A 72,089-nucleotide genomic window follows, 5' to 3' on the forward strand; every position below is an offset into this window, starting at 1 on the left:
AGTGGGCACTACCAGGAGCATGGGGCTTGGACTCACCCCTGCCATTATGTGTGACCACCAGGAGAGCGAGACCAGTTCTATCACCATCCGAAAACAAGAGCAACTGGACACAGAGAAGGAAAGGAGTTTTCCATACAAAATGGCCGCCACCCTGAACCTGTTCATCTGTAGGCTGTGGAGGAGTGAGAAACATTGTAGGCAACAGTATGTCAATGGAAAGTATTTTCTAGCAGCGGTGGACTATGTCGAAAACAGGACACACATTAGGCACTCGCTTTTTTTGTAGCCATTGAAGAACTGGAATGTGTAGATCTGGGGGATGTGTAGAAAGCCTGAGGCCCGATGTTTCACATCTAGTCTGACGTCCTCCCTGCAGCTAGAGCAGCTAAAATCCTCTAATTCCAAAATAAAAACAGCTTGGGACTGAGGTAAATCCCTCCCCACATTTTTGCAAATGTGAATGAAGTCATATCAATCATTTGCACATAATCATAACAAGGCCATATCAAAAGAAGACCATAAGTGCTCTCCAAAAACCTGTGAATCCAGATAAGCAAAAAAAAATGTAATGGGTCTGCAGTCTAAAAGATGTTGCATAAAGCTTACTTCATTATATATAAATAATGTTTTTACTGCATCAGGATAGCATACACATACTTTTCAGCTGAACAGTCTTCTTCAGTGTTTAGTTTGGTTCATAACATGGCCATAACCATGGTACAGTTAAAAAAACAAATATTGATAATTATTTTATTATAATATCAATTACAGAGAGATAAGCTGAGCAAATTGATTCCCCTGTCTTCACCAAAGCAATATTACAGTTCAATACAATATTTCTGCACCTCATGGGACTATTTTTTTCATGAAGCTCCTTTTCGCAACAGGACAGTGCTGGGAAAAGATTGTGTGATTGTGACAAACAACTGAGAAGATTATGACAGAAGATTTGATAAAGACCTGTAATGAATCATGAGAGTGACTGATAAAATATTTTAAATGTTTGTTTACATCTGAAGTGTCATAAACTAAGTTGTACTCATCCTTGAAAATGTCGTACTGGAGAGAAGAGGACCAAGGCGCAGCGAGACTGAATACTCATACTTTAATAGACTCCAGTAAGGCATCCACAGGAAAACAATAACACGACAATAACAGTCTGACTAGGCACACGGCTAAGCACAGAACAATTCCCCACAACCCCAAAGACAAACACACACACCTATATAGGACTTCCAATCAAAGGCAACTATACACACCTGCCTTCAATTGGAAGTCCCAATCATCCACCCAACATTTAACCAACACAAACATGCCACGTCCTGACCCCAAAACTAAAACACTAGCTCCATCTGCTGGTCAGGACGTGACAGTACCCCCCCCCCCCCTCAAGGTGCAGACCCCGGAATGCACCTACCAACAAAAAAAAACAACACAAAACCCATAAACAATAACCCTAAAACAATAAGGGAGGGAAGGGAGGGTGGCTGCCGTCACCGACGGCACTGTGCTACACCCTCCCTCCCCAACCCACCTATCCTGGAGGTGGCTCAGGTGCAGGGCGTGGACCTTGCTCCACCGTCGGCGTAGCCCACTTCGGTGGCGCTGCTAGCTGCGCCGGGCAGATGGGCCACTTGGGCTGACCCTGGCAGACGGACCACTCGGGCTGGGCCGGGGGACAGGAGGGCCCCTCGGGCTGGGCCGGGGGACAGGAGGGCCCCTCGGGCTGGGCCGGGGGACAGGAGGGCCCCTCGGGCTGGGCCGGGGGACAGGAGGGCCACTCCGGCAGGTCAGGGCAGTCTGGCCACTCCGGCAGGTCAGGGCAGTCTGGCCACTCCGGCAGGTCAGGGCAGTCTGGCCACTCCGGCAGGTCAGGGCAGTCTGGCCACTCCGGCAGGTCAGGGCAGTCTGGCCACTCCGGCAGGTCAGGGCAGTCTGGCCACTCCGGCAGGTCAGGGCAGTCTGGCCACTCCGGCAGTTCAGCGCAGTCTGGCCACTCCGGCAGTTCAGCGCAGTCTGGCCACTCCGGCAGTTCAGCGCAGTCTGGCCACTCCGGCAGTTCAGCGCAGTCTGACCTCTCTGGTGACTGTTGACTGGCGGGCAGCTCTGGTGACGACTGTTGACTGGCGGGCAGCTCTGGTGACGACTGTTGACTGGCGGGCAGCTCTGGTGACGACTGTTGACTGGCGGGCAGCTCTGGTGACGACTGTTGACTGGCGGGCAGCTCTGGTGACGACTGTTGACTGGCGGGCAGCTCTGGTGACGACTGTTGACTGGCGGGCAGCTCTGGTGACGACTGTTGACTGGCGGGCAGCTCTGGTGACGACTGTTGACTGGCGGGCAGCTCTGGTGACGACTGTTGACTGGCGGGCAGCTCTGGTGACGACTGTTGACTGGCGGGCAGATCTGGTGACGACTGTTGACTGGCGGGCAGCTCTGGTGACGACTGTTGACTGGCGGGCAGCTCTGGTGACGACTGTTGACTGGCGGGCAGCTCTGGCGACGACTGTTGACTGGCGGGCAGCTCTTGCCCCGTCAAACAGCCCTTGTGCCCCCCCCTAAAAAATTATTGGGGGTGCCTCTCGGTCTCCCTTACCTCGCCAGCCTTTTTCCGCTGCTTGGTCCTTTGTTGGTGGGGAATTCTGTCATAAACTAAGTTGTACTCATCCTTGAAAATGTCATACTGGAGAGAAGAGGACCAAGGCGCAGCGAGACTGTGAATACTCATACTTTAATAGACTCCAGTAAGGCATCCACAGGAAAACAATAACACGACAATAACAGTCTGACTAGGCACACGGCTAAGCACAGAACAATCCCCCACAACCCCAAAGACAAACACACACACCTATATAGGACTTCCAATCAAAGGCAACTATACACACCTGCCTTCAATTGGAAGTCCCAATCATCCACCCAACATTTAACCAACACAAACATGCCACGTCCTGACCCCAAAACTAAAACACTAGCTCCATCTGCTGGTCAGGACGTGACATGAAGTCCTGGAACAAGGTGGAATCCGATAGATAGCACATGAACATGATATTGTTCACATCCCTCCTTTTCCCACATCCTCCTTTCAATATGATTAGATCATATCATAATTTGATCATAACCAAACATATTACATTATCAGAACAGTCGTTTTGATTATACAATATAACTCAATAGAAAACATCCTTTAAATTCTCAGCCAAAAAGTGACTTGTGTTACAGTATAAAATGATCAGTATATTACAGTATCTAAAAGAATGTGTCCACATGTCCATAACACTAGTGCTGAGGTGTCCTGGGTGGCGTCAGATCTCCTTGAATGGCCCTGAACAGCTGCAGCAGGGCGTCTCCCCACAGCTCCTTCTGGTGTTGGGATGTGGTATGAGCCAGAGTCTGGGCAGTGTACACCATAGTGAGCACTGTGCGCTCAAAGTCCTCCCTGCTTAGGGCACCTCTGTGCTGGGACAGGTGGGAGGTCAGACGTCTGATCTTGGATAGTCTCTTGGGCAGGATGTCCTCACAGATAACCTCCAGCTTTTGGACCCTCCTCAGAGACGCCAGCTCCTTGTCTGGGATCATGAAGGGCTTGTCCTCACCCTCGATCTGCAGGCCTGCCAGCAGGATCTAGAAGACAGCCACAGTTGTATCAGATTCTTTACAGGTTCTATCAGATCCACTTTTCAATTGTCCATCTGTCATCTCAATACCTTCATGTTCTGAGATTGTTTGATTGATTTAATCAATTGACTTTTGAATGATTCAATCAACAGAGCGATTTCCCACACATAGTCAGGGTGAATCTCATCTCATGCACCACCAATGGTATAACTGGAACACAAGTTAAGCTCTTACCACCAGGGGTCATACAATACATTACAAAAAATGTTTGCTGCCTTATTCCTCTGTTGAATTGGACTAAACACTCAATACTTAAGACCTTAAAAATACGTTTCCGTTCCTTCCATGAATAGAGGGACGGTTTACCTTGAGTAACCTGACTCCCGTTGGCATGTATTCATGGATGCCAAGGGAAGTCAGGCTTCCCCAAAAAATTGTCCAAGAAAAAAAGTTAAAAAAATGTATCTTTCGTGTCTCTGTCTTTCAGAATTGTACTTAAATTCGCAAGAGGCGGAATGCATCTCACCAGAGAAAGCATTAAAGCGAGTGAAATAGTGCCCCTTTGTCTCTGTATGTGGAGGCCATCTATCTGATGATGTCTGGTCAAAAATAGTTTGGCATTTGGCCTCCCTCGATTAAAAAAAGGATAAAATAATAGCCAATCAGTGTTGAGCTAAATTGTTAATGGTCCTGGCTCACCAAAAAAGTGTCAAGGGAAGCCAGTTTGGATTTGGCTTCACTCCTATCACATCACATCGAGACCCAAACTTTATTGTCAAAAACAACTTGAATTGTTGCATTTTGTTGTGTTGTTGTCCTTCGGTGGCTAGCTAGCTAGCTAAAATTGGCCCATTCCTAAATTAGCCATCGATGGAGATAGGGATTTGGACTTGCGGTTTTACTTAATTCACCATACTGGCAAATTATTATAACCGTTATTCTGATCCAAGGATAAATTCATACATTGGCCTGAGAGGATGGAAGTTCAATATGTAGCTAGATGTAGAAGGCTAATGTTAACTAGCTAATGTTGCCCATGAAAGGAAGTTAGGCTAGCGAGCAAGCATTTTAGCCAGGTAGCCTAGGACAACAAAAAATGAAAGCATGTACTGTATAACAGAGTCATAGACCGTTTCGTCAACATGAAAGAGAGGAGAATGGCATTGGCATTTCTCTACAAGTAGGGTGAGTCAACGTGTTTTTTCTACTTGCACACACACACACACACACACACACACACACACACACACACACACACACACACACACACACACACACACACACACACAGAGAGAGAGAGAAATCAGAACCATGGACATCCACATCATATTTAGCTTATGTTGATTGGACTAAATTGTTTTTGGTGTCTTTAGTTGTCACTGTATTAGACTAAGCAAAGGTGATTTGATGATGTTGAAATATTGAAGTTGAAATGGTGCTGGAATAGTGGAGTCCGCTCCACTATGTTTCTTTGTGACTTGCGGTACCTCTCTGTGGTTCCAAATCTATAGTTGTTTAGAAGTCCGGAAATGTCAGAAACATTAATTTGCTTGACCATGCTGTAGTTCATGTAACTGTTTGTTACATGTAATATGCTTTGTGGACTACACTGGACAGAGGTTGCTCTCTGGTTTTGTAATGATGAAACAAATGTGTGGTTGAATTTATTCTGCCACTGTGTTTTCTTATTGTCTCGGCCTTAGGCCTAAATATCATGGTGTCAAGGCATATCAACTAACAGGTTATAGAGCAAACAATGCAATTATCACAACACATAGGTTGTAATATGTCTGTTTTTTCCTGGCTTGGTTTCCCCAGTGATTTTACCCACACACTGCTACTGATGACGACTGCTGACTGAGGCTTCAGCTTCCCTTTCCCAGTGGATCAAAACTACGTTCCTGCTCCAACCATGACTCTCGTAGCTCAAGTTCAACTGTATGAAATGTAGAAAGTTTGAACCTATTATGACTGTTCACTTTGCCTACAGCTTCTCTGCATCTGCCCTTCCCACCTCCAACCTCCATTTCCCTGCAGCACGACGAGCGGTAGTACCCACAAGATTCACATCAAACAGGGAAATGATTCAGCTCTTCAATTAGTAGGAGAAGAGGAGTCAAACATTCAATACGTCTTTAACTTTCACTTCTCTCTCTGAATGGAACTCTGAGGAGATCCACACACCTACACACATAGATCCACTGCTGAAGACAAGAGCTCTTCAACTTTGCTTACTGCACACGTACTTCTTGGTTCCATTGTTTGCTCAGCTATGTTCAAAGTTCTGTCATATCAAACTGTAGAAATGTATCATCTTCCCATACTGTATGGCCCAATTCCAAATCAGCCCTTAGACCCTATTGCTCTCTCAGATCTCCATAAATGCAGGGTCTAGGGGTCAATTTGATATTTGGCACTGACAAGGACTGATAGAAGAGTTTGCTACAGCATGGAGAAAGGGGTCCCTACTGGACCTACAACTCACTTAAGTAACTAACAGAGTCTTTGAAAGTCAATAATTCTTCCCAAAAGCACAAGAGATGAGCTTTCAGGTATTTTTGACTTGTTATGCCTAAGATATTTTATTTAGAAGCAATGGTGAATATAAACGCTTGAGTGGCATTGATTCTGATGCAACATGTTTTGCTGCTACCCCACAAGATTCACAAACCTTGAATAACCTATAACCTCTGTGTCCATGTTTTCCACTCAAACATCAGAGCGGTGGATGGTTGAGCGGTATATGTCCAGACATATTGTTTGCTCCTTGGGCTCCAACATACCAGCTGTAATACGTGTGGATGAATCTGGGTTGTGCCCACAGTGGATAGGGTCTGGCTCAACAACAAGAAGAAGCAGAGGCCTCTGGGATATGGAGTTCAATGTCAGAATATTATTAAGTAATAAAGTCAAAGCTATCTGAGAGGAGGGTCTCTAGATGATCCATTATGGGTCGGAGAGAAGAGCCAGACTGTTACAGCCTGAGAGCATACAATACAACTTTACTTTTGTGTAAGATTGAACTTTATTTGACAACAATCGTCTTGTTTCCATGTAACAAGCCCATTAATGTAATGTAAGCCCATTAATGTAATTTCAGCAGAGCTGGCTATTTTCGACTCACCTCAAACAGCAGGTTAACATCTTCCACAGAGTTCTGGAAGGTGGGGTTGACCAATGAGTGTGTGCCACGCTTCACTCTAAAAGCTGATGGGTAAAGGGCTGAAGAGAAAGGGGAGAGAAAGTGAGAAGAGGAGAGATAGCATTTTGAATAATTGAATGACTCATTAAACCAATGGCAACCAATAGAAGTCCTGAAATACAACAGATCCAGAATTCCCGTTGAGCGGGTGAATATGGTTGCCGTTGTTGTGACCAGGAGGTCAGTCAAACTCAGCACACGTTGCAGTATTTACGCAGTGGCATAGGTCTACAGTATACAATATAGTCAAATACATTGACACAGTGGCTATAGGTCATGTGAAATCCTACACTTACTGCATACTGTAAACATGTCTACGTAGGTTAAACTATCTAGCCCCAGGTTTGTGGGAGACAACTAGGTGGTAAACTGCAGCAGATGTCCCCATGTGAAACCGGGTGAAAACCCTTAAATCTCTGACACCGGTAATTGCTGGTATGTCCCACATTATAGATGCCCCCTCTTTTCAAACAGCCAGGTGTGTCTATAGGGCATAGGCTATAGGGTAGGGCGGTCAGATTTCAAAGAGCCAGGGCATATGTGCCGCAGCAGGCCTGAGAGTTCAGGAGCTGTGGTCTGCTCCTCATAAAAGCCCTCTCTCTCAGCCTTCAGAACTGCAGACTATGGCAGCTCTGTCATTTATAAGGGGAGCTAACCAGGAGCAGGAGCAGAGAAACACCTGGACACAAGCTTACCAACTGGGTTCCAACCTTGGTCTCTTGCATACCACAAGACTGCTGAGCTAAAGGCAGCTCCTGAGCTAAATTCAGCTGTGGCAAGTATTCTGATCTCAGATGAGACCATTCACTGAACCACCTCCTTCACACCTATTATTTTTCCTGTAGGGGAGATGTAGTAGTTATTATATCTACAAATGACTCGCATGTTTTCTCAAAAATGACCTAGGCGTGATTAACATTAAGTGAGATAATGGGACTTTATTTATGGGAGTTTAGCTTCTTTCAACAGGGTTTTCTCTGTATTACTCTGAGCGGCTTCTTAACAGTGAGGGGATGATTTGAGGCAGGAGTCCCAGTAGTGACATGTTAATACCCTTCACCAGTTTGAGAGACGGCTACAGTACATAGGGACATTCTTGTGGTCAAATATTTTGACCTCAACAGAAAAATATGACACGTTGAGAAATGTTGTTAACATGACCTAGAGATGACCCAGCTCAACCCAAAGAAAGTTTGGTGCATGCAGCATCCCTCCCTCAATAAGTTATTTGCTTTCTTTTCCATTACAGCCCTGAATACCTGGCAGGGACTGTGTTGAAAGTACAAGGCCATGTGCTTTTGGGTTGAAGGGTCAGGTACAGACAGACAAGGTCCAAATAAGAAGCTTGATTGGAAGTCGGAGCATGTATGAAGTGGACACAAACAGACCATCGATCATGCAGTGCTTCAGTCCGTCTGAGGAATGCCTGGGACCTTGACAGAACAGAAAGGTCATGGTAGGAACACAGCGTGACTAGGGGTAAATTACGGTTTCCTCTCAACAGTTCAGAGTTCAACGCGGTTGTGACTGAGCTTTATGAAACATAACACGCAGGGCTACTATAGCTTACTCATTCTCTCATAGAATGTCACTCTCTGGCAGGTGTTGTATCTATCTGAGCTTGGTTAGATTCCCTACTACTGTAGAATGTGCTGTTGTTACTAATCTAAGGCAGATATCCAATCACTGTACAGTAATCTGCTGTTTGAGCCAAGAGAAATAAATCCTCAGTGAGGTTAATGAGGGTCATAGTTTAAACATTGGCCTTCTCTATGGAAACTGATCAGGAATCAGCTCCTGGTCAACTGACACCCAGCACAATTCCACTCACTGTTCTCTGACTGTACTCCTTATGGAATCTGATCCAAGACCAGCTCTTGCTACTCCCAGTCCCCCTCCACTGTACTCCTAACCGTCCGGCCATCAAGGCCTCACACTCTCGACAGGACAACAAGTGCCACATTCTCCCAATTCAGAAACAGGGTCAAATAAGCAGCGTTGGAATGTATAAGCATACAGAACACACCCATAGGGACAACAACTTTTATTGGCACAGAGCCAGTGTGAACAGTGAGGTTATGAGGTCTATGAGGTTCATTTCCATGCTTCGTTTTCCATGAATCGTTTGACGTTAAGGCGATGCTGTACCTCTGTGGAGATATTAGCTCCAAAATGGGGAGCTAATATGGGTTTCACCACTAGTTTCACCACTAGTTGCACAGGCGCCATACATACAGCAGCTGCGAGGAATGCCAGACATTGCCGTCATCGTTTTCACCCAGATTTGGGCTGATATGTGCTACTGTGCATCCAAGTGTGATACTGATTCAGTATGTATTGGAAAGCCTAAGCCCCGATGTTGACTTTTATCCAGCAGCACATCCTTTCCTGATGCCTTCCAGTGTATAGCTTATAAGTGGAGGTAGGTGGAGCTGGAATTCCACACACAGATGATAAGTTGAGTCCACTGTGTTGAGCTCGAGTCAGAGGTGAAGAACAGGAGGGAACCTTCTTTTCACCTCAGCAGAACAACAGCAACACAAAGAAACATCTAAGTGCAATGTTCATGTGATGTGCAACCTTGCCTGAGACCTGAAGACTCGTGTAATGCCTAGGCTTTAGCTCAGCTGGCTAACACAGTCGTCTGATACACAGTAGACTCGGTTTCCAAATCTAGCCGGTCACATATGGAGTAAGTGGTTGCTGGTTTAAAGTGGATGATCCACCTCTGAAAGCAGATCTCAGTTTTCAAAGCTCTGAGCTAGAAGAAACCAATCATTGCTCGTGCTTCTCGGTCCACTGTGGCGCTAGACTAAATAATCAGTGTTTGCTAGACTAAATAATCAGTGTTTGCTAGGACACTGTCCCCTGTGTCCTCACAAACAAGCAGGGAACTTGTAATCTCCCTCTAAGCACATGCAATGAGCCAGGGGAAAACACAAAGCCATTCATTACAAGCAGTGCTAAATGGTCCTGGCTGGAATTGTGTCGTGATTCGAGAAAAGCAGCAAAAACACAGGTCACTGTCCTCCAGGTTTACAGTAATGGTTATTTGGATTAAAGTCAGAGCCAAAACCAAAGTCAGGAACATTTCCCATACTACAACTGATGAATGATGTTTGCTTAACCAGTTTCCACATTTGCATTGTGATGTCCAAACTGATATTATCCACAGAATACACACACTCTGGAGCAAGCTAAGTATATGTCCTAATTAGAACTTTCCCAGGGGACCGAAGACCTGAGAGCTCCAAATATGGGACAAGATATGTCTCAATATTGAAGGGATAACAATACATCAAGTCAGATATGCAGATGTTTTTCCAAGCTGCTGCAGTCAAAACAGCTGGGGAAGAATTGGGCAGCAGTCAGAGGGACACAGTGTGCTACACTTTTAGTTTGTCCCCTATTCCAAATCACTCTCTGTCTGTCCCCTCTATCAAATCCTAAATATTCAGATGTGGTCTTTAGGGGTGACCTGACGTTCAATAGCCATACAGTAGATAAGCTTAGTACTAGTATGACATGGATGTAGTAACGTATTCATATTTTCAGAATGGATACTGAGACACATGACTGATTGACAGACCAGTTTCCCCTCTGGGATTAATAAAGTTTGTATTATTTTATCTGATCATGTCAGGCTCGTATCCACACAGACACATCATGCATATGACTGGATCTCATCTGCCAGTAAAGACCTGAGCTAAGTCGCGTTTCCTGAAGCAGGTTCAACATCATGTGACTGATTCAGTGATTTCCATTGAAATCCACCCTCCTACATTCCTTAATTTGGAGGGATCTATTTTCGGCCGTCGACATTTCTAAGGAACCAAACATTGACGTGTGTGGGAGGGAGGGAGGGAGGGAGGGAGGGAGGGAGGGAGGGAGGGAGGGAGGGAGGGAGGGAGGGAGGGAGGGAGGGAGGGAAAATGTATGAATGTGGATCCAAATGTTTGGACCCAATTACAAGAAGGCACGTGAAGTTGTTTTTCGCTGGGAACTTTGTTGAAAGATATTCAAAAAATATTATTTCTCTCCTTCTCGTCAACACAATCATATAGATACAGGAGACTAACACCCACAGCCTTGCCAAAGCAAACAAAACATTTGTCTTTTCTTCAAAAAACATAAAATCTCATAAAAGTCTGCAAACACATCAGAAAAAAAGTCTGCATACATTTTTTTGCCTACTTAACTCCACCTAAATAATCTATTTGGCAGCAAAACGTTCAGTTATAATAACACACAATGATACTTAATACATAACCATATTGTATATTTTTTCATTTGATTCCAAAATGCAGTTCATTACATCTTATTGCTACTAGCTCTGAGAACGTCTACACAACAACCATTAACTTTCTATGAACGTGTCTATGTTGACCCCTCAAACTGACCTGAAGTCAGCCTAAACTCTGTGAGGTGCTCAGGTGTCCTACCTTTCCTCCAGTGTTGAGCAGCAGCCAGGTACAGCTGGCAGTAGAACACAGTGATGAGTAGACGCCACCGATGCATCATGCTGACTCTCGGCCCAGCACACATACACTGACACTGCCTGTCGTCTGTCTGTCTCCCTGGGATCTGAATGTGAGTCAGTCACCAGCCAATCAAAGCAGCCAGCCAGGCCCCAGCTGGAGAGAGCTGTGTACAAACAACCATCAGGAGAATGAGGTAAGAACGCTGACTGGAGCACTGCTAAAGCACTTCACATGCAACTACTTCATCCTTTCCTCTCCACCACTCTGTCTGTCTGTTTCTCTGTTTCTCTCCCTCTCCTCCCCTTCCCTATCTCTGCCTCCCCCCTCTCTCTCTGTCTGTGACTGAGTGCTGAGTTCTCTCCGGCCAGGCTGTCTGGGCTGTCATCTGGAAGTCATCAAGACCCAGGGAATGGCTGCTCTGTTAGTGGCTGGCCTGCCGCTCACTGTGCTACTGGCTGAGGTAGAGCTGACACCAGACTGGCTGCAGCTGGTCTACAACCTGTAAAACCTGTCCAGTATCATCATCATCATTATCGTGGTCACCGTCGTTTCCAATATGGTTTCCATCAGCATTAGCATAATGGTCATCATGGTCATATCGTAACTTCGTCCCCAGGCTTATTGCTACCTCACGCAGAGACAACGGTGGTGGCTGAGACTATCACTACTGTGAGGAATACCACGTCTCCATCATCATCATCTTCCTCTTCATTATCATCATACTCAGGGTTCTCTTCGTCTCTCCATTGTCCTCTCAACAGTTTCTGTTCTCTTTGTAGTCACATGATGTCAGTTACAATAACATTCTGAACTCTCGCTAGCAGGGCCAAGGAGCATAGTGGTTCGCTCAGGAATCCAGGGGCTTTGCTTTGGTTGGCCTGTCCTCTGAGACGAAGGCAGGGAATAAAGGAAAATAACTGGGAAAAACAGGCGATTTCAGAAACGAGTCTGCTATTATTAAATAGAATTACACCATTCTACCTCTACTGACTGTGGATGACACATGTTTTTGCAGTATGTATTTCAGAGCTCAACCAATATCGGCTATATCAGTACTCTACTGCTGAGAACGAATGGCGGATGCATAAATTATAATTTGGGTTAAATGTTTTGTTTAACAATTACTGCTTCTATATTATCAGCTCATGATCATAAAAAATATGACTGATGACTGATATAAACCAGTAGTTTTAATTACCCACTTCACATCATTATTGCCACCACCTTGATTAGGTAGCTTCAAACATTTCACTGATATATCAGGCAATGCTGGAGGGCATGATTAATTGAGCGCCCGCTGACTTTCAAGTTATTTGCTTTATGAACACAATATGTTGAATTGAAACGTTGTCCTCTAAAACCAGATGGGCACCTGAGGTATTCTGCCCTTCTGTGTCTCACTGAAGGAACAGTATATTCAAATAAAGGATGATGAGAGAAGGTGATGATATTCCCAGTGAACAAGTTTTAACACCTGTCTCTCAGTACATTACACAATCAACTCATAAGGTTATAACAGATGGTGTTCTGAGTCTGAGAGAACAATGTCCAGCAGGTAAAGAAAACCGCACCACCGCCTGTCTCTCATCTGCTTACGGGAAGGGTCATGGTAGAGAGGAACTCCAGTCTTTTTGTTGACCTACCCAGAAACTTTACTCTTAGAAGAAAGACAGTAGTAAATCAGCCTGTTGAAATGGATAAGGAGGTGACACTGTGACACAGGACCATGTCCACAGCCAGGATTTACTCCTAGTAAGGTCAAATGGTCGAATAAAACATATCCCAGAGGTCACATGGTCAAGTAAAGCATATCCCTAACTGTAGGCTAAAAAATCTAATGAAGTCCACAGGAGCTCCTGGATACATGAGCTGGAAAAAGTCCCATCCCTAATAATTTACCAGCAGGGGGAAGGCTAAGAACACTCATTCTGAATGTTTCTTTTTTTCCTATCACTCCAGCACCCATCAGACTGACGCCGTTTTCAAACTATTTTGGTGATGCTGCGTGAATTTGAGAATGAATTATATTAAGATAAATGCTCACGATATGAATGCACTTGAGAGAGATGTAAGGGTTGTTTGGGTTCAGGTCCAGGTGGGGACCCTTGAGAAATCGCTCAAGTGCTTAATTGCCCAAGTCGTGCTGTAAAGCTCGGTAATGCATAAAATATGCAAATGAATAGGAGGCCATTATAAGTCTGTAAAAGCCTCAATAGTCAAATTACCTTTAGAGAAGAGAAGTGCAGCTGCAGTCCCTACAGGAGAACTACAAAAGAAAAGCATATTAATGTATACACTTCAGACTCTAAATGTCACATGACTGTAATTACCAGCAATCAGGATGGGGCAGAATATACAGAATAGTTAATTGAGCTGTAGCAAAAGGTTTAATGGAAAATATCAATTGTTGGCAGGGTCAGCACCAGTGCCTATGTGATACGTCTTCCACCACACAATTCCGAGTCATCCGATATCAAGATTGAATTGAATTTCCCTAAAAACATCCAACATTAGAGACCCATTATGAATAGACATAACATTACTGTAGAAACATATCCTAAACCCTGTCAGGAGGATATTAGTTCAGAGCTAATTTGGCTGGACACAGACAGCAGCTCAGCTGCGTGATCCATCTCCACTGTGTCTTAACAGCAAATGGAGCTGATGTCTCCTGGCCCTCTCCCATGACATCTCCTCTTATTATGGTTGGCCAGAGGGCACACACACCATCCAGGCTCTCTTAGAGAAATCCCACTGCTACTGCTGCTGTTGATTATGCCTCTCCCCAAGACCAGCGGAGCCTGCAGAACTAACCAGCCAAATCACAACACACAACACCAGCCTCATTACTTAGACATAGAGACAATTACAATGCAATAACGACTCATTATGGACATCATGCTTCGTAATTGCTCTGAAATTAATGACCACCGATGGCGAAGTTCCCTGAAATGATCTTTGGGTTTTTCTGTTGCACCGCCATTTTTTGACCAGTCCAGCACTTCAGTAATGAGAAGGAAAAACTTAATTGGTGTCTAAAACTTCACCAGAAGGTAATATTTGCTCCTTCACTTTGCGACAGCATTGTTTCAGTCACTAGTGTTAGTCATTGCAGTTCCAGTTGCAGGTATACTGAAGCTTGTCAGTGTCTCTGTGCTGAGGCATTATTGCATGTCTTGGCTGAATTCCTCAGAGCTGCAGGTTGTTGTTGGTGTGTCGTGGGCAGTGACACATTCGCCCTGGACAACAGATTTTCCTGTGACTTTCCTGTGGTGAGTGAGAGGTGTTGATGATGGTGACACAGTGATTAGGGAGGTACACAGGCGTCTCAGGTCATGCTGTAGCAATTAACAATTATAGCACAGCATTAGTAATGTATACAATGACGGCATGTTTGCTGACCAGAGAGCCATCAACACCTCTATCTCCTGCCCTCCTCTCCCTCCCCCTGCCCCCTCCTCTCCCTCCCCCCGTCCCCCTCCTCTCCCGACCCCCGTGGCGGAGATCTTTGTGGGCTATACTCGGCCTTGTCTCAGGATGGTAAGTTGGTGGTTGAAGATATCCCTCTAGTGGTGTGGGGGCTGTGCTTTGGCAAAGTGGGTGGGGTTATATCCTGCCTGTTTGGCCCTGTCCGGGGCTATTATCGGATGGGGCCACAGTGTCTCCTGACCCCTCCTGTCTCAGCCTCCAGTATTTATGCTACAGTAGTTTATGTGTCGGGGGGCTAGGCTCAGTCTGTTATATCTGGAGTATTTCTCCTGTCTTAACCCTCATAGCCTTGTTCCTCTCTAGGTTTCTTCCTAGGTTTTGGCCTTTCTAGGGAGTTTTTCCTAGCCACTGTGCTTCTACACCTGCATTGCTTGCTGTTTGCAGTTTTAGGCTGGGTTTCTGTACAGCACTTTGATATATCAGCTGATGTAAGAAGGGCTATATAAATACATTTGATTTGATTTGGTCCCCCTCATCTTAGCTTCCAGGGACAACGCGGTCACCTGCAGAATGGTGGTGTGGAGTGTCACCGGACCAGTCTGTGAGTGACGGGTGCATGGTGATGGCGACATTGCCTGGTGATATGACTTTGGTTGACGGAAGGTTTGGGAAGGGGAATTCTGGTTGCTACGCCCACGGGCTGCACACACAGGCAGGCTAATGTCTCTCCAACCCCTCTAATAATAATAATAATAATAATAAATGTATTTTATCAGTAGAGGCTGCTGAGGGGAGGACGGCTCATAATAATGGCTGAAATGGAGCAAATGAAATGGCAACAAACACATAAAAACCATGTGTTTGATGTATTTGATACCATTCCACTGATTCTGCTCCAGCCATTACCACAAGCCCGTCCTCCCCAATTAAGGAGCCGCCAACCTCTTGTGTATTTAATATAACACTTTTCATACAGAATCTCAAATTCAGGAAGCTGGCAGTTGATGGGAGATGGTCTTCCACAGCTAGATCATGATGCAGTTCAGTAAAGGAGTAGCTTGAGTGGAGGTGGCGTCGATGGTACAGCCAGGGAGGGAGAAACAACAGTCGGGAGCTCTTTATCAGGCACCTCTGTCTCTGAAGTTCACAGCTACTCCTCCTCTGTGGGTCCGCTGGAACATCCACCACCGAATGTGTAGCACCCACCTGGGTGATGCTTCGGCAGCTATAAGTGCCTGAGAGACCGAGGGGAGCCTCTGTAATCCCCTCACACCATAGTCCACATCCTTCCAGAAACCGAGGCAGATGGAATACAAATCTGGTGCTGTGTTGATCAGGTGTTGATGCATCATTCAAATTAGATTCGCTAGCTAGCTAATGCTAGCCAAGCCAAGTAAACAGACTTCCAAGCTAGCTAGCTAATCCTAGCCAAGCTAAGTAAACATACTTTCCAGCTAGCGAGCTAACGCTGGCCTAGCCAAGTAAGCAGATTTCCCAATTAGCTAGTTAATGCTAGCAAAGCCAAGTAAACAGACTTCCCAGCTAGCATTAGCTAATGCTAGCCAAGCAAAGTAAACAAACTTGCCATCATCAGTCCTGCAACTCTATGGGCCACCACCAGATATTTTTGCTGAACAGGTTATCAAAAAACACACAAAAAAATCTAAATGCAACAAAAAACACTTAATAATACAAATATATATACAATATTGACAGAGCTCTGCCTAGGCTTCCTCCCGATGCCATGGTAACAAAAACATCCCAACATGGTATGCTGTTTGTACTCTACAGAAGAGTCTGCCTTGAGCTTAGGAGAGGATGAAAGGATGAAAGCAGGGGGGGAGAGAGAGAGAGATAGAGAGAAAGAAAGAACAAAAGATAGAAAGAAGAGAGAGAGAAGGAAAGAGAGAGACAGACAGAGAGACAGTGAGAGAGAGGTCTGAAGTGAACCCGCCTGAAAAGGCTCTCTTGGGGGGCATTCTAGGACAGGTGGAGGGGTTGTTCAATGAGGTCCAATAGTCAGGGTGGGGGAAAACGGAAGGACCTCAGAGTAGCGTAAGTGTTGTTTTCCAGAAGTGGACACCAAACACATCAAAGAGTGGACCAGGGGTGGCTAATGGTAGGATGAGTCCAGACCTCCTGCTAGATGCACAACACAGGAAACATGCACTGCCAGCAGAAACAGAGAGAGAGAGAACAGAGAGAGAGAACAGAGAGAGAGGAAAAGTAACTGCACAAAGAAGGGGAAAGGATGGGAAGAGTCTGAACAAAGTGGGGTTAGGATCGACCAAGAGGGAATATGTCAAAATGCATCCAAGTCAACATTATTGGTTGAAGAGGATATACAGTGCATTCGGAAAGTATTCAGTCCCCTACCCTTTTTCCACATTTTGATACATTACAGCCTTATTCTAAAATTGATTAAATATTTATTTTCCCTCATCAATCTACACACAATACCCCATAATGTACAAGCAAAAACAGATATAATACCATATTTATATAAGTATTCAGACCCTTTGCTATGAGACTCAAAATTGAGCTCAGGTGGATCATCCTTGAGATGTTTCTACAACTTGATTGGAGTCCACCTGTGGTAAATTCAATTGATTGGACATGATTTGGAAAGGCACAAGCTGTCTATATAAGGTCCCACAGTTGACAGTGCATGTCAGAGCAAAAACCAAGCCATGAGGTCGAAGAATTGTCCGTAGAGCTCCTAGACAGGATTGTGTTGAGGCACAGATCTGGTGAAGGGTACCAAAAATGTTCTGCAGCATTGAAGGTCCCCAAGAACACAGAGGCTTCCATCATTCTTAAATGGAAGAAGTTTGGAACCACCAAGACTCTTCCTAGAGCTGGCCGCCCAGCCAAACTGAGCAATCAGCGAAGAAGGGCTTTGGTCAGGGAGGTGACCAAGAACCCGAGGGTCACTCTGACAGAGCTCCAGAGTTCCTCTGTGGAAATGGGAGAACCACCACCCAGAAGGACAACCATCTCTGCAGAGTGGCCAGACAGAAGCAACTCCTCAGTAAAAGGCACATGACAGCTCACTTGGAGTTTGCCAAAAGACACCTAAAGGACTCTCAGACCATGAGAAACAAGATTCTCTGGTCTGATGAAACCAAGATTGAACTCTTTGGCCTGAATGCCAAGCGTCCCGTCTGGAGGAAACCTGGCACCATCCCTACGGTGAAGCATGGTGGTAGCATCATCATGCTGTGGGGACATTTTTCAGTGGCAGGGACTGGGAAACTAGTCAGGATCGAGGGAAAGACGAACAGAGCAAAGTACAGAGAGATCCTTGAAGAAAGCCTGCTCCAGAGCGCTCAGGACCTCAGACTGGGGCGACGGTTCACCTTCCAACAGAACAACGACCCTAAGCACACAGCCAGGTCAACACAGGAGTGGCTTCGGGACAAGTATCTGAATGTCCTTGAGTGGCCCAGCCAGAGCCCAGACTTATACCCGATCCAACATCTCTGGAGAGACCTGAAAATAGCTGTGCAGTGACGCGGCCCATCCAACCTGACAGAGCTTGAGAGGATCTTCAGAGAAGAATGAGAGAAACTAACAAAATACAGGTGTGCCAAGCTTGTAGCGTCATACCCAAGAAGACTCGAGGCTGTAATCGCTGCCAAAGGTGCTTCAACAAAGTACTAAGCAAAGGGTCTGAACACTTATGTAAATGTGATATTTCTGTTTAAAACCTGTTTTGCTTTGTCATTATGGGATATTGTTTGTAGATTGATGAGGGGAAAAAAACAATAGAATTAATATAATGTGGAAAAAGTCTAGGGGTCTAAATACTTTCCTAATGCACTGTAAGTGTTGTATCAGAGTAGCCAACACGCTTATGTTGGTTTACAGAGGTCCATAAACCCACAGGAGAAGAAGAGGATATTGTAACTGTTGGCTGCAGTATATACAGTATGTTGTGTTCACCCCTAATGCATTATACCGTATATACTGTAAACGTACTACAAACGCAACATGCAACAATTTCAACGATTTTACTGAGTTACAGTTTATGTAAGGAAATCAGTCAATTAAAATAAATTCATTAGGCATTCATTTATGGATGTCACATGACTTGGAATACAGATATACATATGTTGGTCACAGACACCTTTAAAATAAAATGGGCCTCACAATGGGTCTCAGGATCTCATCAACGTATTTTTGTGCATTTAAATTGCCATTGATATAAAATGCAATTGTGTTCGTTGTCCACAGCTTATGCCTGCCCATACCATAACCCCACCACCACCATGGGGCACTTTGTTCGCAACGTTGACATCAGCAAACCGCTTGCCCACACAAAGCCATACACATGGTCTGCGGTTGTAAGGTCGGTTGGATGTTGGAGGTGGCTTATGGTCGAGAAATTAACATAAAATTCTCTGGCAACAGCTCTGGTAGACATGCCTGCAGTCAGCATTCCAATTGTATGCTCCCCCAAAACTTGAGACATCTGTGGCATTGTGTTGTGTGACAAAACTGCACATTTTAGATTGGCCTTTTATTATCCCCAGCAAAAGGTGCACCTGTGTAATAATGATCCTGCTCTTTAATCAGCTTCTTGATATGCCACACCTGTCAGGTGGATGGATTATCTTGGCAAAGGAGCAATGCTCACCAACAGGGATGTAAACAAATGTGTGTACAACATTTGAGAGAAATAAGCTTTTTGAGCTTATGGAACATTTCTGAGATGTTTTATTTCAGCTCATGAAACATGGGAACTTTACATGTTGTGTTTATATTTTTGTTCAGTGTATTATATGATGACTGTGGTTATGTCACTCACCTCTGATAATCTCCAATAACGGCGTTAGGGTAATAAGCTCCCACAAAGCAGAACCATTATGTGATAATTCCACTAACTTACCTTGAGACAGTGATGCAGCTGATAATAATATAAAATATTATGTTTGGCACTGAGAGGATGAACATTTCTCTCCCATTCTCTACTCTCATTGATTGCCTTGTTGCTATGCAGTGTAATCATTTCCCTAACTACAGGGTTCTATGTAAAAATAAACAAAGGGTGATCTTAGCTACATTTATAACCTTACCCTCTAGGAAAAAACTGGTTGAATCAACATTGTTTCCGAGTCATTTCAACCCGCCAAAAATCTGTGAGGACGTTGAATCAACGTGGAAAACTAATTTCATTGGCAAAAAGTCATCAACCTTAGAGCATTTCGTCTTTTCTCACCCACATTTCAACCTAAATCCAATGACATTGCTATTTTTTTGCTGTTGATTTCACATTGAATTCACGTTAGTTGACAACTCAACCAAATGTAAATCAAAACTAGACGTTGAACTGACATCTGTGCTCAGTGGGTACCTGTACTGCATGTAAATGAGACTGTGACATCAAGCTGATGTAAAGAACTAACATTCATATTCAATAACCATGTCAATCTTGTCAGTGATGAAAGCTAAATTATTGGCTGGATGTACTGTAAGGTTAGTGTAACGGACATACAGTATGATAGAATAAACAAAAACAATGTCATTAGATAACCCAATGCACATTTCTTTCCATCTTTAGTAGAGAGAAGCATCTTCGTATGAAAAGCTAATTCCACAGCTTTAGCTACATTTTAGGCATTTTTTAAGTTAGACAATGGCAGTTCAGGGCTTTGGTTTCCTATATCCAATTTGAAATAGACGCACAGCATTTGAGTGGGTGGGACTCAGCTTGAAGCCCATGCTTTTTTTTTCACTCCTTTGCAACCTTTTCTCTGCTCAACACTTGCCAAATCAAATCTTCTCCTTGTTAAAATCTCACACTTCCTCTTCTGAAATCCCCTTAAAGCTGTCTACCGCAGAGCAAAATGCCTCTTTAGATCAGAGGCAGAGCTGCCGTCTATATTCCAGACCGAGACATTTCCAAATGCAACAATGGCTCATACATGTAACAATCAGCCCATACATAAATATATTGTTGCACTACAAAGCCCCTCACAAAAAGACACCTGCACATTCCCCTGAACACATACAGATATACAAAAATACACCTGCACATTCCTCTACAAACATATAGAAATACAAAAAGACACCTGCACATTCCTCTACAAACATATAGACATACAAAAAGACACCTGCACATTCCCCTACAAACATATAGACATACAAAAAGATACCTGCACATTCCCCTACACACATATAGAAATACAAAAAGACACCTGCACATTCCTCTACAAACATATAGACATACAGAAATACACCTGCCCCCCCCGACATCGCCCTGCCCCCTACAAACATATAGACATACAAAAAGACACCTGCACATTCCCCTACAAACATATAGAAATACAAAAAGACACCTGCACATTCCTCTACAAACATATAGACACAAAAAGACACCTGCACATTCCTCTACAAACATATAGACATACAAAAAGACACCTGCACATTCCCCTACACACATATAGACATACAAAAATAATTGTATAGCCTGTAGTCCGTACACACTTATATGAACTCATTCAAGCACACGCACACACTGATGAGGACAGAAAGAACATTAGTGAGGTGGCAGACACAATCAATGTGTATGTATCCACAGGCCCTCCCTCCCTCTGTGTGGTTTACTGTGAGTGGACGTGATTCCCCCCCTCCTCCTCCTCCGGTCCCCCTGCTGTGTCTCATTCATTCCCCTCATTAGATATCTCATTATATACCCCCGCTAAAAGCCTCTCTCATTACACTCTTTCCTCTGCAGCAGCAGATACACTCTGGTGACTCTCTTCTCTAACACAGCTTTCAGGACAAGGGGGACCAGCCAGCAAATAGCCAACAATGTGCTTTGCTTCACATATACTGTAAATCCCTGCTAAACTTCTTAACCCATCTAAAAGTTATCGTTGAGCCTCGTTGGAGACAGAGACATTGTATGAATTCCTAAACGCTGTACCCACCATAGAGGACTAAGAACTTGTTTTATCATCACTATCATGTACATACATATCTATCCAAACTATCTAAAAATGCCATATCAGGCACCACTTTGCCTGCTGGGCTCTTCTGCAGAGTGAAAATGCAAGGGGCAGGCAGGGAGGGATGAAGGGAGGGAGTGAGGGAAGGAAGGAAGGAGGGACAGAGAAAAGTGTGTGCCCTCTACGGTGTTCTCTCTCCTCTCTCTGCAGAGGTCAGAATGTTTACCAACAAGGCTGCTCAAAGGTACAATCTCCTGTCTGAGCCTCTGGATTGAGCTCTCTCCCCTCTGTTTCCATCTCTCCATCTCTCCCTCCTTCTCTCTCCACCTCCACCTCTCTCTCTCCCCTCTGTTTCCATCTCTCCATCTCTCCTTCCTTCCTTCTCTCTCCACCTCCACCTGTCTCTCTCCCCCTCAGTTTCCCGTTCTGTTTCTCACCGAGTTGCCTGTTGTGAGTGCAGACTAACACCAGGATTTTTCTAGAATAGTGGCCAATTAGTTGATGTAAATATTGAAGAGTGCAGGGCTCAGATTGCAACCCTGGCAAAGGCCCCGCCCCTGGTTAAAGAATTCTGTTATTTTCTTACCAATTTAAATGCTGCACGTATTGCCAGTATACATTGATTTAATTATGTCATATGTTTTACCCCCTACACCACTTTCAATAACTTTGTAGAACAGTCCTGTATGCAAAAATAGAATCAAATGCTTTTTGAAAGTCGATAAAGCAAGCGTATATTTTGGTATTATTTTGGTGGACATGTCTTTCTATCAGGGTGTGTAGGGTGTAAATATGATCAGTCGTGCGATGTTTTGGTATAAATCCAATTTGGCTTTTACTCAAGACATTGTGCTTATTAAGGAAGTTTAGACCTCTTACATTTATAATACTACAGAAAACCTTTTCCAGGTTACTGTTCACACAAATGCCTCTGTAATTGTTAGGGTCAAATTTGTCTCCGTTCTTAAAGATTGGGGTTATGAGTCCTTGATTGCAAATGTCAGGGAAATAACCTACACTCAGGATAAAAAAAATACTGTTTTAATATAGCCAATTGAAATTTTGCACTAGTGCGTTTGAGCATCTCATTTAGGATGCCATCAGGTCCGCATGCTTTTTTTATTTGAGGGGCTGCAGTTTCTTATAGAGCTCCTGGTCGGTAATTGGGGAGTCCAATGGATTTTGATTGTCCTTTACAGCTTTTTCTAATCCATTCAACTTCTCATGAATTTGGCATTGTTCTGCGTTTGTGTCAATTTGAACGGTGTTATAGTGTTTGAAAATGGGTTGTCCATATGTCACCATTTTGTATCGCTAATTCCTCTTGTTTAGATTTTTTTCAAATTTTGCCAGAAGTTGTTTGTGTTAATGGACTCCTCAATTAGTCTCAGCTGCTTGCTGTTGTACTGTGCTTTTTTGGTTCTGAGTGTACGTTTATAGTTTTAAAGTCTCACAGTAATGAAGGCATAATTCACCATTATTTGGGTCTCTGTGGTTTTGGTTGGATAGTGTTCTAAGTTTTTTCCTTATAATTATACAATCTGCATCAAACAAGTCATCTGTGGTCTTTTTTTATTTCATTTTTATCAATTTCAATTGTGCTTCTTTTGCCATTTGCCTGAATAAATAGTTGATGTTTTTTACTGCTAGATTGATGCCTTCTTTACTGTAAGTGAATGTGGTATCCAGAAAGTTATCTAAGAGTGTTTGGATATTTTTGTTACAGGTTGCTTTCTGGTATTCTTCTGTGCTGTTTTGGGCCCATTTGTATGAATTTCTGATGTGGTACAGCTTACTGGGCTGTGAATGTGTGGTTGTTTTCATGTCTGTTCTTTTGAAGAAGAACCTTAATTTGGCTGTGATCAGACAGAGGTGTTAGTGGCTTGACAGTGAATGAGCTGAGAGAGAAAGGGTCAAAGTCTGTAATCACATAGTCTACTGTACTGTGGCCAAGAGGTGAGCAGTAGGTGAATCACCCCAAAGAGTCCCCCCGTAACCTACCATTGACAAGGTACAGACCCAGGCTTCTACAGAGCTGCAACAGATCCCTTCCGTTTTTGTTGATGGTGCTGTCACTGTTGTTTCTATGGGGGAGATGAAGACAGTTAGAAACAGTATGGTCTGTAATAAAGCTGTCCCCTCGTGTGCTCGTTAGATCAGGTAGTGTTCCTGTGCACGCATTTGTGTCCCCACAGATGAGCATTTTTCCCTGGGCCTGGAAATGGCACGTCTCTTCCTCAAGGGTGGGGTAGATCTCCTCTGAGTAATATGGGGATTCTGAGGGGGGGGATATATATTGCACAAAGGAACACATATTTTTCTGTCAGTACAAGTTATTTTTTCAGTTTTAACCAAATGTGATATTTATCAATTTTGAGGGATCAATTAGATTTTGTAGTTCGGATTTGTACCAAATGATCAGTCCTACAGAGTCTCTGCCGCTATTGACAGAGCTGTGTTTCTGTGATGGCACAATTACCTCTCTGTAGCAGGTGGGACAGTGAGTGACAATGTCAGCCTTACACCATGTCTCCTGCAGAATGATGCTAAACTCTTCAGTCCAAAGGTTGATTAGTTTAGGCCCTGAATGTTCCACAAGCTAACTGATAGTGATTTCATGTTGCAAAAAGAAAGAATAGCAGTCAGAAACACAGTAACTACTAACTAATAAGTTGTTAAGAGTGAGATAAAGTGAGCTCTCTCTCTCTAGATAAGTGAGATATCTGTCTGTCTGTCTGTCTGTCTGTCTGTCTGTCTGTCTGTCTGTCTGTCTGTCTGTCTGTCTGTCTGTCTGTCTGTCTGTCTGTCTGTCTGTCTGTCTGTCTGTCTGTCTGTCTGTCTGTCTGTCTGTCTGTCTGTCTGTCTGTCTGTCTTTCTCTGTGTCAGACAGGGTGTTTGGCTTTCATCCTTTTCACTGGAGAGGTATGACTGGACAATGTGTGTCCTGAAAAATATGTTTTTGTGTATTCTGTCTTGCCCCCAGTAGGGTTACACAAGCCCCTCCCAGCCCTAACTGTGCACATGCACGCACGCACGCACGCACGCACGCACGCACGCACGCACGCACGCACGCACGCACGCACGCACGCACGCACGCACGCACACACACACACACACACACACACACACACACACACACACACACACACACACACACACACACACACACACACACACACACACACACACACACACACACACACACACACACACACACACACACACACACACACACACACACAACCACCCCATAGCATGCCAACAGATGTAATCTGGCCACCGGTGGGGGATTCTGGGGGGCGCTGTGCTGTGGTTTAGTAACAATGCAAACCTGAACTATTTTTCCATTGAAGGCATCTCTCTTCATCTATGAGTGATGATGATTTGATCATCCTGGGGGGGATCCTGAGTGGCGCTGTGGTCTAAGGCACTGCATCTCAGTGCAACAGGCGTCACTGCAGTCCCTGGTTTGTATCCAGGCTGCATCACATCCGGCTGTGATTGGGAGTCCTATAGGGCGGCACACAATTGGCCCAGCGCAAATAAGAATTTGTTCTTAACTGACTTGCCTAGTTAAATAAAGGTTAAATAAAATAAATCCTAGATACAGTAACCTGGATGCCATTTATCATCCTGGAGTAGGGTTGGGACTTGAGTTTCTTTGTGTTTTCTTCCATTTTCCTGCCAACACAATAAAGTAATTATGTCTTTGTACACTCAAGTGCCTCCCATGTGGCACTGCCTTCGCTCATGCAAAAGATGTCTGGCCCTAATCAAGACAAATTAGCCACATAGAGAAATGGGATGGGCCCCTGTGAGCTCTACCTTTTTGTGCTCTTCTCCCTCTCCGTTTGACAACTGAATTGCTAATGCAGAGATCCTGAACAATTAAAGAACTCTTTCCTGGAGAGGAAAGAGGGACTAGACAGGGGACGAGATGTAGAGTCTTAGCGACAGACAGACGCTGTTCTAAGAGGGATTCTCTCAGAGCGCACAACAATGCTGACAAGAAAATAAAATCAGAGTGCTGAGAAGATAACGAACAGGGTAAGAGTGACACGGATAAAAAAAATACTGGATATAAAACCTCCCGCTAAATGTTGCAATGTCAGCAGGATTTGGGGACCTCAGACGATTAGCAAATCACAGGGGCTTAAGCTGTGTGACATTTCCTGCCCCTTATAATGAATCTCCGTTTGTTAGCCGAGCTGAGAGCTGGGTTGAACAAGGTTGAGCAGGGTCCAGATGAGGGCTGGATGGGATGTTTTCTCTGGTTGTTACCCAGGGAGCAGTCTGGCTCAGGCTTGGTCCCCTGAGGGCCCTGCGGACCCCTGGGCTGGACTGGATAATGAGCTGTTCAGACATCCAGGTCAGTAGACTCACCTCCAAGGTCAGCCCTGGACCAGACCACTCAGCCCCGACGGCTAGGGAGAACCCTGAGGTGGGTGGTAGTAGAGGTCACACACACAGACAGAAATAGTCCATGCTTTAACTCTCACATTAGCATGTACAGATATACACACACACGCACACACACACACACACACACACACACACACACACACACACACACACACACACACACACACACACACACACACACACACACACACACACACACACACACACACACACACACACACACACACACACACACACACACACACACAAAGGTTAACTAACAATGTACAACAATAGAACGCTGTGGCCACATTAGTTTGAAAAATATACATTAGCTCATTGTAAATACCTCTCAAATCACAGTATCATTCATTTCATGATTAGCTGTGTCTCCTTACTGTTCATTTAACAGACATCTAAAGTAGATTTACATTTAAAAACAAGATGACAGAATCTTGGCAGACCGGTTAGTTAGACAAGCAAAATGATCTCAGACAGTTACTGTCCCAAGAAGTACTTCCCACCTATACACATGTCCTGTCCATTAAGCATCATCATTCACTGTCACTCTTAATGCTGTTTTAATTAAGTACACAGTTAGCCTACACAATGTGTTGTGCTGCAGATGAATCAGACGCCGACAGGAAAAGAGGCTCTAAATACTCTAATCATTTGTACCTCTATGTCAAGCTTCCCCCTTCTGGCCTGCAGAAAGCTCTCCTAACCCCTCCAAGACAGAGAGACTCAGACATAACTGGATGTCATCACAATGACAAAGAGCGTCCAACAGATCCACATCCCCAAAGTAACACAAAAGCACTCTTCTCCAGGTGAAGTCTGGTTTGTTTCAATAGTTGGCGAGAGGCGGAAAAGTTGAAGCCATTTTGACAGCATGCACAAGCACCCAAGAGAGACCAAACTTAAACTCTCCTAACCCCACCCACCAAGAAACACCTACTCAAAATCCCCTGCTGTCTAGACTGTCCTAAGGGTGTGTGATAAACAAACAAGCAAGAGGGACAGAACTGAATTCAAACTGTTTTGTTATCTTTAGTCTGGTAATTCCAGCAGCCTTACTCAGTGAGAAGAATATTGAACTCCCTCAATACCATACCAACCCTCTACGCACTCTGAATGCAACAGACCAAATCATCAGCTCTAAAACAGTATTCATTCTCAATTCTCAGTCTGTGACTGTTAGCAACAAAATCTCAAAGAGTGCACACTCTTTGAATAGTCTGTTCATTTGTTTACTGGCAGATTTTGGACAGGTACAGAGTTAATGTATTTATGAATATGCAGAAATGTAATGGGAGTTGAGTTGTAAAAACAATTAATCATAAATAAAAGAAAGATACAATTGTCTGCATAGCTATTATACTGGGCCACTAAATAAGCCTTTGAAAATCTAATGGGTGCACCTCAGCCACGCTCAAGGTCCTAAACGCTATCATAACCTCCATCGATAAGAGACAATACTGTGCAGCTGTATTCATAGACCTGGCCAAGGCTTTTGACTCTGTCAATCACCACATTCTTATCAGCAGACTCAACAGCCTTGGTTTCTCAAATGACTGCCTCACCTGGTTCACCAACTACTTCTCAGACAGAGTTCAGTGTGTCAAATCGGAGGGCCTGTTGTCTGGACCTCTGGCAGTCTCTATGGGGGTGCCACAGTGTTCAATTCTCTGGCTGACTCTTTTCTCTGTATACATCAATGATGTCACTCTTGTTGCTGGTGATTCTCTGATCCACCTCTATGCAGATGACACCATTCTGTATACTTCTGGCTCTTCTTTGGACACTGTGTTAACTAACCTCCAGATGAGCTTCAATGCCATACAACTCTCCTTCCGTGGCCTCCAACTGCTCTTAAATGCAATTAAAACTAAATGCATGCTCTTCAACCAATCGCTACCAGCACCTGCCCAACCGTCCAGCATCACTACTCTGGACGGTTCTGACTTAGAATAAGTGGACAACTACAAATACCTAGGTGACTGGTTAGACTGTAAACTCTCCTTCCAGACTCACATTAAGCATCTCCAATCCAAAATTAAATCTAGAGTTGGCTTCCTATTTCGCAACAAACATCCTTCACTCATGCTGCCAAACATACCCTCGTAAAACTGACTATCCTACCGATCCTTGACTTCGGCAATGTCATTTACAAAATAGCTCCAACACTCTACTCAGCATATTGGATGCAGTCTATCACAGTGTCTTCCGTTTTGTCAAAGCCCCATATACTACCCACCACTGCGACCTGTATACTCTCGTTGGCTGGCCCTCGCTTCATATTCGTCGCCAAACCCACTGGCTCCAGGTCATCTATAAGTCTTTGGTAGGTAATGCCCCACCTTATCTCAGCTCACTGGTCACAATAGCAGCACCCACCCATTGCACACGCTCCAGCAGGTATATTTCACTGGTCACCCCCAAAGCCAATTCCTCCTTTTGCCGCCTTTCCTTCCAGTTCTCTGCTGCCAATGATTGGAACGAATTGCAAAAATCACTGAAGCTGGAGACTCATATCTCCCTCACTAACTTTAAGCACCAGCTGTCAGAACAGCTTAGAGATCACTGCACCTGTACATAGCCCATCTTGTAAATAGCCCATCCAACTACCTCATCCCCATACTGTTATTTTTTGTGGAAGTGTTAACTTTCTTTTGGCAATCGTTTATGATGCAGAGACCTAGATTAACTTAGGATGTTAATTAATAACTACAGTAACTAACTTCTGCACAAGTCATGCATTTATATCAATCGGGCATTTACACAGTTTGAGTACCTTGTGCGTATCTCAAATTCGCATGCAACCTATTGTGACCAAGGAGGAAGAGTTCACAGAACTAGAAAGTACAGTGCAGTAAGTGATTGGTAAGTAAGAGATTGTGAAAAGTCATGATCATGACACTCCAATGTTCATATCAACTATTTAAGAACTTGAGCTCCCTAAATCAATACCACTGATTGCATGTTTTCCTCTTCAGCGAGGAAAGATATTCCAGAAATTAACGTCTGAAGGGTCCCTGTTTAGAAACCACTCGGGGACTCTGTGGCTCAATAGCCAATCAGCTGAGAGCTCTCCATAACGGCATTAACCACAATACACCATTAAGGAGCTCTGAAGTCAAGTTGAACAATCAGACCTGTCCCTGACTAAAGCCTGCTGCTGGAGCCAAATCAAAAGGTTGGCAGAAAGGGCTCCTGAGTCAACAATGAATAAAACAAACAAGTTGCTAACATAATTTCTCTGCACCGTAAACAAAGAAATGCTCCGGTAAATTGGAACTATTAAAAGGTGCAGGGTAATTATTCTGATCAATAGAAAAAGAGACACGTCAACGTTTAACAGACAGAACTCCTATTTTGCTGTCCAGTTCATCTCAATTCACAGCAGTTCATCTAATCTCCTGATGCCCTCTCCTGTTCTCCCCATCTAAAGGGCTTTCATATCCAGCCCTCTCACCATTCTCTTTCTCCCTCCTTCTCCACGTCATTCTCCTCCTCCTTGACCACCTACTCCTTCCCATCCTCTTCTTGCTCCTACGCTTCCCCTTCTCCTCTACCTCCAGTGGCCTGCCCCCTCCACCACACCCTCCCCTCTTTCCCGGACTCCTCCTAAGCCCCCTCCTGCAATCCCTGTTCACCCATTACTGCGTGGTCACGCACATCTCCAACTCAATCATCGAGTTTTCTGATGACACAGCAGTAGTAGGCCTGATTGCCAACAATGACGATACAGCCTACAGAGAGGAGGTGTGAGCCCTGGCGGAGTGGTGAAAAAGGCGCAACAGCGCGTCTTCAACCTCAGGAAGCTGAAGAAATTGGGCTTGGTCCCTAAGACCCTCACAAACTTCTACAGATGTACCATTTACAGTTGAAGTCGGAAGTTTACATACACTTGGGTTGGAGTCATTAAAACTTGTTTTTCAACCACTCCACAAATTTCTTGTTAACAAACTATAGTTTTGGCAAGTCGGTTAGGACATCTACTTGGTGCATGACACAAGGAATCTTTCCAACAATTGTTTACAGACAGAATAGTTCACTTATAATTCACAATTCCAGTGGGTCAGAAGTTTACATACACTAAGTTGACTGTGCCTTTAAACAGCTTGGACAATTCCCGAAAATTATGTCATGGTTTTAGAAGCTTCTGATAGGCTATTTGAGTCAACTGGAGGTGTAACTGTGGATGTATTTCAAGGCCTACCTTCAAACTCAGTGCCTCTTTGCTTGACATGATGGGAAAATCAAAAGAAATCAGCCAAGACCTCCACAAGATTGTAGACCTCCACAAGTCTGGTTCATTCTTGGGAACAATTTCCAAACGCCTGAAGGTACCACGTTCATCTTTACAAACAATAGTACGCAAGTATAAACACCATGGGACCGCGCAGCCATCATACCGCTCAGGAAGGAGACGCTTTCTGTCTCCTAGAGATGAACATACTTTGGTGTGAAAAGTGCAAATCACTCCCAGAACAACAGAAAAGGACCTTGTGAAGAGGCTGTAGGAAACAGGTACAAAAGTATCTATATCCACAGTAAAACGAGTCCTATATCGACATAACCTGAAAGGCCGCTCAGCAAGGAAGAAGCCACTGCTCCAAAACCGCCATAAAAAAGCCAGACTACGGATGGCAACTGTACTTGGGGACAAAGATCATACTTTTTGGAGAAATGTCCTCTGGTCTGATGAAAAAAAAGTTAAACTGTTTGGCCATAATGACCATCGTTATGTTTCGAGGAAAAAGGGGGAGGCTTGCAAGCCGAAGAACACCATCCCAGCCGTGATGCACGGGGCTGGCATCATCATGTTGTGGGGGTGCTTTGCTGCAGGAGGGACTGGTGCACTTCACAAAATAGATGGCATAATGAGGGAGGAAAATGATGTGGATATATTGAAATAACATCTCAAGGCATCAGTCAGGAAGTTAACGCTTGGTCGCAAATGGATCTTCCAAATGGACAATGACCCCAAGCATACTTCCAAAGTTGTGGCAAAATGGCTTAAGGACAACAAAGTCAAGGTATTGGAGTGGCCATCACAAAGCCCTGACCTCAGTCCTATAGAAAAGTTGTGGGCAGAACTGAAAAAGCATGCAAGGAGGCCTACAAACCTGACACAGTTACACCAGCTCTGTCAGAAGGAATGGGCCAAAATTCACCCAACTTATTGTGGGAAGCTTGTGGAAGGCTACCCGAAACGTTTGACCCAAGTTAAACAATTTAAAGGCAATGCTACCAAATACTTATTGAGTGTATGTAAACTTCTGACCCACTGGGAACGTGATGAAAGAAATAAAAGCTGAAGTAAATCATTCTCTCAACTATTATTCTTACATTTCACATTCATCAAATAAAGTGCTGATCCTAACTGACCTAAGAGAGGGAATTTTTACTAAGATTATATGTCAGGAATTGTGAAAAACTGAGTTTAAATGTATTTGGCTAAGGTGTGTGTAAACATCCGACTTCAACAGTATATCCCAGACTCTGACATTGCTTGTTCTGGTATTTCTTAATTTCTATTGTTTTACTTTCTAGATAATGTGCGTATTGTTTTGTATTGCTAGGTATTATTACTGCATTGTTAGAGCTAGAAACACAAACATTTCGCTGCACCTGTGATAACATCTGCAAATCTGTGTACGTGAACAATAAACTTTGACTTTGATTCGATTTTCCTCCTCTCACCATACTCCACCAATGTGGTCTTCCATCTCCACACTGCATGTGAGACACTCCCTGTCTGGCTCAGGTCTCAGGACACATTAATGCACTGGCCTGTCCCTTAATAACTGATGATTAGCTTTCCAATGACTTTATAATCGCTCTCTTAGGCCAGCTCCTCTAGCACCAGGGCTAATGCTGCCTCCCCCCTCTGTCTCTCCCCTCTGTCTCTACCCCTCTCTGTCTCCACTTCTCCCTCTGTCTCTATCCCCACCTTTGTCTTCTGGGCCCAAAGCCATTAAAGATGATATCGGCCAGGGACACAACCTATGCATCCTGCCTCCTCCTCAGTCAGTATGGCTTCCTTCAATATGATGATATGGTATGTTGGGAGAACCTACTACTGATGAACACAGTACAATCTAAAGGGTAGCAAGACTGTTACAGTAAGACTATACAGTCAAAATATCACCAGGGATGCAGTTGAGGGTAAACACTAGACCCCACCCACCCGTCATCTTGACAGGTGTTGAGAGTTTACTTGTTCTACTACTACATCCCTGAACACAACACTGCACCTAGTACAAGGGTAAAAGCATTGGTTTCATCATAACATTTGGATTTTCTACTGTACTTTGCATTACATTTTCATGTTTTTCTTTTTCAGGTAAAGATGGAAAACCACACAGGTGTGTAAACAGGGAAATTAATAACACTCCAAAACCCAACACCACACATTTGTAGATCAAAACCTGGAAGATCTGTATGGATGGGGGAGGAGAGGATCCTCCGGTCAGGATAGAAAGAGATGTTAATTAGACTTCCAACACTCCTACCTGACCGTGAATCTTTTATGGACCCAACCTTGATTTCTTTATAGGACACATCTTATTACCTCGAGAGCTCAAGGAGATTTTTTTTTTTCTTAAATTGAAAGCAGGACGATCTGTCCCCTTCAGAAATAACACACTTAAAAGTATAATAAATAGAAAGACAAATGGCCAAAGAGGAGCCCAAATAAAGACTTATTGAGAAATTAAAATGAATACATTTCCTCTCGCCCCAAGAAAGAGACACGGATAGAGGAGGCAGGGAGAAAAATCGAGGCGATTCTCCAAACTTGTGAACGTCGCCCACCCTGCTTTGAGGGACTCTTGGGATGCACAATCTCCAAATCTCCATCTAATTGTCATTCTATTTCTGTCCATCCTCCCTCCTCCCTATTTTGTAGGCCTAACCGTCTTTATCTAACAGATTGAGCAGTGATAGAGAGGTGGTTAACCTCCAATGAAGGATTATTTGGCCAATGAAACGACTAGGAGGAATTTAGCTCTCCCTCACACTCCTTGAAATTAAAAGTCAAACATTGCAATCATCTGCCTCTCGATGGACATCTCACTATCCCATCCGTCTGAAGCCATGTGGAAAAGTCAATTCAGTTTGTTTGTGTTGCCATGAGAGGAGAGATAAGGAAACTAAATGTCCCCATTCTGTTGATGGCTGAAGAGGAACATAGGCCTCTATCTGTTTCAAAGGAGGCTGGTGGGAGGAGCTATGGGAGGACAGGCTCATTATGATAGCTCTATCTCATTATGATAGAGTCAAACGTGGTTTCCATATGTTTGATGTGTTTGATACCGTTTAATTAATTCCATTCCAGCCATTACATCGAGCCCATCCTTCTATAGCTCCTCCCACAAGCTCCTCTATTTTCTATTATACTATGTTATCTAAAGGCCTCGTAACCCCAAAATCAGTCTTCAGGATAAGAAGAAAGGATGACCAAGCTTTGGTCTGTACGGCTACCCCATCATAATCATATACAGTACCTCATATTTGTTGAGGAAATTGAGTCATTTGGAGAAACATGGATAATCACAACACCATCATCTTAAAACTAGCTACTTGATGTATTTACAGTTCTTGTTCATCACTAAAGTTTTCTTCAATACAGTATATGATTCTTCAGGCTGTGGGTTGGTGCTGTAAACATGGATTTACCATAGAAGAGAAGTAAAAAATCTGCTGTCCATTCTGTCTTTACTGAGGTACTGTAATAGACAGATGGCTGAGGACTATTAGAAATTCCTGTGAAGTTGGGCTTGAAAAACAACAAGCAGAAAGAGTACGTGCCAGTGAGTGTAGAGAGAGGGAAATATTGCCTCAGACCTTCTGTTGAAGAGGGTTTCAGTGGAGAATTAGAATCAACACTTAGGCAAGAGATTGAAGCCTCAATCAAGTGTTTAACCAGAATATACGGCATCATTCATTTAACAACATGGAGACAAGTGGAGAGAGAAAAGACTCAAGTCTCCTTTAAATGAATGGAGATAATCAGCTACTGTACTGCCTGACTCGCAGGTCAGAAAAATGACTTAAAAATAATCCACTAAAACTTCTGATCCTAAAGAGCCAAGCACAAAAACAACTTCCTGCCAATCACCCAAGTTGTTCAAACTAGCTCGAGAACGACTTGTCTTTTAGGTGTCTTTTTAAGTCTGGAACTTCCTGTCACCCCACACCCCCAACCGTCCAATCAAAGATCTCAGAGGACTTACATCAACAGAGATGTTACATAGGTGTTAAGACATCTCAGCGCCTCGTCCGGTCCGTCTCTGGTTAATGGCCCTGGCTGACAAGGCTCTACAGCGGGAGATGGAATTAATTGGCTTTTTTGGGAGAAGACACACAGTCATTGCGCATGCTCATGCTTAATTGCATACATGCACACGCGAATGTGCGCACACACATACATGACTTATAGGGCTGCTTGCTGCTTGTGCAGTGCATTTAACTGGTGCTGAACTTTTCAAAGGAAATACTAAGAAAAATGTATAAAGTGTCTAAATGACTACAATTCATTCCAAATACACACATCTTCTAATCTAGACGATTCACTATTAAAAGACAGTTTTTATATTCACCATGGAAAGTTGCTCATCTTTTTATAAGACATACGCAACACTCTTACGTTATTAGCATTACACATGGTGAAACAATCTGCCCGCAATGGAACAGAAATTGGACAATGAAAGAAGCATAAACCAAGAAGAGATATGCCCAGATGAACAGCTTACCCAAACGGCCAGCAGTACACTGAAACACAGTCAATTTAGTTTCACTATTTCCCTTTGAAAGGCCAAAAATCACATATCCACCATCAGCTTCCCTCTCTTCTGATCCAGGCCGCAATGTCTTGCAGATGTGAATGGAATAAACCTGTTGTTTTGAATTCAACTCTTTGGCAAAATATAAAATGTTCTATTTTCTTGATATTTCTCGCTGTTTCTCTCTCCCAGGAGAGAATCGCAGGACATTACTATTATGAACATTGTGTTTCTTTGGAAACTCCACTCGACTGGTGTCGAATGCTTCGACCAATGACTGTTTGAGACATGAGCAACATTTAGATATATACTAAGTGTACAAAACATGAGGAACACCTTCCTAAAATTGAGTTGCACCCCCTTTTGCCCTCAGAACAGCCTCAATTTGTCAGGGGATGGACTCTACAAGGTGTAGAAAGCGTTGCACAGGGATGCTGGCCCTTGTTGACTCCAATGCTTCCCACAGTTGTGTCAAGTTGGATGGTGGACCATTCTTGATACACACAGGAAACTGTTGAGTGTGAAAAACCCAGTAGCGTTACAGTTCTTGACACACTCATTCCTTGTCTCAATTGTCTCAAGGCTTAAAAATCCTTATTTAACCTGTGTCCTCCCCTTCATCTACACTGATTGAAGTGGATTTAACAGGTGACATCAATAAGGGATCCTAGCTTTCACCTGGATTCACCTGGTCAGTCTGTGTCATGGAAATAGCAGGTGCTCCTAATGTATTGTGCACTCAGTGATACATGTTAGACAATCCTGCTCTGCCAGCCTGGTCTCATACACTAGACGTAACACAGTAAATGTAAATCCTAGACACTCAAGTTAGTATGATATGTTACGTTTGGTATGGATACATAAAACAGAGGTTTACTTAAGGCAAAAGCTAAAGTAGGGTGGTTCGTATAACGTGAACCTCTAGCAACCCAAAGGTTGTGAGTTTGATTCTCATCACAGACAACTTTAGCATTTTAGCAACTTCGCAACTACTTAGCATGTTAGTTAACCCTTCCCCTAACCCTAACCCTGACCTGAACCCTTTAGCCTAACTCCAAACCCTAACCTTAAACCTTAACCCTAACCTTAAAGGCACCTAGCTAACATTAGCATTAGCAACCTAGCTAATGTTAGCCGCAACAAATTGGAATTCATAATATATCATAAGTTTTGCAAATTCGTAACATATTGTACAAATTGCGGATTGTAACAAATACGAATTGTAATTCGTAACATATCAAATGAAATGGAAGATGGAGATCCACAAATGAATACATACCATACAAGACATAACATATCATATTAATTGTCTATCCCTGAGTCCAGGTTGACTCTGCTCAAATTCTCCTCATGGAGAAAAGGGCTGAGGCAGAAGGGAGAGGACCAAACACTGAAAACACTATTGCTATTCACACAGCAGCCTAGCTGGGAAGCAGTGAAAAGGTTAATAGAGTGCACATAATCTATTCTCTTCAAAGATTACAGTTAAATTACCCCTGGTGCTCTGATAAACGATTCAAGTTAATAGGCAAATTAACAGAAATTGAATGGGAACAGGTATTTGCTCCCCTGTTACTACTGCATAACGACCAGTGGAGCGAATATCAGTATCAACTCCCAATTCCAACACTGTTGGATGACACAGTACATTTTTGACCTGTTGTTAGTCTACGGTGCACCCTGATCCCAGATACATCCACAATGTGATTCCAACTAATTCCATCTCATTGCAACTGAAATCTAAGACATGCAAACAAGCTTAACCATTCGCCCAGTAAAGCTCCTGCTGATGGTTTTGAACAAGCAGCTCTATGGTGGTCAGAGCCATTAGCCACCAGCTAGTGCAGGGGAGGGATGCCCAAGAAGACGCCCAAGAAGACTGAAACACCATTTGGGCCATTTTCATAATTGAACCTGTGTCACCTAAGCTAACATCCTCAGAGTCTAAAGACATCTATGAATCTCCACAACTGAGCAGGGAATCCCACAGCGCCCCAGTCTCCAGTTCACAGAATCTCAACTAAGGAGCATCGGAATTGGGTCTGAGAGAAACAGGATATGGAGGAACCAATGTGGTAAATATACCAATGGGGAATTGGCTTTAGCCTCTTTAATATCAGTGCAGATGAAAGGGAGGAGACAAGCCACAACACACTATTGACATGCCCCCAGAGTATCTGATGCAGCATGCGCTGATCTGGAGACAGTCGCTAAAGACCTTGATTTATTGCCTTTGCAGAAACACAACAACAAGTCGCAAATATAAACCAGGGAAATGATATCTCATATCACACTCTCCATTAGAATAAAGTCCATGGGGAAATACTAAACAGTTTACAAAGTATTTGCTCTCCCTGTTGTTGGCCAATCTAACAGGAAGCAACGTGTTTTACACCTGGTACAGCATGGTACCGTAGACTCTGACCATTAAAATCGCCACACTTTATTAACAGGAAACATGGCCACACTGTCCAACACTGACCGGTTAATGGAGAGATCAATGCACTGACATACAGCCTCTTTCAACAGTACTACTGTACATCTCCTGCTCTGCATAATGTTCATTAAAAAACCACATAATCAATGAGCACACATCAAGTGTCGCCCTGAGGAGTAGCATGGGCTAGGGCCTGGGAGGGGAGGTGCGGTGCGGTGGAGACAGGAGAGATGGCCAGTTGGCTAACTCTATTATATCGGCATATTGAGTGATTCATCACAATATCCATGGGTCTCTGTTTATATGTTTTTCAATGAACCACCATTGTCAGGGCCTGTACTGACCCTGTTATGAGGGCGTGAGTGAAGTAGACGTCTCAAGGACATCAAATGTGCTTACTTTACAGGCTTTTAATAGGCCACTTCTCACCAGCCCTGCACACACTATGCACCTTGGCAAAAGACCACAACATCACAGAGCAACGACTGAGGCAGCACGTCCCCAAAGAGCTCTCCCTCCATAATGTCTGCTCTGTGCTATTATCGTCCTTATCATTTAAAAATCTGCAGAGCAAAGACTTGAAAAAATAAAGAGCCGTGTTTGAAAACTCAGCAAAAAAAGAAACGTCCTCTCACTGTCAACTGCGTTTATTTTCAGAAAACTTAACATGAGTAAATATTTGAGTGAACATAACACGATTCAACAACTGAGACATAAACTGAACAAGTTCCACAGACATGTGACTTACAGAAATGGAATAATGTGTCCCTGAACAAAGGAGGGGGGGGGGGGGGGGGGGTAACAGTCAGTATCTGGTGTGGCCACCAGCTGCATTAAGTACTGCAGTGCATCTCCTCATAGACTACACCAGATTTGCCAGTTCTTGCTGTGAGATGTTACCCCACTCTTCCACCAAGGCACCTGCAATGGCCCTAGCCCTCACCCTCCGATCCAACAGGTCCCAGACGTGCTCAATGGGATTGAGATCCGGGCTCCTCGCTGGCCATGGCAAAACACTGACATTCCTGTCTTGCAGGAAATCATGCACAGAACGAGCAGTATGGCTGGTGGCATTGTCATGCTGGAGGGTCATGTCAGGATGAGCCTGCAGGAAGGGTATCACATGAGGGAGGAGGATGTCTTCCCTGTAACGCACAGCGTTGAGATTGCCTGCAATGACAACAAGCTCAGTCTGATGATGCTGTGACACACCACCCCAGACCATGACTGACCCTCCACCTCTAAATTGTTCCCGCTCCAGAGTACAGGCCTTGGTGTAACGCTCATTCCTTTGACGATAAACGCAAATCTGACCATCACCCCTGGTGTGACAAAACCGCGACTCGTCAGTAAAGTGCACTTTTTGCCAGTCCTGTCTGGTCCAGCGACGGTGGGTTTGTGCCCATAGGCGACGTTGTTGCCGGTGATGTCTGGTGAGGACCTGCCTTACAACAGGCCTACAAGCCTTCAGTCCAGCCTCTCTCAGCCTATTGCGGACAGCCTGAGCACTGATGGAGGGATTGTGCTTTCCTGGTGTACCTCGGGCAGTTGTTGTTGCCATCATGTACCTGTCCCGTAGGTGTGATGTTCAGATGTACCGATCCTGTGCAGGTGTTGTTACACATGGTCTGCTACTGCGAGGACAATCAGCTGTCCATCCTGTCTCCCTGTAGCGCTGTCTTAGGCGTCTCACGTACGGACATTGCAATTTATTGTCCTGGCCACATCTGCAGTCCTCATGCCTCCTTGCAGCATGCCTAAGGCACGTTCACGCAGATGAGCAGGGACCCTGGGCATCTTTCTTTTAGTGTTTTTCAGAGTCAGTAGAAAGGCCTCTTTAGTGTCCTAAGTTTTCATAATTGTGACCTTAATTGCCTACTGTCTGTAAGCTGTTAGTGTCTTAACGACCATTCAACAGGTGCATGTTCATTAATTGTTTATGGTTCATTGAACAAGCAGTGTTTAAACCCTTCACAATGAAGATCTGTGAAGTTATTTGGATTTTTTTTAATTATCTTTGAAAGACAGGGTCCTGAAAAAGGGACGTTTCTTTTTTTGCTGAGTTTATCTATTGATTAAAGTCAGCAACTGAAGAAGTTTGTGAATAATAACAAGCAGTGACTGGCGCAAAGGAGACATTATAATTGTACTCAGATTCCTGACTTTGAAAGTATGGAAGACCTTGATACTGAGTAGAACGGCAGATAGAGTTTTGATGCATTCTGCAGGAGATGCCATTAGTCAAATGGTGACAGCAGGAGTGAAGACATCATTGCTGTCATAATGGACTCTGTCAGCCCCGAATGCCCGCAATTCTATTATTCAGTCCTATCTATCTATCTCTCTGGCAGGAAGGAACACATACTGCCTAAAGAACATAAATAAATCAATAGACGAGACAATAGAAGATGTTTCAAGATTTCACAGCATCATAGGCTACACACTGTCATGGTGTGAATGAGTTTTGACGGCAAAGATCTTCATTATGTATTTGATAGATTGAGAAGAGATAGCTTGAACTTAATGGAAAAATTCTAGACACTTCTCAAAAGGATTTACTCTAGTCTATCTGCACTGAAAGTACTCAGAAATTGAAATATGGCTAATTTGAGTACACAGGTAAAAAGATTTTTGCAAAAGACTTGAAAAAGGGGTTCCGTTCTACTCACCATATTCTTGATCTTGATGTGTTGATGGATCAATAACATAATCACCAGGGGCGTATTCATTACGCAGATTCGGTTTCAAAACGTTTCTTTATAAATGGAAACAAACGGAGCGAAACGGGGAGGGACCTACCTGAATATGTCCAATATGAACTCTTGTTAAACCTTAAACAGTTTCCGTAATGAATACACCCCCTGTTTTGCAACAGAAACCGTTTACTCCAAACGGAAAAACATTTTACAACAAAAACAATAGTTTCTATTTGACAAAGTCATGTACAGATACCTCCTTGTATCTTTCAGTTTGCTTCCGTTTAGTTCCTAGTGAATAAACCCTGTTTCAAAATCAAGACCACCACACTTTAAAGCACTCCCCCTTGTGAAGAAATATATCCACCCCCAAAAGTTACATCTACACTTAGTGGTCGTTGACCCTACAATATGAAACAGTTCTCGAGTCAAACCCTCTATTTGATCAGGGCTAAAAGTTCGAACACACATCTTAACGTGGGCACAGTTTGTACGTCATCAAACCACTAGTGGAATGGAATCTGCTGAAGAACATGCTGAATCGATTCCATAGACCAGGGAGGAGGGGCAGCTGCCTGACAACTGAATTTAATTCCGCTGCTCTATCGATCGCTGTCATCCTGGAGAAGAAACGTCAGTTTGGCCGCAGAGATGTGGATGGGTAGCCAGGCAACAGGGGTAGTTCAGGGGTCCATTGGTTTGGTGTTTACCTGTAGATGGGTCATGCTAAAAGAGCATTAGGAGGGTATGTGTTGAATAGGAGACAGCTCATTGTGGATTCAACTCAGGTGAACACAAAGGCTGGATGGGAACACAGACTGCCCTGCACAGCAACAGGAGGTCTTGTCCAGACTGCACGTGCTCTGTGCTGGGAGATAACAGACACAAAGAGCATCTCGCTGACCAAGTCTGGCTAATAGGGGTCATACAGCCAAGGCAGTGGGAGGGAAGATTGCGGTAAGATGTCAGGTTTAACAACAAACGTAGTGAGGCCGAAGGTGAACAAATGTAACCGATGTGAAATGGCTAGTTAGTTAGCGGTGGTGCGCGCTAATAGCGTTTCAATCGGGTGACGTCACTCGCTCTGAGACCTGAAGTAGTTGTTCACCTTGCTCTGCAAGGGCCGGGGCTTTTGTGGCGCGATGGGTAACGATGCTTCGTGGGTGTCAGTTGTTGATGTGTGTATAGTGTCCCTGGTTCAAGCCCAGGTTGGGGCGAGGAGAGGGACGGAAGCTATACTGTTACACAAACACTTCCCACTACTAATACCTGGCAGCCTATAGGGAGGAGGTCAAACACCTGGCAGTGTGGTGCCAGGACAACATCTCTCTCAATGTGGGCAAGACAAAGAGCTTATCATAGACTACAGGAAATGGAGAGCCAAATGCCCCCATTCACATCGACAGGGCTGTAGTGGAGCAGTTTGAGAGCTTCAGGTTCCTCGGTGTTCACATCGTTAAGGACATGGTCCAAACACACCAAGACAGTAGTGAAGAGGGCACGACAAGAGCCTCTTCCCCCTCAAGAGGCTGAAAATATTTGGTATGGGCTCTCAGATCCTCAAAACATTCTACAGCTGCACCATTGAGAGCATCTTAACTACCTGCAAGACAGCTTGGTATGGAAACTGGTTGGTATCCGACCGCAAGGCGCTTACAGAGGGTAGTACGCAGAGGAGTGGACTTGAGTCACATGACTTGGACTCAAGTTAGACTCGAGTCACAAATATGATGGCTTGCAACTCGACTTTGACTTTAACACCAATGACTCGTGACTTGACTTAGACTTGAGCCTTATGACTCGACCTGACTTCATACCCTCCCCTAGCCCAAATATTAAAATGATGCTATTAAAAAAAGTGTGCAGCGCATCAACTCTTCATTTAACGGATTACAGTTTGAATCGGACAACAGCCAATCAAATTGTGCCAGCTAAGAAAAAGTTGTGCGTGGCAGTGCAGAGGAACGTCGGCGGGTGAATTCAGATGGAGCCCTTGGAAAGATGATTATGATTATCACCCAAAATGATTATTTTCGGATATAAAGACGACGCTGTATCAACAAAAAACAGATTGCAACTTGCAAAACATGCGGGAAGAAAATTACAGACGGAGGCACAACAATTTCCAACTTTGTTCGAAATTTGAAGCTGCACAAAGAACGGTAAGTCGTGGCTAATATAGCCGACAGCTATATATTTCATTACTTTAATAGTGTATCATGTAGGCTAACGTAACGTTAAATCAATGAGCCTCCACACAGTCAGTCAGTGCGGGAACGTGATCATAGCACCCAGGATTGAGCTATAACTGGCTAGGCAGTTGGTAGCCTAAATCCTGCCTGATGTTACTGCTGTTCCTAGAACCACTGACATACGTTAGCCTACTATAACCACACAGAGAGAGAGTGTGTGTGTGTGTTAAGGATGCAGATTGTGTACAAGCCTACATCGCCCGATTGCGCCCCATAGCCATACTCGATAGTCGATCACTATGGGGGGGGGGGGGGGGGGGGGGGGCTTTCTCATGGCTACCATTTCCATGTATTTCCATGGAAATCTAACATTTATTTGGAAAGTAATAAATATATAGATATTTTTAAAAGCATTCATGATTTGCGTAAATGTAGTATACTAACTATTACTCTTGTTAGAAATATGAAATGGTATTACATTTGGTGAAGAGCACATTATGACTTGTTTAGGACTCGAAACTCAAAGTTTAGGACTTGAGACTTGACAGTCTTGACTTGAGACGTGACTCGGACTTGCCTGTCTTGACTTGGGACTTGAGTGCTAAGACTTGAGACATACTTGTGACTTGTAAAACAATGACTTGGTCCCACCTCTGGTAGTACGTACAGCCGAGTACATCACTGGGGTTGAACTCCCTACCATCCAGGACCTCTATACCAGGAGATGTCAGAGGAAGGTCCTAAAAATTCTCAAAGACTTCAGCCACCCAAATCATAGACTGCTCTCTCTGCTACCACATGGAAAGCGGTACTGGTGCACAAGTCTGGAACCAACAGGACCCTGAACAGCTTCTACCCCAAAGCCATATGCTAAATAGCTACCCAAACTATCTGCGTTGACCCTTTTTGCACTAACTCTTTTTGACTCTATGCATATACACTGGACTCCACACACTCACACATAGAGTGCATTTGGAAAGTATTCAGACCCTTCAACTTTTTCCATATTTTGTTATGTTACAGCATTATTCTAAATTTTATTAAATAATTGTTTTCCGTCATCAATCCTCATACAATATCCCACAATGACAAAGCCAAAACAGGTTTTAGAAATGTTTGCGAATTTATATATATATAAAGCTGCACAAAGAATACATATATTGGTTGGAGTCATTTAAAACTTGTTTTTCAACCACTCCACGAATGTCTTGTTAACAAACTATGGTTTTTGCAAGTCGGTTAGGACATCTACTTTATGCATGACACAAGTAATTTTTCCAACAATTGTTTACAGACAGATTATTTCGCTTATATTTCACTGTATCAAAATTCCAGTGGGTCAGAAGTTTACATACACAAAGTTAACTGTGCCTTTAAACAGCTTGGAAAATTCCAAAAAAGTGTGTCATGGCTTTAGAAGCTTCTGATAGGCTAATTGACATCATTTGAGTCGATTGGAGGCGTACCTGTGGATGTATTTCAAGGCCTACCTTCAAACTAAGTGCCTCTTTGCTTGACATCATGGGAAAATCAAAAGAAATCAGCCAAGATGTCAGAAAAAAATGGTAGACCTCCACTGTATATATACAGTTGAAGTTGGAAGTTTACATACACGTTAGTGAAATACATTTAAACTCAGTTTTCACAATTCCTGACATTTATTCCTAGTAGAAATTACCTGTCTTAGGTCAGTCAGGATCACCACTTTATTTTAAGAATGTGAAATGTCAGAATAATAGTAGAGAGAATGATTTATTTCAGCTTTATTTATTGCATAACATTCAGAAGTTTACATAAACTCAATTAGTATTTGGTAGGATTGCCTTCATATTGTTTAACTTAAATAACGTTTCGGGTAGCCTTCCACAAGCTTCCCACAATAAATTGGGTGAATTTTGGCCCATTCCTTCTGACAGAGCTGGTATAACTGAGTCAGGTTTGTAGGCCTCCTTGCTCGCACACACTTTTTCAGTTCTGCCCACAAATTTTCTATAGGATTGAGGTCAGGGCTTTGTGATGGCCACTCCAATACCTTGACTTGGTTGTCCTTAAGCCATTTTGCCACAACTTTGGAAGTATGCTTGAGGTCATTGCCCATTTGGAAGACCCATTTGCGACCAAGCTTTAACTTCCTGACTGATGTCTTGAGATGTTGCTTCAATATATCCACATCATTTTCCTCCCTCATGAGGCCATCTATTTTGTGAAGTGCACCAGTCCCTCCTGCAGCAAAGCATCCCCACAACATGATGCTGCCACCCCCTGTTATTCACGGTTGGGATGGTGTTCTTCGGCTTGCAAGTCTCCATCTTTTTTCCTCCAAACATAACGATGGTCATTATGGCCAAACAGTTCTATTTTTGTTCCATCAGACCAGACGACATTTCTCCAAAAAGTATGATCTTTGTCCCCATGTGCAGTTGCAAACCATAGTCTGGCTTTTTTATGGCGGTTTTGGAGCAGTGGCTTTTTTCTTGCTGAGTGGCCTTACAGGTTATGTTGATATAGGACTCGTTTTACTGTGGATACAGATACTTTTGTACCTGTTTCCTCCAGCATCTTCAGAAGGTCCTTTGCTGTTGTTCTGGGATTGATTTGCACTTTTTGCACCAAAGTACGTTCATCTCTAGGAGACAGAATGCGTCTCCTTCCTGAGCGGTATGATGGCTGGGTGGTCCCATGGTGTTTATACTTGCGTACTATTGTTTGTACAGATGAACGTGGTACCTTCAGGTGTTTGGAAATTGCTCCCAAGAATGAACCAGACTTATGGAGTTCTACCAATTTTTTTTTTGAGGCCTTGGCTGATTTCTTTTGATGTTCCCATGATGTCAAGCAAAGAGGCACTGAGTCTGAAGGTAGGCCTTGAAATACATCCACAGATACGCCTCCAATTGACTCAAATGATGTCAATTAGTCTATCAGAAGCTTCTAAAGCCATGACACACTTTTTTGGAATTTTCCAAGCTGTTTAAAGGCACAGTCAACTTAGTGTATGTAAACTTCTGACCCACTGGAATTGTGATACAGTGAAATATAAGTGAAATAATCTATCTGTAAACAATTGTTGGAAAGATTCCTTGTGTCATGCACAAAGTAGATGTCCTAACCACGACGTTCCAAAACTATAGTTTGGTTACAAGAAATGCGTGGAGCAGTTGAAAAACGAGTGTATGTAAACTTCCGACTTCAACTGTGTATATATATAGTATTCAGACCCTCTGCTATGAGACTCGAAACTGAGCTCAGGTGCATCCTGTTCCCATTGATCATCCTTGAGATGTTTCTACAACTTTATTGAAGTCCACCTGTGGTAAATTCAATTGATTGGACATGATTTGGAAAGGCATACACCTGTCTATTTAAAAACCAGGCCATTAGGTCGAAGGAATTGACCGTAGAGCTCCAAGACAGGATTGTGTCGAGGTACAGATCTGGGGAATGGTACCAAAACATTTCTGTAGCATTGAAGGTCCTCAAGTACACAGTGGCCTCCATAATTCTTAAATGGAAGAAGTATGGAACCACCGAGACTCTTCCTAGAGCTGGTCGCCCAGCCAAACTGAGCAATCAGGGGAGAAGGGCCTTGGTCAGGGAAGTGACCAAGAACCTGATGGTCACTCCTACAGATCTCCAGAGTTCCTCTGGGGAGATGGGAGAACCTTCCAGAAGGACAACCACCTCTGCAGCACTCCACAAATCAGGACTTTATGGTAGAGTGGGCAGACGGAAGCCAACCCTCAGTAAAAGGCACATGACAGCCCGCTTGGAGTTTGCCAAAAGGCTCCTAAAGGACTCTCAGACCATGAGAAACAAGATTCTCTGGTCTGATGAAACCAAGATTGAACTCTTTGGCCTGAATGCCAAGCGCCACATCTGGAGGAAACCTGGCACCATCCCAAAGGTGAAGCATGGTGGTGGCAGCATCATGATGTGAATTTTCTGAATGTCCTTGAGTGGCCCAGCCAGTGTCTGGACTTGAACCTGATCCAACACCTCTGGAGAGACCTGAAAATACATGTGCAGCGACACTCCCCATCCAACCTGCCAGAGCTTGAGAGGATCTGCAGAGAAGAATGGGAGAAACTCACCAAATACAGGTGTGCCAAGCTTCATACCTGAAGGCTATAATCGCTGCCAAAGGTGCTTCAACAACGTACTGAGTAAAGGGTCTGAATACTTATGTAAATGTAATATTTCCGTTAGATTTTTTTTATTTTTGCCCAAAAAAATCTAAAAACGAGTTTTTGCTTTGTCATTATTTTGTATTGTCTGTAGGTTGATGAGGAGAAAAAAATTTTTTTTTAATACATTTTAGAATAAGGCTGTAACGTCCATTTTTTGGGAAAATGTCAAGGGATCTGAATACTTCCCGAATGCACTGTACTTACACTGACACTCCACCACATATCACGTACACACAGACACACATTTGCCACACACACACTTCCACACTCACCACATACGCTGATAATGTTTATTATCTATCCTGTTGCCGAGTCATTTTACCCCTTCCTATATGTACATATCTATCTCCATTTCCTCGTACCCCTGCACATTGACTCAGTACTGGTACCCCATGTATAAATCCAAGCTATCATTGCTCATTGAGTATTTATACCTTGGGTCAATGTATATATTTTTTCTATTATTAATATTATTATTAAAATGTTGTTTTATTTTGTATTGCATTCTGCATTGTTGGGAAGGGCCCGTAAGAAAGCATTTCACTGGTAGTTTGGCGACCTGTTGTTTACGAAGCATGTGACTAACATTTTATTTGATTTGGCCTGGAACATTCTGTCTCATGATTCTCCCTCCAGGCCTATCTATTGTTTAAATGCCACCAGCTGTTGTACTCACAGTAGTTGTTATCAGCTAAGTGCACTTATAGTACACCCCCCCCCCCCCCCCCCCCCCTTTAAATAGTCTGTTGAAGAAGACTGAAATAGACAGAAGAAGCTGCTAGTGTTCTGTAAATCACTTTCTAACTCTAGCTGTGCAGGAGGAGAGTTTGGGGAGAGAGAGGAGGCGGAGTTTCACTGAGGCCTCTCCAACATATTACCCAGCCTGCCCCGATGTTGTTCAGCAGCCCACACCTCCATAGCTGGTAGCCTTGCTGCACCCGGGGTGCTCCGTCATAACAGCAATCATAAAGCTCCTTTCATTCCAAATTAAAATGTTCCTAATGGCGTTCCAGCCGCCATTGATTTCTCTACAAATGATTATCCAACTGAGAAAGCTTGCAGTCTGGGCCCTGGTCGTTTTGGGACTGAGCCTGGGGCTCTGTGCGCATTAGCTGCGAGTACAAATAAAGCGGTATTGATAAGTAAATAGCCCATAAGAGATTTATAGGAAGCAACTACCACTACTTCCCTTCACGATAAAAATGCCATACCTGAGTTGACCTGCCTTCACCTGTAGACAACTCTTCAGTCCAGTCCCCTCTACCCCCACCTCCCTACCTCCCTGCTCAAACATCTCCCACCTGCTCCCCTGGGCCGGATGGAGAGACAGAGAGCAGGATGAAGGAGCAGAAAGAGAGGAGACGTAGGCTGAGGCCCAGGCCAACCCCTGTGCCTCCCAGACAGCCTATAATCCTGAACTCCAGCCCATGGAGACGGTGGCTTTGTGACCACTGGACTGAATCTTAATTAAAGTCTTGCATTGACAATTCCTTAAACGCTTACGTGACTAGCCTTGATATGGAGGCAAGTCAGTCAGTCAGTCACCCACCAGTACTTTATTTATTTAATTCTCCTGCTGACTTCTTCATGGATCAAACTTTCAAGATGCTGTCCAATATTTCAAATCCACATGCGTACAAGCCCACACTGACAGAGCAAGTGCTGTTCTACACACAAGCCCACACTGACAGAGCAAGTGCTGTTCTACACACAAGCCCACACTGACAGAGCAAGTGCTGTTCTACACACAAGCCTACACTGACAGAGCAAGTGCTGTTCTACATGTATTCAGAACAGTTTAAAAGCCAAACAGTTTCGCCAATCTAAAATGCCTGAGGGATTTGAGTGCAATTTAAATATGAAAGGTGTCATTTGTCACAGAGGCATGGTTTTCCTATTTTGTTTCCAAAGAAGACAAATTATCTTTTGTAATTAAAAGTACAAACATAGGGGATCGTCTAGAGGCAATGACTGATATAAAGACAAATTATTATCACTATTATACTCTGCATGGATTCTCAGTAGCAACAGGAAGGAGAGAGGATGGTGTGTGTGTGAATGTGTGTGTGTGAATGTGTGTGTCCATGCGTGCACACACTAATTACTGCATCTGGCAATTATGTCTGTGAGACAGGACACTTAGTAATCAATCTGCTACTACTATTCCCTACATTATCTAGTTTAGACCATTCACTTTGGTGAAACATAATCATGAACAAAACAGTGTTCTTTGTGAATTGGTATTTCACAAGTATGATATCTATTTGAGTCTAAATGCACGTATGTGGTTGCATTATCATTTATGGAAGAAAAACACCTACATTTGGTGCAGTTCTCTTTTCCATACAGAAGGTGGGAGTAGAGTTCAAGGGAATAGAAAGAAACCCATTGATCTTTATCATGTCTGACATGTATGTAAAATAGCTTTTTCTTTTAACTTCATGAATATATGAAACATTAGACCAACTCCCTGATAGGAAGCGCTAGTTCAAACATTGGTTTGATGTCTATTTGACCCAGTCTAACCATCACATATAGAATAGCCTTCCGTTAAGCAGCACATCAAATAGATGACCTCCTAGGGAGAATCTCATTCCATACTCCTCGCGTCTTCACTCCTCTCTCCTCACCTCCTTCTCAAAACCCATTGGATGAGAAAGCCAGAGGTCACACCCCTCTGACCTTTTCCTCCAATGGGTTTTTAGATGGAGGCGAGGAGGGAGGACGTGAGCAGTATGGAATTGAGATTCTCCCCTAGACTACCCACAGTATCTAGACTACTGGGGACGGCTTCCATTTTCAAGCAGATTATTATGGTTTGATTATAAAACAGGATCCCCCTCCCTGGTCTAGGCAGATAAAGCTCAGTTGAAAGTGCCGGAACTGCCTGAGAGCACGTCAGCAGGCCTGTGGAGAGAGGCAATATAGGCTAAATGACAATACGGAGGCAATGAATCAATTCTTATTTATCATCAGCCTAAATCATAGGTTTTTCTCGCCACTTATGAAGAGTATTTGCTGCCTCTGCATTGCAAAGACAGAAGGAAATTAAGTGCTTTATATTCCCAAGCAGAATTTCCTTGCCAATCAAGAATGGACGGACACTGTTTTATTTTCAAATGGATTTCTAACCATTTGAATCGTGTAGGCGCCCAATCAGAGAAGAGACAAGGACTAAACAAAAACTCAGACTGCAAGTTGTCGATGTTTGACGGCTCTGGAATAATTGATTTCTCCTTTATTCTCGGGGAGACGGACAGGGGAAGGCTTTAGACATGGGCAGGGGAAAGTCTGTCTGATTAACAGAACACCTAACGCCAACACTTCACAGGCCTGCCACTACATTCATCCAGTTTCGCTCTGTTCTCCCTCTACCCTGCTCTCATCACTCCAGTTGCCTTTAGTATTTACAGACTAAAAAATACACATTATGGTGACTGTTGTCTATCAGCCGCAGGTTAAACTGGGTGAAATGTCTTTCTTTCACCTGCTACTGAATGCTTTTGTTTATGTTTTGTGAGCAGGGTTCCATCATAGACTCTAGTCAAGCTTGAGTGGCAGAGCAGGAAACATGTTGCAGCCAACTGTTGCCTCACCATTTGAAATGGTTGGGTACTTTTAGTGTGCGCCCCAGGGCTTGGTGCTGGGCTCACTGCTCTTAGTGTGGTGCAGAACAGTGCAGTTGATCATCTCCAGTAATGCCTTTTAGAGAAGAAGAAGGAAAAGCCTCTATAACAGAAGCACCATTGGATATCAGCCAGCCCGCCCACTTCTATAACAGAAGCACCATTGGATATCAGCCAGCCCACCCACTTCTATAACAGAAGCACCATTGGATATCAGCCAGCCCGCCCCCTTCTATAACAGAAGCACCATTGGATATCAGCCAGCCCGCCCACTTCTATAACAGAAGCACCATTGGATATCAGCCAGCCCACCCACTTCTATAACAGAAGCACCATTGGATATCAGCCAGCCCACCCACTTCTATAACAGAAGCACCATTGGATATCAGCCAGCCTGCCCACTTCTATAACAGAAGCACCATTGGATATCAGCCAGCCCACCCACTTCTATAACAGAAGCACCATTGGATATCAGCCAGCCTGCCCACTTCTATAACAGAAGCACCATTGGATATCAGCCAGCCCGCCCCCTTCTATAACAGAAGCACCATTGGATATCAGCCAGCCTGCCCACTTCTATAACAGAAACACCATTGGACACCAGCCAGCCCGCCCCCTTCTATAACAGAAACACCATTGGACACCAGCCAGCCTGCCCACTTCTATAACAGAAACACCATTGGACACCAGCCAGCCCGCCCACTTCAGCCATACTCAATATACTTCACAAACATGTACATTAGCACTGTTCCAGTGTGCAGCTCTTTTCAATAAGACCATTGTTTTAGATGGGGTGTGTGTCAAGGGATGGCCAATGGGCCAGGATGGGTTCCCCGAGCTGGTCCACGGTATTCCATTGACGGTCAGGGAGCATAACAGAACATAACATGCAATGTGTAAGGATGAAGAAAGCGGATTATGATCTCAGACCGTACAGAGCTGGCTCTTCATTAAGCCATGCGTCATTTAGTGAAATATGAAAAAGACCTGGGACCTGCCCAATCACAGCACATTGTTGTATGTTTCAGACTGATGTCATGCTCTCCTCTGTACAGAGCAATGTGCCTGGTAGATGACCCATGTCTACAAGCGTCAGGGAAGCAACGGTCATACTATCAAGATCCCTCATTCACCTCCTGAAAGACGCAGGCCTATCGGAGTTGAAAAGGGAGACTTCGTTCAGGTCAAGCTCATGAACACGGCCTGATTTCTATTGAGAAGCCGAAGGATATGAACAAAAATACACCAACGAAGGGAAAATCAAAATGCCAAGATGTCAAACCTCAGCCTTTATTTTCTAACGTCATCCTATAGACTGGAGAGAGCAGCAGCCCTTGGATACAGTGTTCCATTGGTCCTTTACCCAATGGGAGGCAACGGGCTAGGTACTGGTCATCAACTAAGCAGAGAAGGGTATTACGCACGGGGAGAGCTAGCTAGTTCACCTGGGACCAGGGACACTCTAAAGAGGCAGTAGTCAGTGAACAATATGAGCAAGTAATTTTTTTCCCTGCCAGAGACAATCTCACCACTCAGAGAGCCCAGACAGTATAATGAGGAATCAATAGCTGCTGCTTGTTATTCATTCAGGACAACACACTGCGCTCCAGGCTCAGACACAGCTGGAGGAGGGCTTTTCTGCTGCTGACAGTTTGACAAAGACAAGCAATACTCAAGTCATTAAGATGGAGGGCATCTAGTATGGATCGCAGTCTCGCAAGTAAGTGTGTGCACGGACGTGTATACAAAGGAACTAATATAGATTACAGTTAAGTGTGTGTACCGCTCAGAAGTGTCCGTTCTAAGAGCAGAGTCAATGAGTGTTTTTCTATTTGTAAGACTGACTGAAAAGTTGACAATACCAGCAGAAAACAAAAATCAATGGATTACCACACGAAGAGAATAATTTTAAGATTTTTTATTTCAGTTTTTACAGCATTCCTCACAACGATGCCAGAGAGAAAGCATTTTTGTTTACATTGCATTGTAATTATTTGAAAGCAACCAAAAGAGGAAGGCAGCCATTTTGGAGAGCGTAGCAGTAGAAGCAGTTCTGACATGCAGCAGAGCTGGCAGGTTAATCAAACCCAGAGAGCGAGAGGACGATCATTTCCCCGATCCACAGTTTGAACCCTAAACCCCTGTATATCCCTGTTCGGAGGCCACCCACCCATTCATCTAATAGAAAACAGACCGCGGCAACAAAGGATTGCAGACCAGAACATGTTCAAAACTCACTCAAAGGGAAAAATATTATGCAATTCTAAATTGCATAATGGTCAATGTTGACATAATGCCATCACTACACAGCAATGTTTTAATAAGTAACAGATTAATCAATATTTTTTTACATACATTTTGTAATGCCAACATGGTGATTGGTCAAGGGGGTATTTACGCTATTATACATTAGAGTAACCTTGGTCAATAATGTTTAGTGTGATATGTTATCAGTAGAGGGTTACATAGAGTGTGTAACCAATATTATTAGCGGCCTGAACAGGACCGACCCTGTCATACAGTACAAAACCCCTAGTTGAAGCACTGAACAGTTAGCCAGTCAGGTCTACAGAGAAGAGCTACAGTACACAGCCAGGGGAAAGAGGAGGCCATCTTACTGGGCTAATAGAATATCTTTACAAGCGTTCTCCATCTAGCACAACTGATGTCAGGAAGATGAATAGAACCAAGTGGTCTTACAATATTGAAAACGGGCCACAAAATTGAACGTCTCCATTATTTTCTGCCAATATCTTTGTGAAAGGAGTGCACACAGGACTTGAGAGCGATCATATTTAAGCGCTAAGCTCTATTCATTTTTACATTGCATCCTTGTGTGTTCAGGGAAGGTCCAAGTCTGGGTGCTTTTCCCCTCAGTGTTTGGTCCCTAAGGGAGACATGATTGACAAGTCCATCCATTCAATGGCTACTGAAGAGGCAAGAGAAAATCCCTACAACTTAAAAAATAAAAGGGAAAACCAAAAAACACAAACAGACAAAGCAGTGCTAAAGACAGAGGTCGGGGGAAGGGGTGTGTCCATCTTGTCTGTCTGGGGGACCACTGCTGCATCCGCCTGTCCGTCCCTTCTAGGCTCCCGTCTCACTTGAGGAGAGCCTTGATGGCGTCGGTCTCGGCGGCTTCGAAGGCGCTCTGGCCGTCCGGTCCTTTCCGCTCCTTGTCGGCTCCCTGGGGGAAGAGAGACATTATGATCTGAGTGGAGCGTCAAGGCCTCAACCTCAGTGTGAACCCACTCTCTCAAAACGAACTAATGGCCAAGGTTAGAATCAGTGTTCACCCTACACCCCCATCTAGCCCTCTACCGAAGGCCACAGGTTCAGCCCATCAGTAATGCTCTGTGAGAGTGTGGGCCAACCTGCCTGTCCCCCTCAACCCACTCTGACTATGTAGTCTCTCACCCTCTCCAAGTGCATTCCAAAAGGACCGGCAAAGGCATTGCGCAGAATCACTGATTAATCACCTAGCATCCCAAACTACTACTCATTACAGGTTCAAGATGAGCAAAGCTGTGCAGTGCCCTGCTCTGGCAGATTCCCTCTAACCCAATGTTTCACACACACACGTTTCAGAACAAGACAGTGAAGGTGAATGGAATGCAGCAAGGGCTGTAAATAACGGACAAAGGGGATAAAACTGACGAGTGGTCGAGCATTACCAGACCAACAACTTTAATGGAAAACTTTAGCCTCGCCAACTTTAGCCTCTTAGCGGGGGCTTACGGAGCCTGTGCAGAGAACACACCATTGAGTGGAAAAGCCTGATCCACTTTGAGTGCCAGGCAGAAAGTGTGTGTGAGAGATACACACACAGTTGAAGTCAGAAGTTCACACTTACATACACTTAGGTTGGAGTCAATAAAACTCATTTTTCAACTACTCCACAAATTTATTATTAACAAACTAGTTTTGGCAAGTCGGTTAGGACTTGGTTAGGAATTTTTCCAACAATTGTTTAGGCAGATTATTTCACTGCATCACAATTCCATTGGGTCAGAAGTTTACATACACTAAGTTTACTGTGCCTAAACAGCTTGGAAAATTCCAGAAAATGATGTCATGGCTTTAGAAGCTTCTGATAGGCTAATTGACATCATTTGACATCATTTGAGTCAACTGGAGGTGTACCTGTGAATGCATTTCAAGGCCTACCTTCAAACTCAGTGCCTCTCTGCGTGACATCATGGGAAAAATAATCTAAAGAAATCAGCCAAGACCTCAGAAAAATAATTGTAGACCTCCACAAGTCTGATTCATTCTTGGGAGAAATTTCAAAACGCTTGAAGGTACCACGTTCATCTGTACAAACAATAGTACGCAAGTATAAACATGGGACCACGCAGCCGTCATACCGCTCAGGAAGGAGACTCGTTCTGTCTCCCAGAGATGAACGTACTTTGGTGCGAAAAGTGCAAATCAATCCCAGAACAACAGCAAAGGACCTTGTGAAGATGGAGGAAACAGGTACAAAAGTATCTGTATCCACAGTAAAACGAGTCCTATATTGACATAACCTGAAAGGCCGCTCAGCAAGGAAGAAGCCACTGCTCCAAAACTGCCATAAAAAAAGCCAGACTATGGTTTGCAACTGCACATGGGGACAAAGATCGTACTTTTTGGAGAAATGTCCTCTGGTCTGATGAAACAAAAATAGAACTGTTTGGCCATAATGACCATCCTAATGTTTCGAGGAAAAAGATGGAGACTTGCAAGCCGAAGAACACCATCCCAACCATGAAGGACAGGGGTGACAGCATCATGTTGTGGGGATGCTTTGCTGCAGGAGGGACTGGTGCACTTCAAAATAGATGGCATCATGAGGGAGGAAAATGATGTGGATATATTGAAGCAACCTCAAGACATCAGTCAGGAAGTTAACGCTTGGTCACAAATGGGTCTTCCAAATGGATAATGACCCAAAGCATACTTCCAAAGTTGTGGCAAAATGGCTTACGGACAACAAAGTCAAGGTTTTGGAATGGCCATCACAAAACCCTGACCTCAATCCTATAGAAAATTTGTGGGCAGAACTGAAAAAGCGTGTGCTAGCAAAGAGGCCTTCAAACCCAACTCAGTTACACCAGCTCTGTCAGGAGGAATGTGCCAAAATTCACCCAACTTATTGTGGGAAGCTTGTGGAAGGCTTACCGAAACATTTGACCCAAGTTAAACCATTTAAAGTCAATGCTACCAAATACTAATTGAGTGATATATCTCTATATAGAGATCTATCTATATTAGTTGGAAGTTTAAATGCATTTGGCGAAGGTGTATGTATTCCTGACATTTAATCCTAGTAAAAATTCCCTGTCGTAGGTCAGTTAGGATCACAACTTTATTTTAAGAACATGAAATGTCAGAATAGTAGTGGAGAGAATTATTTAAGCTTTCATTTTTCATCACATTCCCAGTGGGTCAGAGGTTTACATACACTCAATTAGTATTTGCTAGCATTGACTTTAAATGACTGACTTTAAATGGTTTAACTTGGGTCAAATATGTGTATGTATGTATGTGTGTGTATGTATGTATGCATGTATGCATGTCAGAGAAAGAGGGTAATTGTGTGTGTTCGTGAGAAGTTGTTTATTTGAGTGTGTGTGCTGCCAAAAGGGGCATCGGAGCGGGCATGGGCTACAGAGATTAAACAGGACTGGTGGATACCCTCTTCGATAGGAATCTCTAAATTGGGGGGGGGCTACATTTAAGAGTTTATTTGCATCTAGCAACACAGTTTACATTGTTCTGATGCAACTTTGTGAAGAAAAAAAAATACGATTTTTCTAATTCACAATAACGACCTGGCTTAGTGAGATTGTATGGGTTTCAAAATTCATAACAGGACCAAACTATCACTAAAGAAATGTGGTAGCATGGTTAAACAAACCATCAATCTGCAGACACGCAGTGAAAGAAGGAGCGAAACAGCTGTAGTTGGATGGTACGTTAGTGAGGCATCTTGTGACCAAGCCTGGTGTTCTCCATGGTCATCGTGTTCTCAGCTCTAGCGGGCTGACGGCAAAGAGAACGAGGAGGAAGAGGAGGCTCTCTAGCTCAGGGGAAGTCATTAGCTAGCAGCTGGTACCAGTGGAGGACAGAGGGCCCAGACATAGCAGTACTCCACAGGCCTCATTTACACAACAGCACCACTTCACCCCGACGCTCACCTCAACAAGACTCCTAGTCAACACAGCCTGGGAGAAGGCTGCTACCTACCTACAGGAGCCTTCCAGCACCATCTAATGAGCATTCCCTGACTCATTATATAACTGGAGCTAGCTAGCTAGCTGTATTGTCCAGTGAAGACCAGCTCGTGTTGTCGTACACAGACACGGCTTCTCACTCTCCCTGGGCTCTACTGAGAGAGGGGGGGGGGGGGGGGGTGAGCCTCCTCCTCCCTCAAGTCTACAGTTGTCATCTTATCTACCATGGACATCCACCGGTCTCCACTTAGAATAATTAGCTAGTCTAAAATGGGAGAACTGACAGTAGCCAGTAAACACTGACGGTCCAAACATCCAGCCAGGAAGAGATTGAGGCTGCAACAAGTTTCTTTATTTAACCTTTAACTAGGCAAGTCAGTTAAGAACAAATTCTAATTTACAAATGACGGCCTACCCCGGACGACGCTGGGTCAATTGTGCGCTGCACTATGGGACTCCCAATCACAGCCGGATGTGATACAGCCTGAACTAAGTGAGATGTATGCTCGCCCTAATGAATAAGAGTGACCCAGTCAAATAGAGACCGCAGCATCCTGCAGTAACAGAGCCAAACAACACCACGGTGTGTGTGGTGTGCAGTAAGTAGTAATAGAGGGTTATGTAAGTCTGCCACTCGGCCGGGGTGTCCATTAGGTCTTCATTATGCCATTGAGTGGAAATGACAGGCTGCCCATGCATAATCTATCAGGTCCTCAGACCTCCTCCCCTCAGGATTGGTTAGAAAATGTGTCAGTCAAGCGGCTGGGGGCCATTCACAGGGCATATTTTATATGGCCTTGAACGAGGGAGAAGAGGAAAGAAGGAGAGATCGATATCTGTATGGGGATGGAGAAACAGACTTCTGTTGGCTGCACTGTGCTCAAAGAAGTGGGAAAAGATAGGACGGCTGTTTGACCAAAACACAAGCAGGGTGCTGATGGCTGAAACAGGACAAGGAGGGTAAGGGGGGGAAGCTGTACTGCAAGACAACAGTGAGGGTGACGCTGTACTGCAAGACAACAGTGAGGGTGACGCTGTACTGCAAGACAACAGTGAGGGTAAGGGGGGGGAGACGCTGTACTGCAAGACAACAGTGAGGGTAAGGGGGGGGAGACGCTGTACTGCAAGACAACAGTGAGGGTAAGGGGGGACGGACGCTGTACTGCAAGACAACAGTGAGGGTAAGGGGGACGCTGTACTGCAAGACAACAGTGAGGGTAAGGGGGACGCTGTACTGCAAGACAACAGTGAGGGTAAGGGGGAGACGCTGTACTGCAAGACAACAGTGAGGGTAAGGGGGGACGGACGCTGTACTGCAAGACAACAGTGAGGGTAAGGGGGGGAGACGGACGCTGTACTGCAAGACAACAGTGAGGGTAAGGGGGGGAGACGGACGCTGTACTGCAAGACAACAGTGAGGGTAAGGGGGACGCTGTACTGCAAGACAACAGTGATGGTAAGGGGGACGCTGTACTGCAAGACAACAGTGATGGTAAGGGGGACGCTGTACTGCAAGACAACAGTGATGGTAAGGGGGACGCTGTACTGCAAGACAACAGTGAGGGTAAGGGGGACGGACGCTGTACTGCAAGACAACAGTGAGGGTAAGGGGGGACGGACGCTGTACTGCAAGACAACAGTGAGGGTAAGGGGGACGGACGCTGTACTGCAAGACAACAGTGAGGGTAAGGGGGGACGCTGTACTGCAAGACAACAGTGAGGGTAAGGGGGGACGCTGTACTGCAAGACAACAGTGAGGGTAAGGGGGGACGCTGTACTGCAAGACAACAGTGAGGGTAAGGGGGGACGCTGTACTGCAAGACAACAGTGAGGGTAAGGGGGGACGCTGTACTGCAAGACAACAGTGAGGGTAAGGGGGACGATGTACTGCAAGACAACAGTGAGGGTAAGGGGGATGATGTACTGCAAGACAACAGTGAGGGTAAGGGGGATGATGTACTGCAAGACAACAGTGAGGGTAAGGGGGATGATGTACTGCAAGACAACAGTGAGGGTAAGGGGGATGCTGTACTGTAACATTTACCAGGCGCTTTTATCCAGAGCTACTTACAGTAGTGAGTGCATACATTTTCATTGTGGTCCCCCGTGGGAATTGAACCCACAAGCGCCATGCTCTACCAACTGAGCTACACGGGACCACTAAGATTGGAAACAGTAGTAGTACTAATATATATATTTATAATATATACACACACACACCCCCAATTCTGGCATCTATTGCCAAGCACATGAAAAAGTATCTTGGCTAGTTAGCTTTTGGGACTAAACATCGTCCTGAGAGAAGCTTAATAGAATCCACGACACAGTACGAGCATGTCTCACTCCCCCAGTCCTCCTCCCTCCTAGCTAGCAACATGCCCATAGTGGTGTGCAGAGGGCTACATTTAGACAGGGAGGAAATGGTAGTCGGCACAATCCTACTAACTCATTTCCTGTTACCCAGCCCACCCTTCATCCAAGTGATAAATCCATCACGACACATTCTTCACTCTGCGGTGCCCATACACAATCCCTTTTCCCTGGCTTGCCTAGCAGTGTAGACTGGGGCCTGATCAGGAGGATGTAACGTTACAGAACGTTCTTCTGTAGATAGAACAGATTGCCAGATGGAATAAGGAACTGTGTCAGCTCTACTCATTCTGAAAAGTTTCACATCACTGAATACACCCCAGGTCTAATGCAGCTAGAAGACTAGAAAAGGCTGAACAATATCATACTCCTGACCCAAGGGTCGAAGTCAACAGTCCACTGTTAAAGACTGGTCTATGGTGAATGGTGGGATGGGCTGAGAGTGGCTGAGGGTTGGGATTGAAGAGCTTATGTGTATTTTTGTTATGCGACTGATTTATATAAAAAGTACCGTGTATGTAAAATGCATGTGTGTGTGTGGGGGGGGCTTCTCAGTGTTGATTCATAATTAACAAGCCTCGTGTTGTTCGGTAGCCGTCTCTCTGGCCTGTAGTCAAGTCAGCAACTCTTTCCCCCAGCCTGCCGGCTGGTTAGGGTCAAACACAGGGTTAACAGGCCTTCGATAATGCAGGAACCACCTGGGGGCAGTCAGAGGTCAGCTCCCATGAAGCTCAGGGGCACACTTCCAAGACTATCAAGCATTTTGTCCAGAATGAATACTTGAGTTATCATGAATCATACATTCTGGTAGTAGTGGACTACCATTGCAGTATCAGATTCCTCTGAATGTTTCTTAAAGCGGAATAAACGAGCGGACATGAATCAATGAGTAGACATGAATCAATGAGTAGACATTCGAGCATTGGCCTGCTGTTGCTCTTGTAATAACAGCGTGGGTAAAGAGAGCCAGAGAGAAAGTGCTTCAGAGCTCCAGTCCTGCTGCTGATGGCTCAGTTCAGCCAGAAGCACCACCATCGGGCTGCTGTGGAGCGGCGACTCATATCTCCTCGCACTCCGCGTCGGGCCTAACCCCTGCTGATGAGCCCTTGGCTGGTGGCGTCCCGGGCCTGCCTTCGCCTGATGACAAACGCCACATTCTTATATTTGCCTGAAGGGGGTTTCAATTGCTGACGCATGGCGCTCACACTATCCCCTCCCTACGAGGTGATCTGGTTCCATCCATATATCTCTGTCTCTGCATGCATCGTGACTGTGTCCCCTCCCAGTAATGTTGGTGCCGGGTGATTTACGTGGAGGGTCATGTCCGTAGGATGCAAAGACGGGCGCTGCTTGGAGGTTGGACACAGGCGAGTGGCGGCGTGTTTTGGCGGTCCCGTCACGGGTAAGTCTCTTAACCGCTGGCTCACTGGGTGAGTGAGGACCACCTACGCAACTCCCAGAGAAGCGTGGCACGGTGCCGCCTCATTTAGCCTGGCTGGGAGAAGACATCCCTACCCAGTGGAAATATTAGCCTGTTGGTTTCCATTTTCACAGTCAAAAACAAGAACTCAATCCATGTGTGTATGCCTCAGCGTATGTATGTATGTATGCACAGACACGTTTTATGAAAGCAATTTGTAATTGTACTGACATGTCGGCGCTCCCCAGATACAGAGACCCTGGACATAAAAAAGACATTCACGAGGTAACGAAATGTCCATATTGCGCATCTACCCTTTGTGCTGTGCAGCTACGAGTGAGGGGGGGGGGGGATTGCATCCATTTCACAGCAGTTTGGCACGTTTCAGGGGGAGGCAGGGAGAGAGAGTGAGAGAAAGAGAGTGAGAGAAAGCGGGAGAGAGTGAGGGGAAAGTGATACAAGCCTCTACAGGGCTTACCATTAGAGAACTGAGACATCTGTAATTTCTATGTGGCTGCACCACAGGTACCTCACTGAGCCGGCACGCCAGGATAACAGATAGCAGCTGGGAAAACGTGAGCTGAATGTAAACTAACACCACACAGTGAGTGACTACTCTACAAGGCAGTGCCCAAATCATGTCCTGTATGTAGACACTTCTGCATCAAACAAATATGGTCTAAATCACTGCTCTCTGACTGCACTGTGATAGTAACTACTATGTACTATGAGTAAGATGTGTTTAATAATTCGACAAAGATCACCGCTCAAAGAATACATAACCTGATTGTATGAATCCAAAATGGCAGCATTACAAGAGTGTAAAAGCAGCTCCTTGGTGTCCAGGGAAAGTGTTGGCACCGCACCACCACTCCTAACTACAGCGGTGGGTGACGGCCAGGACAGAGGTGTCACATTCAGCCACTGGATGATCATCTCAGCGTTCCAGAGCTGAGCGAGAGGCGTGTGTGTGGAGCTAGCTAGTGGAAGAGTAACACAAACAGCAGCAGTGCTGTGTGATGAGGTCTGGGAACATTCCAGCTCCCTCCACACAGAACAGAAGGTTTGGGCAGGCAGGACCAGACAATCACTGAACATTCAGCCTTTATTGTAGTCCTTTGTCATACAGGAGTTAGCTCAGCAGTTACACATCACACAGAAGTTCGAACACAGAAATGACTGACGAGTGTAAAGACAGCTCGGTGCGTGTGTGCGCGCATGCGAGTGTGGCGTTACCTTTTCTAGCAGGATCTTGACACAGGTGAGGTGACCCTCGTACGTGGCAGAGAGCAGCGGAGTGATACCATGTTTGTCTGGGGCCTGTGTGTGAGAAAAAGGGAGTGAGAGAGTTTGTGCGTGGACAGGCGCCATACATCAGCAGACCAGTTGTCCCTGCCTCCAACACAAGGGCACATCACGTCACTCTCGTTATCAGAGGAAATAACTCAGAGGGAGAGCTTTTATTTCTCTCCTTATCACATCAATGAATAATAAAGGAAACCCACTCTGCCACTATTTATCTTCCCTGTTTCAGGAGCCCTGGCTAGGGCCCCTTATCTGAAGGGACTGTGGGAGAGAGACAGGGAGTTACGCATTCTAGGGGGGGGGGGGGGGGGGGGGGGGGGGGGGGGTGTTAGTGATACACCCTTTTGTTTTTTCTAGTCTTGTAACAGCCAGACTGATGGATGTTGGAGTGAATGACAAGTGTGGTGGTGATCAGACAATGAGGCAGATAAGGGAGGTTGGGAGAGGACATGGCTCTACAGACTGTGTGCAGTGAGAGTTGGGCCTAGTTAACAAGCTCTTCAAAACCACACAGGTACATTAAGGTCAGAACTTCCAGTTCTAGCAAGTATCGCCTGAACGGTCAACACGTGTCTGTGAGAAACTAACTAGAACGTCTTGGGTCAGTGACACCCATAAGCACATTCAGGCTCGTGTTGCATTATTGAGGGCCTGAGGGGATTGAGACCAAAGTACAGCTTCAAATAAGGTTAAGAATTTCTAATGATATTAAGAATAGTTACACACCGAGGCTACCTAGAAAGATACTAGCGCAGAACTGTACAACATAGTCCCCTTCCCTAACTTGGAAATGCCACAACCATCACTCTACTCAATCCCATTGTAAAAGCAGATCGATTCCCTCCACTGCAGTGAGGTAATGGGTTGAGGCTCAGGGGAGCGTTCTGACAGACTACGTGGCCAGTTAGTCTTTGCTGCGCTGAAGGAATTGATGGGGGAGATGGCGTCAGGAGAATGACAAGTCCCTTATAAAAAGAGGAATCCCATTGGTCCAAACATAGAGCTTAACCACTCTATACATGTCTGAACACTAGCAGAGTCTACAGTAGATACAGTGGGGGAAAAAAGTATTTGATCCCCTGTTGATTTTGTACGTTTGCCCACTGACAAAGAAATGATCAGTCTATAATTTTAATGGTGGGTTTATTTGAACAGTGAGAGACAGAATAACAAAAAAATCTAGAAAAATGCATGTCAAAAATGTTATACAATTATTTGCATTCTAATGAGGGAAATAAGTATTTGACCCCTCTGCAAAACATGACTTAGTACTTGGTGGCAATCACAGAGGTCAGACGTTTCTTGTAGTTGGCCACCAGGTTTGCACACATCTCAGGAGGGATTTTGTCCCACTCCTCTTTGCAGATCTTCTCCAAGTCATTAAGGTTTCGAGGCTGACGTTTGGCAACTCGAACCTTCAGCTCCCTCCACAGATTTTCTATGGGATTAAGGTCTGGAGACTGGCTAGGCCACTCCAGGACCTTAATGTGCTTTTTCTTGAGCCACTCCTTTGTTACCTTGGCCGTGTGTTTTGGGTCATTGTCATGCTGGAATACCCATCCTCAATGCCCTGGCTGAGGGAAGGAGGTTCACACCCAAGATTTGACGGTACAAGGCCCCGTCCATCGTCCCTTTGATGCGGTGAAGTTACCATGTCCCCTTAGCAGAAAAACACCCCCAAAGCATAATGTTTCCACCTCCATATTGACGTTGGAGATGGTGTTCTTGGGGTCATAGGCAGCATTCCTCCTCCTCCAAACACAGCGAGTTGAGTTGATGCCAAAGAGCTCCATTTTGGTCTCATCTGACCACACCACTTTCACCCAGTTGTCCTCTGAATCATTCAGATGTTTATTGGCAAACTTCAGACGGGCATGTTTATGTATTCTTGAGCAGGGGGACCTTGCGTGCGCTGCAGGATTTCAGTCCTTCACGGCGTAGTGTGTTACCAATTGTTTTCTTGGTGACCATGGTCCCAGCTGCCTTGAGATCATTGACAAGATCCCCCAGTGTAGTTCTGGGCTGATTCCTCACAGTTCTCATGATCATTGCAACCCCACGAGGTGAGATCTTGCATGAAGCCCCAGGCCGAGGGATATTGAGAGTTGTTTTGTGTTTCTTCCATTTGCGAATAATCGCACCAAATGGTGTCACCTTCTCACCAAGCTGCTTGGCGATGGTCTTGTAGCCCATTCCAGCCTTGTGTAGGTCTACAATCTTGTCCCTGACATCCTTGGAGAGCTCTTTGGTCTTGGCCATGGTGGAGAGTTTGGAATCTGATTGATTGCTTCTGTGGACAGGTGTCTTTTTTACAGGTAACAAGCTGCAGTTAGGAGCACTCCCTTTAAGAGTGTGCTCCTAATCTCAGCTTGTTACCTGTATAAAAGACACCTGGGAGCCAGAAATCTTTGATTGAGAGGGGGTCAAATACTTATTTCCCTCATTAAAATGCAAATCAATTTATAACATTTTTGATATGCGTTTTTCCAGGATATTTGTTGTTATTCTGTCTCTCACTGTTCAAATAAACCTACCATGAAAATTATAGACTGATCATTTCTTTGTCAGTCGGAAAACGTACAAAATCAGCAGGGGATCAAATACTTTCCCCACCCCACTGTAAGTCATGTTAGTCTGCGTTGTTTAGTAATCAGATTTTTATTTTCAATGACGGCCTAGGAACAGTGGGTTAACTACCTTGTTCAGGGGCAGAGCGACATATTTTTACCTTGTCAGCTCGGGGATTCAATCTAGCAACCTTTCGGTTACTGGCCCAACGCTCTAACCACTAGACTACCTGCCGTCTCTGTCGTTACTACAGTATGTGGTTGACTATAGTGGAAGCATTGTAGGAGTGGATTCAGAATAAGGGAGTGTTGTTCTCTCTGGTACCATTAGGTCTATTCAATAAGCAAATTAATGCAAACACACAGAATGGAAAATGCATCATTCCTTCCTCCTTGGTCATCAGTAATAGCTGATCTCTCTAACGTGAGCAGATCGGTGACAGAGGCCTACCACCACAGCCTTCTTCCATATCAGTACTAATAAAATGAACAGGGACTGATATTAGAATACTGCTGTTAAATACTAACAATATAACAGCAGTAGGCCTATATTGATAACAGTATTCCCACTAGCAGCTCTTACGTTGACATCAGCTCCCTTGGAGAGGAGGAACTCCAGCATCTCAGCCTGGCCACAGTCAGCAGCATAGTGCAGGGGCTTCCTGCCACCCTCCAGGGTCCTGTTCACATCCTCATCCTAAAAAATAATAACACACGGTTAAGATACCATCACCTACACAACTTCCCCTCCTGCATCAAGACTTGGTCACCCGCTTGCTAAAAAAGGATCATAACTGTGTGCATGTCCGTACAGTAAGTGTTTAATACAATGGAAATCCCTTCTTGTGCCAGAAACCCCCCCCCTCAGTTCAAAACACACAGAGACCATCACACAATAACACCACACAAGACGCCTCCTCCCAGAGTCTCACTGCTGTGGTATTGCGAGGCCTCAAACTGTCAAGCCTGCAGGCGAGAGGAAAGACGGGCTCTATAGCTCCTCCACAGTCCATTGTGTGGAGTGGTGGGTAGTCCTGAAGAGACAATACTCATTACAGAGACCGGTCACTCAGACTAGGCAGTGTTGTCAGTGCCATGTCAAACCATAGCACCTTTCTCATTTGCTGGCTATGTGGCCTGAGGAAAGACTGGAATGTATTCACCTGCTAAGCATCCTGCTATGCTGCATAAAACCAACCCATGTTAGCTTTGAATGATTTTCTATAGTACCTGGCTAGCAACAGGACAGAAATGGATTCTCATAAAGCAGTTCTATAAGTCACCTATACATTAGCTAGGACCTACGGTGTACCCATGAACATGAAACAGTACCTAATCTGAGCTTGTGTGACAGATATCTTTTTACAGGAAGCAAGAGTGTGATGGAGAGACACGAGCTGGGGTTGAGAGTGCATGACTATCCTTCATCTCTGTGTTAGTCACCAGCAGACTGATTTTTCACTTTAAAATGTATGCCAAACTAAAATCATTGATTTCAAAGTTTAACAAAATCATACAGCTCTATGCACAATGACTACGTCAAACAATTTCCACAGTAAATAAAATATAAATTTACACCAACAACAAAAAATCTTGATGCAAAGTTTGGTAAAAGAATTACAGTAATATGTCCATCAGTTACCAAACTTTGTTTATGCATAGTTCCTGTAAAACGTTCAGCGGAAATTGTTAAGAGTAGGCAAGTCCTTGTGCATAGAGTTGTATGGTTTGTCAAACTTCTAAATCAATGGTTTTTGTTTGAGTCACCGCATAACTCCATTACCGCGGATCTGCCCTAAGGCAACGAGGCTCAGGGGGATGAGTCGGGGTCTGGGCTAGTCTTTAGATGTGCTGGCCGGGTGTGATAATCAATCTGGCTCAGAAAAGGTTAGACAGGCTTTGGATAATGCTAGCACCACTCACCTGCTCTCAAAAGCTTAGGCTAGACAGCAGTAATCCAATGGATGCACTTGCTGCAATTCATTGGATTTCTGAAGCTTGATAGGTCTCCATAGCTCAGGTAAATGTAGCCTATGGTCCATCCATGTGTTGTAATCCGAGTTTACACGTTCCTCTCTACTCTCCCATGAGTTAGGCTAATGTAGCCTGGTTAGAGCCCTCGCCCTCACCCTCCGATGCAACAGGTCCCAGACGTGCTCAATGGGATTGAGATCCGGGCTCGTCGCTGGCCATGGCAGAATACTGACATTCCGGTCTTGCAGGAAATCACGCACAGAACAAGCAATATGGCTGGTGGCATTGTCATGCTGGAGGGTTATGCCAGGATGAGCCTGCAGGAAGGGTACCACGAGGGAGAAGGTGGCTTCCCTGTAACGCACAGTGTTGAGATTGTCTGCAATGACAACAAGCTCAGTCCGATGATGCTGTGACAGACTGCCCCAGACCATGACGGACCCTCCACATCAATCCCGCTCCAGAGTACAGGCCTCGGTGTAACACTCATTCCTTTGACGATAAACGCGAATCCGACCATCACCCCTGGTGAGACAAAACCACGAATCAGTGAAGAGCACTTTTTGTCTGGTCCAGCGACGGTGGGTTTGTGCCCATTGGCCACGTTGTTGCCGGTGATGTCTGGTGAGGACCTGCCTTACAACAGGCCTACAAGCCCTCAGCCCAGCCTCTCTTAGCTTATTGCGGACAGTCTGCGCACTGATGGAGGGATTGTGAGTTCCTGGTTTAACTCGGGCAGTTGTTGCCATCCTGTACCTGTCCCACAGGTGTGATGTTCAGATGTACCGATCCTGTGCAGGTGTTGTTACACGTGGTCTGCCACTGGATAGGACGATCAGCTGTCCGTCCCTGTCTTGGGCGTCTCAAAGTACGGACATTGCAATTTATTGCCCTGGCCACATCTGCGGTCCTCATGCCTCCTCGCAGCATGCCTAAGGCACGTTCACGCAGATGAGCACGGACCTTGGGCATATTTATTTTGGTGTTTTTTAGAGTCAGTAGAAAGGACACTAAAGAAGCCTAAGTTAACATATTTGTGACCTTAATTGCCTACCGCCTGTAAGCTGTTAGTGTCTTAAAGACCGTTCCACAGGAGCATGTTCATTAATTGTTTATGGTTCATTGAACACGCAATGGGAAACAGTGTTTAAACAATGAAGATATTTAGATTTTTTACGAATTATCTTTGAAAGACAAGGTCCTGAAAAAGGGACGTTTTTTTTTCTGAGTTAATGAATACATATGACAAACATAACTGCTTTCCGACAGTGATGTGTAGGCAAACTGCTCTCGTCACTAGCTGTATGACTGGCTGTATATGCACCAATCACCCACAGAACCCCACTGGTCTGCCTCTGGCATGCTCCCCTGTATCATAATTCCCCTGAAGGTCAAGGAAAACAGTGGGAAATAGATTCCACTCCTTCATTTTACAACCAATCCAAGTGAATCCATTAGGCATGATGGAATCTCATCCCCGTTCTAATAGTTTTCAAATATTACCTCCAGGAGCTGGGTGACATGGGGCCAATTTAAATGGTTTCTTTAGGGTTGAGGGATAAGGGAAACCACAGTGGATCACAGTCTAATATCCACATTAGAGGTCGACCGATTAAAATCGCAATGGCCGATTAATTAGGGCCGATTTCAGGTTTTCATAACAATCGGAAATCGGTATTTTTGCACGCCGATTTTTTTTAATTTAATGTATATATTTTTTGACTATTTAACTAGGTAAGTCAGTTATGAACACATTCTTATTTTCAATGACGGCCTAGGAACGGTGGGTTAACTGCCGTGTTCAGGGGCAGAACGACAGATTTGTACCTTGTCAGCTCAGGGATTCAATCTTGCAACCTTACGGTTAACTAGTCCAACGCTCTAACCACCTGCTTTACATTGCACTCCATGAGGAGCCTGCCTGTTACGCGAATGCAGTAAGAAGCCAAGGTAAGTTGCTAGCTAGCAATACACTTCTTATAAAAAAAAAACAATCATAATCACTAGTTAACTACACATGGTTGATGATATTACTAGTTTATCTAGCCTGTCCTGCGTTGTAAATAAGCGCTTAGGTACACACTGCTCCAACCATAAACATCAATGCCTTTCTTAAAATCAATACACAAGTATATATTTTTAAACCTGCATATTTAGTTAATATTGCCTGATAACATGAATTTCTTTTAACTAGGGAAAATGTGTCACTTCTCTTGCAAACAGAGTCAGGGTATATGCAGCAGTTTGGGCCGCCTGGCTCGTTGCGAACTGTGAAGACTTTCTTCCTAACAAAGACAGCCGACTTCGCCAAATGGGGGATGATTTAACAAAAAGCGCATTTGCGAAAAAAAGCACAATCATTGCACGACTGTACCTAACCATAAACATCAATGCCTTTCTTAAAATCAATACACAGAAGTATATATTTTTAAACCTGCATATTTAGCTAAAAGAAATCCAGGTTAGCAGGCAATATTAACCAGGTGAAATTGTGTCATTTTGCGTTCATTGCACGCAGTCAGGGTATATGCAGCATCTTGGGCCACCTGGCTCGTTGCGAACTAATTTGCTAGAATTTTACGGAATTATGACATAACATTGAAGGTTGTGCAACGTAACAGGAATAACGTTTTGTTTTCGAGAAGATGGTCGAATCCGGAAACTATGTTAATGACCTAAGGCTCCTGTTTGTGTATTATGTTATAATTAAGTCTATGATTTGATAGAGCAGTCTGACTGAGCAGTGGTTGGCAGCAGCAGGCTCGTAAGCATTCATTCAAAATAGCACTTTCGTGCGTTTTGCCAGCAGCCCTTCGCAATGCATTGCGCTGTTTATGACTAAGCCTGTCAACTCCCAAAATTAGGCTGGTGTAACCGATGTGAAATGGCTAGCTAGTTAGCCGGGTGCGCGCTAATAGCGTTTCAAAAGTCACTCGCTCCGAGACTTGGAGTAGTTTTTCCCCTTGCTCTGCATGGGCAACGCTGCTTCGAGGGTGGCTGTTGTCGATGTGTTCCTGGTTCGAGCCCAGGTAGGAGCGAGGAGAGGGACGGAAGCTATACTGTTACACTGGCAATACTAAAGTGCCTATAAGAACATCCAATAGTCAAACGTATATGAAATACAAGTCGTATAGAGAGAAATGGTCCTATAATTCCTATAACATCTTACCTGGGAATATTGAAGACTCGTGTTAAAAGGAACCACCAGCTTTCATATGTTCTCATGTTCTGAGCAAGGAACTTAAACGTTAGCTTTCTTACATGGCACATATTGCACTTTTACTTTCTTCTCCAACACTTAGTTTTTGCATTATTTAAACCAAATTGAACATGTTTCATTATTTATTAGAGGCTAAATTGATTTTATTGATGTATTATATTCAGTTAAAATAAGTGTTGAAATTGTCATTATCATTTTTTTTTTAACCGATTAATCTGTATCGGTTCTCTCTGGTCCTCCAATAATCAGTATCAGCGTTGAAAAATCATAATCGGTCGACCTCTAATCCACATGTACAGTATGAAGTGTCTAGGAGCTGCCTGCTTTTGAATAATCTTTGGCAACGGCGGAAAAACCCATCTCTGCAATTGAATGGCCCATATCTGAAACATTACAATTAAATTGCAATAGGATGGAAATCTGGGATCATTGGGCTGGGTTTACATGGCCACTCCAATACCTTGATTTTGTTATCCTTAAGCCATTTTGCCACAACTTTGGAAGTATGCTTGGGGTCATTGTCCATTTGGAAGACCCATTTGCGACCAAGCTTTAACTTCCTCATGATGCCATCCATTTTGTGAAGTGCACCAGTCCCTCCTGCAGCAAAGCACCCCCACAACATGATGCTGCCACCCCCGTGCTTCACGGTTGGGATGGTTTTCTTCAGCTTGCAAGCTTCCCCCTTTTTCCTCCAAACATTAGGATGGTCATTATGGCCAAACAGTTCTATTTTTGTTCCATCAGACCAGAGGACATTTCTCCAAAAAGTACGATCTTTGTCCCCATGTGCAGTTGCAAACCGTAGTCTGGCTTTTTTTTAATGGCAGCTTTGGAGCAGTGGCTTCTTCCTTGCTGAGCGGCCTTTCAGGTTATGTCGATATAGGACTCGTTTTACTGCGGATATATATACTTTTGTACCGCTTTTCTCCAGCATCTTCACAAGATCCTTTGCTGTTGTTCTGGGATTGATTTGCACGTTCATCTCTAGGAGACAGAACACGTCTCCTTCCTGAGCGTTATGACAGCTCCGTGGTCCCATGGTGTTTATACTTGCATACTATTGTTTGTAAAGATGAACGTGGTACCTTCAGGCGTTTGGAAATTGCTCCCAAGGACGAACCAGACTTGTGGAGGTATACAATTCTTTTTCCTGGGGTCTTGGCTGATTTCTTTTGATTTTCCCATGATGTCAAGCAAAGAGGCACTGAGTTTGAAGGTAGGCCTTGAAATACATCCACAGGTACACCAATTGACGTCAAATAGCCTATCAGAAGCTTCTAAAGCCATGACATCTGAAACTTTCCAAGCTGTTTAAAAGGCACAGTCAACTTAGTGCATGTAAACTTCTGACCCACTGGAATTGTGACAGTGAATTATAAGTGAAATAATCTGTCTGTAAACAATTGTTGGGAAAATGACTTGTGTCATGCACAAAGTAGATGTCCTAACCGACTTGCCAAAACTATAGTTTGTTTAACAAGAAATTTGTGCAGTGGTTGAAAAATGTGTTTTAATGACTCCAACCTAAGTGTCTGTATCAGTTGATTAGCTATAAAGAATAGAGGTCTGATTGTTTAGACAGTAGGCTAGGAGATAGACAAAATGCATAAAAAGACATGTTGCTTTCACACAGGAGCTCTACAGGCATAACCATTCAGTGTGGTTAGGCTTTCAACAAGTTAGCCCACAGTGATTTTAAAGGTGTTCAACCTACACCATTACTGGCTAAACCTCAAACCGTGTTTCAGTATTATTTTCAGGTATTTTACTGAAACATCCAATGCTTAGACACCTTATGTACTGTGCATTTTTAAAGAAGTATTCAGACCCTTTCCCCTTTTGATACATTACAGCATAATTCTAAATTGAATTAAATTATCCCCCCCAATCAATCTACACTTAATACCCCATAATGACAAAGCGAAAATAGGGTTAGAAATGTTTGCAACTGTATTAAAATAAAAAAAATACTAATACCTTATTTACATATGTATTAAGACCCTTTGCTATGAGACTCGAAATTGAGCTGAAGTGCATCCATTTTCTATTGATTGGACATGATTTGGAAAGGCACACACCTGTCTAAGGTGTCACAGTTGACAGTGCACGTCTGAGCAAAAACCAAGCAATGAGGTCGAAGGAATGGTCAGTAGAGGGATGGTGTCGAGGCAAAGATCTGGGGAAGGGTACCAAAACATTTCTGCAGCATTGAAGGTCCTCAAGAACACAGTGGCCTCCATTCTTGAAATGGAAGAAGTTAAAAACCACCAAGACTCTTCCTAGAGCAATGGTCACTCAGAGCTCCAGAGTTCCTCTGTGGAAATGGGAGAACCTTCCAGAAGGACAACCATCTCTGCAGCACTTCACCAATCAGGGCTTTATGGTAGTGGTCAGACAGAAGCCACTCCTCAGTAAAACAAAGGCACATGGCAGCCCTAAAGGACCCTCAGAAACAAGATTCTGGTCTGATGAAACCAACATTGTACTCTTTGGTCTGAATGCCAAGCGTCGCGTCTGGAGGAAGCCTGGCACCATCCCGACAGTGAACCATGGTGGTGGCAGCAGCAGCAGCATCATCATCATGTTGTGGTGATGTTTTTCAGCGGCAGGGACTGGGAGACTAGTCAGGATTGAGGCAAAGACGAACGGAGCAAAGTACAGAGAGATCCTTGATGAAAACCTGCTCCAGAGCACTCAGGACCTCACACTGGGGAAAAGGTTCACCTTCCAACAGACCAACGACCCTAGGTACACAGCCATTCTATTTCAAGGAGACGCCTACAAAACGACTGCCACCATTGAAGTGTAATTCAAATATGATTCATTGAAGTTTCAGAGCCTATTTCATGTCTAGAATTGGACCAAAATAAGTTAGTGACTAAAGACGACCAGTTTACAGACCAATAGCTAATGTGTCAGTGCTCTAAAATGGTATAGGTGTGGCCTGAAAATAGTGAGCCTCAGTATGGAGGCTTAATGTTTTCAACACCATGAAGTTAGC

At 44.3% G+C, this 72,089-nt stretch overlaps 2 protein-coding genes across 3 annotated transcripts in view; both read right to left on the reverse strand.

The window, feature by feature from the left end:
• Window positions 1-2,712: 2,712 nt before the first annotated feature.
• Window positions 2,713-12,047, reverse strand: LOC106576425 (protein FAM180A). Its single transcript, XM_014153605.3, has 3 exons — window positions 11,260-12,047; window positions 6,740-6,837; window positions 2,713-3,621 (listed from the first exon to the last, which is right to left on the reverse strand). The coding sequence occupies exons 1-3, from the start codon at window positions 11,360-11,362 to the stop codon at window positions 3,277-3,279; spliced, it is 546 nt and encodes a 181-aa protein (XP_014009080.1). The 5' UTR covers window positions 11,363-12,047; the 3' UTR covers window positions 2,713-3,276.
• Window positions 12,048-51,914: 39,867 nt separating this feature from the next.
• LOC106576424 (myotrophin) overlaps window positions 51,915-72,089 on the reverse strand; it is a 21,256-nt gene continuing 1,081 nt past the window's right edge. For both annotated transcript variants that reach the window (XM_082964014.1, XM_082964013.1), the window contains 3 exons: window positions 64,475-64,588; window positions 61,256-61,339; window positions 51,915-53,198 (listed from right to left, as the gene is read on the reverse strand). In XM_082964014.1, coding sequence (XP_082820140.1) covers window positions 53,112-53,198; window positions 61,256-61,339; window positions 64,475-64,588 — 285 coding nt within the window. In that variant the 3' untranslated portion in view covers window positions 51,915-53,111. The remainder of the gene's footprint in view (window positions 53,199-61,255; window positions 61,340-64,474; window positions 64,589-72,089) is intronic.

Source organism: Salmo salar, chromosome 17 (assembly GCF_965601325.2).
Source record: "Salmo salar chromosome 17, fSalSal1, whole genome shotgun sequence".
Taxonomy (NCBI): Eukaryota; Metazoa; Chordata; class Actinopteri; order Salmoniformes; family Salmonidae; genus Salmo; species Salmo salar.

Excerpts from the sequence above, each read along its gene's own strand:
- LOC106576425 (XM_014153605.3), bottom strand. The coding sequence starts at position 11,362 with ATGTGTGCTGGGCCGAGAGTCAGCATGATGCATCGGTGGCGTCTACTC. Across the intron at positions 6,838-11,259 it reads TGCTCAACACTGGAGGAAAG|CCCTTTACCCATCAGCTTTT; the intron begins GTAGGACACCTG and ends CTTTCTCTTCAG. Across the intron at positions 3,622-6,739 it reads ATGTTAACCTGCTGTTTGAG|ATCCTGCTGGCAGGCCTGCA; the intron begins GTGAGTCGAAAA and ends GCTGTCTTCTAG.